A 69,060-nucleotide genomic window follows, 5' to 3' on the forward strand; every position below is an offset into this window, starting at 1 on the left:
AATGAGAATTCTAATTCCAGATGTCGCAAAGAATCCACGAACATCTAACATTCGTTTTACCTCAAAAACAAACTGCCCTTTATGAAAACATGCTATCTCCAGAAATATCTCCTTCTCATTTTCTCTCAATCTATCATAACTTATTCTCAACACTTTCTGAATATCTTCATTGGGAAATCGTTTCAATTTGTTGAATTCATCTTCCCATTCTTCTTTGCTCTTGCAATTGAAGAACAAGGACCCCAGAACTGTAAGAGCTAAAGGAACGCCTTTGGCATAAGCCACCGCCTTTTCTGCCAACTCCTTATAATCTGTTATACGCGTACTGTTATTCTTGAAAGCACGCGAACAGAAGAGCTGAAGAGCGTCATCCGGTTTTAGTACCTCAACCTCGTAGATATCATCCTCTTCAACAGTTTGCCCAAGTGTGCCCCTATCTCTAGTTGTGATAATGATTCTACTTCCAGTGCCATACCGAAGACGATCTCCAGCTAAACGTTCTATTTGCATTGAACTACTCACATCATCAAGAACAATGAGGACCTTTGTGCGGCTGAGCCTTTTTCGAACACTAGTTGATCCCATGGATAGATCTTCTTCCTTTAATATCTCCTTAAGAAGTGTTGTTTCCAAGTGATCTAGTCCACCTGCTTTTTCTGAGTTCTCCCTAACATTCTTAACAAAACAAGAAGCTTCGAATTTAGAAGAGAGTTTGTGAAATATAGTTTCAGCAAGGGTGGTCTTGCCGATACCACCCATGCCCCAAATACCGACAGTGATGCAAGCATCCGATGAATGAATGCCTAATAGCGATTCGACCTGCTCGATGCGGCTTTCAATTCCAACAAAGCCCTTTAAATCGCAGGATGATGCGCGACACAATTTGGTCCAAATATCTTCAACAACTTTCTTAACTAAATCAGCATCCGTCCTGGCATATATACGTAGGAAAGTAATAGTTAGTCTTAAATGTTCATACCTTACAAAATCTTAGCACAATAAAATCATCACAAGTTCAAAGAAAATTTATAATTTTATACTAGTTAAAAGAATTAGTTAGTTACCCATAATTTTTTGAATCAAAACCAGATATATCTGCTGCCTTCGTCAAAGCATCCCTCCACTTGTGCACCTTGTCGATACTGTTCTGGAAACGTTGCTCAAGTTGAGCAAATGCAACCTCATAACTCCCTCGTTGTTTTCGTACATCCGATGGAAGGGTGTCGTAAAAAATGGGTATAACCAACTGGCCATGTTTTTCCTTGCATGCTAGGATATGCACAAGCTCATCCAAACACCACGTGGAAGAAGCGTAGTCTTTCGAGAAAATGATCACTGAAAGCTCTGATTCCTTGATTGCTTGGAGAAGGGCAGGTGCGATTTCATCTCCTCTCTTAAGCTTGTCATCAATATAAGTTGTGATTTTTTTCTCAAGTAAGGCAACGTGGAGGTGGCTGGTGAAAGTACGGCGGGTGTCCTCACCTCTGAAACTAATAAACACATCGTACTTTTTGGTATCATCAGCATCAGCAGTGGATGAAGAAGAAGAAGCGATATCCACAACATCTAGTTTTCAGATCCAGCAAAAAGATGTAGTTGCAGAGAGATTATTGTTAATTAAAGAGAAATAATATTATTACGTTGCACCGAATTAAGGAGAATTTACTTAGAATTGGCTTTTGACTACATGCACAAAGTTTCAATGAGTGAGAGATGAACGAAATAGGCACATATTTTCTTTAAAAAAACTATAATTTAAAGAAAGATACTCGTATATTTGCAATCTTAATATGAACGACGTCATCTCAGCATGCAAAACTACCAGTAATTGAAAACCATAAAATGATATAAGTGTAAACCTTGTCTCCTTGCTTTGCTCCCCTCACAATCAGTATCATCATCGTCACCTGATCGATTCCTGCAAGTGAAGTTTTGGTTATGTTTCGTATAGTCAATAAACATAAATCAGATTATTATGCATACCAAAAAACACCACAGAAAAAGGATGCAAAAAATCAACTTGAGACCTTTTTCTTCTGTTCTCTTCCTTGTTTTCTATTTCCATTGGCGCTTTCTCTTTCAATCTTTTGTAATGAAGCTTTTCAGAACCTCTGTTAAGAGAACCGTTTAATCCAAACGTCAAAAGGAAGACAATTGATCAAAATGCAAACAAAACAAAGTGACATCCGGTGACAGGTCACTAGCAAAGAAATTAACAGCAGACATAACAAAAATTAATTAGCAATTTAAATGCCAGCATAACATAACAACTAAACTTATTAATTAAAAAGAAATGACAAAAAATATAGAAAGAGCCTTAAACAGTATCGGTAAACATTAAACAGTGACTAACCTCTGACAAGTTACCAATTTGACAATGGCTTGTTTGTTTTCTCCACCGTCAAAATAAGAAAACTTCACCTTCAAAATAATATATCCAAAACAATTACTTCTTAGTTTTCAGATCCAGCAGTTGAGAGAACGAGAGACTGGTTCAAAATTAAGGAGGATACAATAAAGCGAGAGAGAGAGAGAGAGAGAGTAGTTCAGAATTAAGGAGGATCTAATGAAACAAACGATAGAGGGGTAGAGAGAGACTAGGCCAGATTTTACCTGAATTGGCTTTTGACTAGATGCACAAAGCTCCAGAGGCCCTTCTGGAAAAACTTTAGAGTAGGAGACTACCAGTTACAAAAGCATAAAAGGGGCACATGTGATGGGGCCCTCCCTTTACGCGTTTTGCCCACACGGTTTTGAATTTTCCTTGATTAGTCTATCACCATTTTCTTTCAAGAAATTTTCAAACAATTTCCCAAAAAAATAATATGTGAATTCCACACTACATAATTATAGAGGGCTGAGAGTATAGTTGTTCACCAATGAAGATTGAACAAGATTTGAAATATGTATTTCCGAGCACAAGTAACAAATCAACTCATTAAATTATTAATGAAAAAATTTTAAAGTCATAGATTCATTTGTTTGATTTTACCATAAGATATTACACAATCGTTACAACTATCAATCTCTTTACTATATTATAGTTAAATCAAATTAAATGTATTTTAATAATTAAAGAAAACTAATAAAAAAAACTTGAAAATTTTTGAATTTTAATCAAATTATCTCACAGACAGCCGCTTTGTCTATAATTATTTTGCAGTTGTTTTATATATGCACGACCTCGTTTCTTGGAAGATTATGGATTTATTCATATTGGTTTAGTCACTGGATTTTAATTCGTCTGTTTCACCGCCGTGTAGCGTTTGGGTAAAGCCTCGTCAGCAAACACATGCCTTTGGAAAATAATATTTTCCTAAAAAAATAGTATTTAATGGAAAAGGTCTGTATAGAGGAGAGATAGTATTTTAATAAAAAATAGTATTTAATAAAAATTAACAGAAAGGCACACATAAAGTGTACGAGAAAAATTTTATTTGTTTTTAAAATAGAAAGAGAGAGGAATTTAGTGATAGACAACGTGGGAGTGAGAAGGTTTTTTTTTTTTTTTTTAATTTTTATAATTAGAAATATATTAAAATTACATGTAAATAAGATTTAAAAAAAAAACCAAATTTGATTGTGTAAAATTATATTTCTACCTTATATTTCTTATTCATGGTTTATTTTAATTAGATGATTAAATTAGTAATTTTATAAAATTTTAATTGAAAATTAATGTTTTATTAATTAGTAAAAATAATATTTAATTGGCTTTTGATGTTGTCGAGGAAAACGGGCGGTTGGTAATTGAGGGGGAAGATATCTTGAGGCCACAAAAGAAAATGACAAAAGCAGTTAGGGATGAGAGAGAGAGAGAAAGCAATTGTAATGTCAGTGGTGAGTGGTGTGACAAAGCCAGAGCAACAGATTCATGCCCCATGCGGGCTGTGTACGGTGTTGACGGTGCCTTTGATTTGTGAGCGAGAACTACGATCTCGTTTCCCGCCGGTAACTTGTCATACCATATTTAGTCTAAGAAATAATCAATGCACCCTAATTGTGTTTAGTTTAAAAAATAAGCGTGTGTTCAGTTTTAAAAATAATTTTAATGTTTATGTTCAGTTTCAAAAATTATGTATTACCCCCTATTCAATTTCAGAGATAACTAGAAAATTGCACGCGCCGCTACGGGTTCTGATTCCATAATGCATTAATCCCATTTTTTTCTACTTTTGAATGAATCAAGCATGTCCCTTTACGCGCTTTGCCCACACGGTTTTGAATTTTCCTTGATTAATCTATCACCATTTTCTTTTAAGAAATTTCCAAACAATTTCCAAGCAATTTCAATTGAGAACATTTCTATAATTTCTGAAAACAAATATGTGAATTCCCTTATGGTTTAGCTTGATTACAATTTCCAACCTTGATATAGAAAATGCACAGCTCCCAAATTGGCTTCGGTGAATTAGAGTTTAGCTTGATTACAAGAAAAACAAGTGGTGGATTGCCCTTATGGTTAAATAATTTCTTTTCAACTCACTATGTTTTGGGCTCATACTCTCCCGCATCTCCTTAGTATATATTAGGGTAAAATATCCTTGTAATTAAAAAAAATAGCACTCTTTCTCATACAATTGATGTGTTTACACCTTTTACCTACAAAGTTTTGAACTTTGCCAGTTAGCGACCACTCTATTTCAATAAATTTTCAAGCATTTTCGGTTGAATACCTTTTTATAAGGGAACTTTAACGAAAAACTATCAGTAGGTTCACTTTAACGAAAAACCACATTTTTACACTAAAAAGTTCATCCTTGTACTATTCACCTTATCCTTTATTTTGTTGTTATCGTTAAAACTCAAAGTTTTCAAGTCATTTTCATTAGTTTTCATTTTTTATGTTTCCTAGAAAAAAAAAAAACCAAGTGAATTTCAAACTACAAAATCTACTTTCACACTACAAAATCACGGAGGGTTGTCATTCGCTACTAGAAATTGCCTAAGATTTGAAATCTGTCTTTCTGAGGCTATCAGGAGGTCTTAAGAAGCACATAAAATGTAAGCCAAAAAAACAAGCGGTGGATTGCCTTTATGATTGGGCCATTTCTCTTCAACTCACTATGTCTCAGTTCAAACCCTCCTGTCTTCTCTTAATAGAGATTAATGTAGAATATTGCTTGTAATTAAAAAAAATTAAAAAAATAAAAAAAAAGAGAAAAAAAAAAGCAAGCTCTTTGTCATTCATTTCATGTATTTACACATTTTACATACAAATTTTTGAACATTCCTAGTTAGTGACCAATTTCTTTCAAGAAATTTTCAAACACTTTCGATCGAGTATGACACACCCCGACCCAGAAAGTCCACTTGGACCCTGAATCGAGTTGTGCTGGCCGACACCTGGAAGGCGGCGAAGCCATAAAATGTGATAGTGCATAAAAAGTGAATAAATTCGAATCTAAAAGTGTCTAAGTACCAGAGTGCGCTACGAGTGGGAGCGAACCCATTTCACACGCGATGTCAGAGTATAAGTAAGGTGCAGTAATGTGGGTAAGAATCATACCCTCAAAAATATCCATCAATACTAAGATTCGCCATAGATTCTTGTCGATACAAACTCAGCAGCTAAAACCTGGAGGGCACCAAACAGAAGGTGTGAGTAAGCAATAAAACCAAGCTTCCCAAAGTTACTACCTCTAAAAAAGTAATGCCCCTAAATGTAAAACCCATATCGTTTTCCATAAGACAGTACAACATATATACATATATCCAAACCATACTCGGAAATGACCAAAACCATGGTTTGCCATCACATCCACCATACATTAATAAGTAGGCCAAATGAACTAAATCAATACAAAGTGATATATCAGTCAGAGTCAGCTAAAATGACATGTACAACTTATCCGTATCTCATCAATCATGGCTAGCATATAAGTCAGAGTCACCTATAGTGACCTGTACGACTTATCCATATCTCGTCAATCCTGGCTAGCATATAAGTCGGAGTCACCTATAGTGACCTATACGACTTATCCATATCTCATCAATCCTGGCTAGCCAATAGCTCAATAAGTAAACCTGCACACGAGTCGGAACCACCTAAAGTGGTCTGTACGACAGGACTGTGCACCTACCTTGGATCCAAGGTGAGCGTAAGGTGCGGGAGGTGAACATCACGTGAAGGACTGTGCCCTGGCCACGGGCGGGAGCACTAACACCGAGGTGCAGGTTTATGAGCTCTCAATGCATCTCAATATAACATGTGCAACTCATGGCAACCAGTACGACCATATCGAAGTTGCCTAACTCATAACTGTAGTCATGCTATAACGCAATCGATTCAACTAGTACCATAAACTCACCTAAACTTACCTGAGTGTCCTGAGTTCACCTTTGCACTTGAAAGCATTCCCAATAATTATATGCAAGTAATATACATATGGATATATCATGATGCAATCTACTACTCAACCATGTCGTAGCATTTTCAATTATAAACAATATAGTGTGAAGTGTACAATCAATAACGCCCTACTCTCAAACTACTTATTTTCAAGGATAATTATTCATGACAACCCAATTAACACTAATTTAACTAACTAATTCATAAAACTAAAACTTGCCTTAACCAATTTCCTTCGCATTACTCAATTTCCCAAGCAAGGCTTTTGTCTCAAATATTTTATGGCTGCATCTAACGTCTCGTTAGACTGCCTACGTACCCTAAACAGGGATCAAGCCATTCGTAGTTCACATAGTACTTCAAGCATTCACAATAATTATATATGAAAATAATATGCCTAATCAATTTAAAGGTGTCAATAGAACTCTCAATAATATGTACGATAAAAAGGAAAAGATGCACTCACCTGGAGTCCACGCTATGATTCTCTAGCGCACGCATCGAGGAGTCCTGAATGATTGGTCCTTGTGACCAATTATCAAATCACATCTCAGAACTCTTATCCGTAGAATATGTAATTCACATAAAACACAACCTCAACGACATTCTAAAATAGTTTGAGACCCATTGACCACAAGTCAACCGTCGATCAAAGATCGACGGTAGGGTTTACAACCATGTATAACATGACTTGGAAGATCCGCATATCAGATTTCCAATCCGAAATTTCCAACGATCCACAATATGTTTCTAGAATAACATATTAAAATTTCATTACGATCCAACGGTCAGATCTCCGCCAATTGCCTAAAACAAGTGGCCTTGAACATTTATTTTACTAACTTACAAATCCAATTCGGGAATATCTGTACATCGGATTCCCGATCCATAAATTCCTATGATCTTTAAATATTACGTATTATAATGTACCCAAGTTTGATGACGATCCAACGGTCGGATCGTCGATTCATATTTTCATCAAGCAATGTAACGTAACGAATTTAGGTTCCAACGATCAACCTATGTCATTCAAATAACAAAACTGAATTCAAGACATTCGACATAGCCTAAAAATAGCATTGGCGGCCCACTGGCCACGCGCCGCCGCACGCGCCGCCCCGACTCGCGGGAAAATCCAACTATTTCCAAAAATTCTCAAACTTCACAGAAATGAAGATCTCAGTGAGTGGAGCAACTTTCATACCTGCCACGAAGTCCAAAAGTGGACGGAAGATGGTCAATTTTTCCCACGAAGCCGGCGGGTGCCTAAAACTTCCCGACGTCGATTCGTCGTCTATGATGGTCCAACGGGGTCAAGGTTGGTTGGGTTTTTCTCCTGGGATGATGGGCTACAAAGCCCAAGTGGTGGCATCGGCCATTGCTTTGGCGATTTGCCAGAAAATCGAAAAGGGTGGCCGGAGCACCATTGATTTTCGTCAACTTTCGTGGCCTCAAACCTCCACATCCCATGGTTAATCAAGGTGGTTCTTGGGTGGCATCTAAAAACTCCACCGGAGTTGGCCAGAATCGGCCTTGGAAAATGGGTGGTCGCGAGTGGGAAAACCCACGGGAAAAGCTGGGATTTTTTTTTCCCTTTTCTTTCCTTTTTCTGATTGGGCTTCACCTTAAATAACCAATTTCTGATTGGGGATTTAATTTAATTAACACTAAACCTTGAATAACCAATTTCAAACGTCCGTAACTATACCGTTATAATCCGGACTCGCAAACGGCTTTCGCCTATGCGTTCACATCCACGAGTATTACGAGAATATGTTAAAAGAATAAGTCATACGTCTCTCTAGACGATGGTCAACAGAAGTCAAAATCCTTACCTCTAGGGCAATTTCGTAAATTCACGCTTTTAAAATAAAATAAAAACGTCAAATTTGGAACGGGTTGTCACAGAGTACCTTTTTTTAATTCCTAAAAAATAAAAACTTTTGAGTAAGAGACTACCAGTTACAAAAGGATAAAAAGGGGCACATGGGATGGGGCCCTCCCGTTATGCGCTTTGACTACACGGTTTTGAATTTTCCTTGATTAGTTTATCACCATTTTCTTTCAAGAAATTTCCAAACAATTTCAATTGAGAACGTTTCTATAATTTCCAAAAAAAAAATATGTGAATTACACACTACATAATTATAGAGGGCTGAGAGTATAGTTGTTCACCAATGGAGATTGAACAAGATTTGGAATATGTATTTCCGAGCACAAGCAACAAATCAACTCATTAAATTATTAATAAAAAAAATTTAGAGTCATAGATTCATTTGTTAAGATATTACACAATCCTTACAATTATCAATATTTCTACTATATTATCGTTAAATCAAAATAGTATCTTAATAATTAAAGAAAACTAATAAAAAAATTTAAAATTTTGAAATTTAACCAAATTATCTCGCAGGCAGCAACTCTGTCTATAATTATTTTGCAATTGTTTTATATATGCACGACCTCGTTTCTTGGAAGATTATGGATTTATTCATATTGGTTTTAGTCACTGGAATTTTTTATTTTTTTTGTTGGATCCAATAAAGCGAGAGAGAGAGGTTCATAAATTTTTTTTTTTTTTGGGAAAGCGAGAAGTTCAGAATTAAGGAGGACCTGATGAAACAGGGTTACAGGAGAGAGAGAGGGAGGGAGGGAGGGAGACCAATTTCTTTCAAAAAAATCTTCAAACACTTTCGATCGAGTACATTTTTTTAATTCCTAAAAAATAAAAACAAGTCAATTTCACACTACAAAATCATGGACGTCTAAGATTATAGTCCTTCACTATTGGAGATTGCTTAATATTTGAAATTTGTCTTTTTTGAGACGTCGGGAGATCATAAGAGAGCCTAGAACTTAGCCTAAAAGTAAGAGTGAAAAACTTTTGTGGAGGTGGTTAATCATGTTATCCATACGAGAGTAACTTCCATACTAACGTGGCAGTGATAACCAATACTTTGAAAATGTATTTACCGTGATTATTAAAAAGATTTTTTGCGTTTATTGTTATATTGGTATATAGAGGAAAGTTGGCAGGAGATTTCCACATGAGGTGCTTGTAAATAGTTAGGGCTTGTTTGGTATTGGTGTGCTTTAAAAAAAAACTGTTTCTATTATATTGTGAGAATAAGCAGTTATGTCTTGTGAAATAAAGCACCAGAGTGTTTGGTAAACCTTTTTGTGAAAGTGCTTTTGAAAAAAAAAATAGTATTATAGTGTTTGGTAAACTTTTATGTAAAATAGATATGAAAAAAAGTCGGTTTTTCAAAGTTAGGATTTGCAGCTTCTTGTTTTTAGCTTTTTTTCATCTAAAACTGTGAAAAAAAACTGAAGCTGAATGTTTACCAAACACAAAAACAACTCCTAACTTTTTTTTATATTAATTTTTTTTAGAATCATCTCAATACCAAATCAGACCTTAAACATGCGGTTTGGATCTATCAGCTGAAGAAAGTTTACTTTAATAATGCTACTACGGGCTTTACGGTAGTGGCAAGCACACAGGCGCTTTATTGTAGTGGCAAGCACACAGTAGCCAATGGGTCCCCCTTCCCGACCTTAAGCGCTTTACGTGCAAATTTAACTTTGTTGTCCATCTACTGATTTCATCTTTGACAAGCAGAGCATCCAATGCAATTTGATCTTGACAAGGACTAACCAGCACCCTACACGTCACCGTAGTATGTAAGTGACACATTTGCCGTTGAATAATTAATTTAAGATGTCAGAGTAACAATAACGGATGTAATAAAATATAAAAGCATCTACATCATTTGAATTTTCAGATCAAGAAGCCCGAAACCTTGAAGTAGAGAAGGCCCACCTCCAAAATGGTTTTGGTCGAGGCTTATTTTGAAAAGCAAGGTCCTTCCCATTCAGTAGACTTGATTTCAAGAGTCATCGACCCAATAATGGTTTATATGGAATTTACACAAGCACTATTGGAGGAGAGGGGAATTAGACCTCAGACTATGTCCTCAGATGTAATTAATGTATATGAAACAAATACAGCGGATGGAATAACTAAACTCAGTATAACACTTAGGTGCTCTTTAGTGAATATTTTACGTATTTACCCAATTTACCTGTGTTCTTTGTTTTTTAATGCCCAAAAAAATTAATAAGTTGTACAGTATAAACATTTCAAAATTAAGAAGAAAAATTACAAATTGTGCTACAAGCTAAAGGACAAAAAAGAATGAAGAAAAAGCGAGATGCCTACACAAAGAAATGAAACACAAAAGATACATTACAAGTTCAATGGCTGAACTGCATTTTGACCTGGAAATAATCAATTTTCTCTCTAGCATCCAAAATTTCTTTCTCCAAGTCTTCGGATATTTGTTAATGTTGTGCTAGGATAGCACCAAATCAATTGGAAACTAACTCAAACTAACCTATAAGAAATGCAAGAATGAAATAGAAAAGACATCAAGATTTCACAAAGTTCCTCAATAGTCAATGTAACTAAATTACATCCTCAAAGCAGTAGGAGCTCAACAATAATCCACTATCAATAAAATGGAAATGTATATAAAGTGTTTGGCAATATCATAATCCAAAACCTCAATACACTCAATATCTCTCACTCACCAAAAAAACAAACAGAGTAGAATATATAATGAATAATTTCCTTTCATACAGAGCTCAAAGCTAATTTACAAAATACAATGGGGTGATTACTAACCAAATGACGGCAGCAGCTCTCTTCTTTTTCTCTAACAAGTGGGGCAGTCGGCGGCCTTTCTTTTCCTCTTTGCTGACTACTATGGGCTGCTGCGGCTGCCATGTAGAAACCCTAGCCACATCACTCGGCTTTCACATGTGGGCTAAATAGAAGGCCTATTTAATGGGCTTGTAAGATCAATTAAAGCCTGATGGAATTCCACAACAAATTCAACCGTTATGATAAAACACTTGTCAGGAACTAAACATTGTTAATCATCCATCACCCAGAAGAGGAAAAATAAACAACTTTAACTCTGGCTAACGGAAGAGAAACATAGTAAGTGGTCCTTTACCGCAGTTGTAAAAATAAGAATTATCTTTGCATCATATTATAGGTTCGAACATGTTGGCTCCCTATCTAACATTAAAAAAAGAGTAAATTGTAACTATGGATCCTTAACTTTAATTCAATTGGAGCAATGGTCCTTCAACTAAAAATTCATTACCACTGATCTCTCAACTCATCAAAACGTGCAACTATGGTCTCTCAACTTTAATTCAACTGGAGAAATGGTCCCTTAACTTTAACCCAATTGTAGTAATGATCCAATATAACTCGTTTTGACAAAATTTTTGACGTAGTTGACGAAAAAGACCATAATTACACACTTTGATGAGTTGAGAGACCCTAATTGTATAAATGGTTATTTCAACATAACTTATTTTGACGAAATTGATGAAAAAGACTATAGCTATGCATTTTGATAAGTTGAGGGACCAATGGTAATGAATTTTTAGTTGAGGGACCATTGCTCTAATTTAATTAAAATTGAGGAACCATTGCTACAGTTTACTCTTAAAAAAAATACATAGAAGAGAAACAAACAAAAAAAGGAGCTTCAATAACCACATGGCACATGTGCCTATAAAACACAAAGCCAAAATATGAATACAAAGACAATAGTACTACCTCTTGGTGGTCCCCTTTCAGAAATAGGTCGCGGGCTTGTTCACCAGTGATTTTCCTGCCTCTGTGTGTGTCAACTTTCACAAAAATATTAGTGTACTTCAGAACATCGGTTTGAGTCATCCTAGGCCATGAAACATATGATGTGTAAACTAATTCTCGTAAAAATCGTTGATTTCGTTTTGGTAAATTGGGTGCAAGGATATATAATTATTTTTTTGCCCTCAAACAATTCGCATGTGCCGTGCATGTGACCGAGTTGGATGGAAATTAGAAGGAAAATTGGCAAATCTAACGTCAGTGGGTAAATTAGCTAATTTTACAAGTTCAAGAGGGGTAACTGACTAAGATTAAAGTCCAGTCAGGAAGCTCCTTACAAGTTCTGGAGGGAAATCGACAAATACTCCAAATTTGAAATAGTGGAGAAGGCTCAGAAACATGCTCGATAGGTAAGTCATTATTATTGATTTATCTTTTAATATGGTCTACGACTCTACTATGGACATGATTATTTATATATACGTATAACTTAATGTTCATTGTTTATATGTGTGAGGAGCATAATGATTTGCCAAATAAACTTTTTGTTAATGATAACTTAGATGTGTAAAGAACACACGAACGTAAACATATTTTAATTAATTTTTCCCCATAAAAATACTAAAATCAAAGTTTGTAATTTTCTTTCCTTTTGTTGACATGTTTTCATTTTCTTGTAGGTTGGAGTGCATGGGTTGATTCAATCTTTTTGGTAACATTGACATCTCCTTTTAAACATAAGATTAAGGCCAAACATAGCGCAAGCAGGATGTAAAAGCTTATAATGATATATGAAATATTTTTTGGGGCATAAGGCTGCTATTATAGGGATTAAATTGTATTTGGGTTGTTGAGTAGTAGTTTGTACAATTCATTTAACTTATGCATGTATGCTATATCATTAGGTAATAAATTTACTTTTATTTATTGCTCAAGCTTTATTATTTTTTTATTTTTTATAATAGGTGTTTTATACTTGTTTAGGGATCTATTTGGCTGTAGAACTTAAGAGGGCGTCTGTTGCGCCGGACTATCTCGGACTGGACTACCTTTAAGGACTAAGCTGGACTGCCTTAGAATAGACTAAGTTAGAATAACTTAGTGAAGGGTTTGATGCAGTGTTAGATTAAGAAACAGGATAATTAATAAATTCTAATATTATATTAATTTATCTATATCTCTATTAATATTTTATTCTTACTTCTTTCATTTTTTCCTTCTTTTTTCTGAAAACTCTTCCTCTTCTTCGAAACCCAGTTCCATACTTTGAGATCAAATCAAAACCAACTTCCTACAATTGCATATCAGAGGAATCGGACGATGGCAAGAACGGGACCTTCCTCAGAGGTTTGCAACACAAAAGTCATTGTTGGAGCTCTATGCAGCTGCAATTTGGTCGGGTCACCGAGAATATCGCCGTAGTTCTCTTTGATTTGAGACGAGGGAATGGTCTCCGATAACCGCCGCCGTTACAACCTCAACACCAGGTGCCAGTACTTCGTCCAAGGCCTCCGCCTCGTCGACTTCGAGTACCTCCGCCGCACCGGCAACTTACTCCCCCCACCCAATGCCTCTGAGTCCTGCTGGGCGCCTCCCCCTACAACCAGTCTCTCTAAAATGGATCGTCATGCGCCCTCTGCACCACCAGAATGACCTTACAGAGCTCGCTCTTGACCGGCGAGTCCGTCGGAAACGTCTCCACCTGCACGGCGTACCCGTCTTGGTGTGGTGTTGTGATCTCGTTGGAGAAAGGACGCAACGCAGACGAAGCAAGGTCTTCGTAGAGGGAGGACTCCAAGCGACGTAAAGGAGACGAAGCAAGTCTTAGCAGTCCCGTGGTTTTCGGGGGGTTTCGCTAAGACGACCTAGCTAGGGAGATAGTCCACACGTCCAGGCTAGTCTCATTTAAGTTAGTCCCCAAGCTTACCAAACATGGGACAATAATCCTAGCCAATCCAATCCCACTTAAGAAGGTGAAACAAACGCCCCCTAAGAGTTACAGAAGGGCATATATGGTGGAGTGTTTTTAAATAAAAGTGTAAAACAAAATAATAACAGTATTCTAAAGTTTCAAAGGTCAAAAAGTAGGAAGGACATATCTGGAGGAAAATGATCTTTGCCGGATCCTTTTTTTGGGAATCCCAAAGATCCTATAATCATGTCCGTTTATCGTACATCGTACGATAAAAAATTATTTTAAATTTTAAATTTTAAATTAAATATAAATAGTACCTAACGAAAACTAACCGCACGATGTACGATAAACGGACATGATTACACGATCCCCAAGATCCCTAGGAAAAGGATTCGGCGAGGATCCCTTTCCATATATGAAAGATCAAAGGGTAAAAAAATCAATAAAGTATTAAAAAAAAATGTGAGACAAGTAATTAAAGGTATATGAATATTACAATCCAAAAACTTTTGCTCAATCACTGTAAACATGCTCGTTCCTACCATTTGCCATAGGCCCATAGTTATATTGGCTTCCCTTGGAAACTCTTTTCCATGAAATATCCATTCCATCCCACATACCACAAGATTCATGCTCAAGTTCAATATCTATGTATTAATAACTTACACTTTACGCGCAGACACGTGAACAACTGTCCTTAACATTTGCAAATAAGAAGGTGCAACTATTCATACCAAAAAATAGTTAAAGAACACGAAAATTACTTAATAAAACTTGAGAAATTCATCATAGTGATTGAGACATTTGCTAAAACTTAGAACTAAAGAAGCTTCGACAACGGAATTGCACGCTTCAATGCAAAGTAGCCAGCAACATACGCCAAACCAATGTATACAATTACAAAATAATGGAAACTAGAAAAGGTTATAGCTCCAATTAAGAATGCATTACTTATGTGTCGATCTTTACTTATTACATCAATTATTATGCCCGGTTCTTCGGTTTGATCCGAAAATTAGTACTACTTCAAAGATCACTAATGTTTTATTTAATAGACCTTTCCATGCATATCATGTAATGCAAGAAGTTTCAGGGACTAATTAAATATAAAAAATGATGGCGATCACAAAAAGGATCATTCAAACGAAAAACTGGAGATCTCGGGTTCGAAAACCCGTTGCTGGTGTGGAAGTTAGACTTGTGGCCAATGGGAGGCTGAAATGCCTCTGTGCGTCTTTTCGGCCCCCAGAATGGGTGGATAATCGTAGTTTGCCACTAGTTGTCTCACTCTTTTTATTATTATTATTATTATTTTAAATGCCTTCATTGTACAAACTAATGAAGTTACTTAAAGAGTTTTTTAACATATTTAAGAACACTAATCATTGATCATCTCGTTAAAGAAGAAGAGGAAGTGAAATTGACCAAACGCAAACACAACGCCGTGAGGGACATGATAAGAGTAAATAATCCATGGGTGTGTTTAGATTATGAATTAGGTTTCCTCCTTAGACGGATTTATGAAACAATGCTTAAATTTGTAGTTGTACCTTACAATCTAACAACATAACATGTCAAATATCCGGTAAACAAATCACTCTGATTTCTAAATTGTAGCTCTCACTCTAAATAGGTTCCTTCTCAATCTCTCATTCACCAGTACCTATCTCTATGTGCACGTTTTTGTTTTTCCACTGTATACAAGTTGACAAATCTAAAACATAAACTTGCTAATCACTCCACCATCGTTCCTTTTTCAATCCTTAAAAGAGGGGCAACATCTCTCTTTACGTGTTCCTGCATTGCAAATTCCAATTGGATTAAAAATTAATCAAAATTAATTATTTAGTTACTCTTTGCTAAAGCAGGATTAATAATTTAATCAAGTAACAAACTGCAAGTTGCAAACTTGTTTTTTATAGCCAACGTGGAAGTAATACAATACAAACCTTTGCTTTATCTTCTTCTTCCGTCTTTTCTTTGATCAAGCTAAGAGTTGGTGGAGAAGATAGTGAGCAATCTGACATATTATATTTACAATATTTGTATTTTGTACTGAGTTTCGCTTTTGTAAGAGATGTGATTAATAATGTGGTCGGATGTATGTCAATAATGTGGTTGGATGTATGTATAACCTTTGGCATAATAACTTTGCGACTTTGGAAATTTGTGTTTGAGATCTTTTACCAATTGGTTGTGGTCTACAAGGAGCGATATTCAAACTTATAAGCAAAGATACAAACACACTATCCTGACCAAATGAGATAACATGCATTTGCTGCTCTTTATTTGTTTATTACTTTAGTAGTTTTTCACACCAATAAATAATTCAGACAGCTGATTGTCAGTAAAAGTTCACGACTAACTCTACACTGACGAATAACGAACTCGTGCAAAAGATGAAGATTGGATCAAAGGAAAAAAAAAAAAAAGGAAACTACAAAATTGCTTATGTCTGTTTTTATCTTAATAATGGCTGAAATGTCTATATGGTTAGTGGCCAAGATTGAATCTAAAATCCCAGATCTTCAAAGAATCAACTAGTGGACTAACATACGGGATCTGTTTTGTACATGTCAAAATATGTCCCGTTTATGTAAGAGATGTGGTTAATAATATGACCGAAATTAATGTATGTCAATAATGCGGTCGGATGCACGTCAATGTGTGGTTGGATCTATGTAGAACTCATTTGGCGGATGGAAAGTAGGGGAAGAGGGAGGAAAATAGATTCTCAGAATTCAAATTTTAATGTTCATAACTATTAAAAAATACTACCATCCATCCACAAATAATTACTCAAAATATTGGCTAAAGGAAACAAACCATTAATTCGTTGTACTTCTTTCTGAATACTGAAATCCATATACAAAAATATTTTACAACCATCAACGGGTGGTTCAGCCTAAACGTCAATTATTAATCGATTTCTGACAAAAATAAATAAGAGGAAAAGAAAAAGATTGAACATATTTTGTGAATAAATAGAATTAGATGATGTAAAAGCGTGTGCTGGACGAGCAGATGAATGTCAAAACATGTGCTCATCCTGTACCTCAGAAAATGCCTTTGAGCAGTGAAAACCGCAAGATTATACTTTGGACTCGCCAATCACGACGTCTTTCAATGGACTCTCCGACATTCCCTCCTTCAGCGGTTTCAGATCCTCTTCTGATAAATGACTAGGGAGGACCTTGGATTGCTTCTCAGCCTCCACGGCCCAGCTGTATACGATCATGCCAAGAACAGCTAGAGCCATGCCAAGCAAGTTTTTGAATGTGAGCTGGGAATCGAAGAGTAGCCACCCCAATGTCAGGACACATACTGTTTTCATGTGGCCCAAAACCTGGAAAGAGACAGCTGAGAAGCGGCCGATGCAGAGGTACTGGCTGATGTTGCAAAACACTGCTAAGGAGCATGAGAGTAGAATGAAAAACTGCATACAATGGGATCACACAAAGCACAGCAGCTTCATTAGAAATTGTTCCTCGTAAACTCAGAAGCAGATTAAGATCAAATAGAAGAAGAAGCACTTACAAATGCACCAGTAGACAACTTGTAATCAGTAAGAAGTTTTCCGGTAAGAAAGTAATCAACGAATGGACCAAGAACAAGAAGAGATAGAGCTTGAATGGGAGCCGTCTTGCTGAGCAATTCAAAAGAGCCTATCGAGTATTTCTTTTGCAAGGAACCTATTGACTGTTGCTCAATCAACAAGAAAGTCAGATCAACAGTTGTTTCAAGGTTCTTATACCTAAACTCAGACTCATGATATAGTTTAAAAAAAAAAAAAAAGAGAGAGAGAAAATGAGAGAAATACTCACAATTTGTTGTAGGGATGTACACAAGATAGCCACACAGGCACACAGAAAGCCTTTAGCATTGACCTTCACATCGGTCACAGTACATATACCCACGCCTACAACCACTACAGCCACCGCAATCTTGACTTCCCGTGAAAAATGCTTTCCATGAATAATCCATTCCATCACACAAACCACTGGAATCATGCTCAACTTCGATATCTACACCAGTATCACAATGGAGAAGATCAGAAATCAGATCACAACTGTGCACTAAAGGAAAAATGGTTGGGCTAATAAAATGATGTTCACCTGATAAAATCCAACAGAGTTAAGCATGAGGCTCAAGTTCATCCCAGTGATTGAGGCATTGGCAACAAGTGAGAACCAAACAAGTTCCCATAGAGGAACATGCTTTGATGCAGAGTAACCGGTGGCATTCGACACCAAACCGACCAAAGCAGTAACAGAGAAATGGAATCCAGTCAAAGTTGTAGCTGCAAAGAAAAATATACAATCATCAATTGCCGGAAACCAATCCGCCAATGAATACAACTATTTCTGTGTGACATAAGCATGCTTTTGCATACACATTCAGTCAGATCTCCTTATGAATCTAGGTCATAAACAAAGCTGAATCATGCGTAGTAATTTCAAATGAAATGAAGCTAAATCTACAGGGAATGATGACAAGTCAAAAAAGGCCTGCCATAGCTGAAGCTGCCATGACTGGCAAATAACGGTCCAATCGAACATGGAATATTATATTGGAATCTAATTGACTTATTGGTCCCTTGCGAATCAAATTTGAGGCCAGAAAACAATCAATTAACATTTCGAAATTGGGAAAAATGCAGTTCATCCTCAGATTCATGGCATCTACAAAAATTTGAGGTTCTTCACACAATTCAGGAAAATAAAAGCAACCCATTATTCAACAAGGAAAACACTAAAAACCCATCAATCAAAAAGAAATTCCCACTTCAGATCTGTAATTAAATTGAAGATTAGGACAGAACCCAGAAGAAAAATAAGATAAGATTGGCAAATTAACACAGTTACAAGAAGGAGATGAACTGACCGAAGCCGAAAGCAAAGCCGTGGGGAGACATGAGCTGCTTGTTGGCCATGATAATGCCCACAGAGCTCACAATATTCATCCCCCAAGCTCCCACATCGGACACGGGAGACTTCTTTTCCTTCTCCATCTCTGCAATTCCGAGCGCGAATCAAAAACACCCAAAAACCCTTTTTCCAAATCCTCTCTTCCCCTAATTTGGATCTTGGTTTTTGAATTGTGATGGGAAGAGAGGTGGACAACAAATGCAGACAGAGTTGCAGGCTGCAGAAGTCGGTCACCACCTCCCTCGAGAGACCAAGCTAAAGAGCAATGGGGGTTATATAAACAGAAAAATAAAAACAATGTATAAGACAAAGGGGATGGCTTTGGGATATATTGGCTGGCTAATTTAAATTTTTTTCCTTTATTTCCTTTTTTTTCTTTTTTTCTTTTTTTCTTTTTTTCTTTTTTTCTTTTTTTCTTTTTTTCTTTTTTTCTTTTTTTTTTCTTTTTTTCTTTTTTCTTTTGATGTATCTCTGAGCAATCCAGCATGTTACCCTCATATGGCCTCACATTCACATCCATTACCATTTTTAATAAATATCAAAATAATTATTTGGGACTCATGGATCAATTTTAAGTATGTGCGTTTTGATGGGATTTACCCTAATTTCGTTTTCCTAATCTTGGTTCCAACTTTGGTACCTTTTTTTCCCTAGTTATTAGGAAAATTTCATGATTTGCTCTTTCATCTAGTATTAACTTTTAAATTTTGGATATGTGAAATCACTTGAACTTCCATGTGGATGGGAGCATAAATTACAATGTTTGATAAAGTTAAGAAAGTAAATGGGAAATATAAAGTAAAAATGGGTAGTGAAATTAAAAAATATATATTGAAAATGAAGAGCTAATTAAATTCAATATTTAATAAGGTTAATGTTATTTTACAATTTTGGGCATAACAGCCGAAGAGATTGAGATCTATAATATATTTTGCAATATGCATAAATAAAAGCCGTTATAATTTTGGTAAAAAGTAAAACAGAAGACAATAGACATCAATAGACCGCATACAAACTGCAGTTTCGTGCTCATTTATTGTTGTTTACCGATCAACTATTCATTAAGTTCTACCTTTGATTGAAAATTCTAACGGATCTGCTTGTGTTTATATTCCTATTTTTATATTTTCTTGAAAATCATTTATGGTATTTTGTCTCTCTCTTTTCATTTCCTTTGTAAAGGTGTAGAATTGTAGCTGTGAAACGATGTAGTCATCGTGACAGTGTTTGTCTTTTGGACCATGCACATAGCAAACACAAAGTTTTTGATTCAATTATCACCTTCGATATATGATTGAAACTAGAAGCCATGGAAGATGTCAGATTGCGTTAGGATCGAGTGTAGGTAGTACGACATTATAGGTTTAGCCAATGTGGTAATATGGCCCTCGAATGTTTGCAGAGAGCGGCGACATGAATTTATCCTTTATTTTGTTTTTGTTTAATAATTTACAGGAATTGTCTTGGAGTTTGATTTTGATGTCTTTAAAAGAGTTTACTGGTGTGATTGCTTTCTATAAGAGAGTTGCTTGATTTTAATTTTAATTTTGGTGTGCAACCTGTTTTGGATCTATGTGTAAAAGGTGGAGTTGTGTGATTTGCTGGATTTACTTCACTGGGTGTTCTAAGATCGTAGTAGTGATTAGATGATATGATTTGATCTATGGGCATCGTATTCCATGTGACATGAGGTTTAACAGTTTTATGTTTGGTGTAATCTTGCAGTTCTTGATGAGCTCGGACGAGTGCGGAAAATCTACTCATTGTTTTGCAATTAGTAATGTTTTACTCCAAAACTTTTGAATTTAGTTTGCAAGAATAATTTTAGGATAGAATTCTTCATAATATATATTTGTAATACTTCTTTTTTAATGAATGAAACATCGTACTCTTTTCAAAAAATATAAGCAAATGTGAAGTGTTAAAAGTGACTATAGCATTAAACAGCGGTGACACTCCAGATTTGCACTTTACGTGTACAAGCTTTGCAAGCTGATCACGCGTTTAATGAATTGGATGCAAATGCAAAATGCATGAAGCAACCCATGTGAGATGTGAGAAATCTGGAAGCAACCCATGAAACCTACCGATCCCCGAAAAGTGTTGAATTTTGATTCTTTCTTTTACTTTGACCCGGCGGATAAGGAAATAATTTTGACTCTTCAATGAATAAGGAGGGTTCCTCTCAATACCCATGTAGTTGTTTTACAGAACTTTATGTTTATGATCGAAATCAATTATATTATAAATTATTATGTAAAAATTATTTTTACAAAATAATTAATTAAACATGAGATTGTTTAGTTATCGAACTGTGTAAAAACAGATTGATGAATTCAATAAATAAATCATGAACCATGTATTTATTTATTACAATTTATTAATTAAGTGATATTTACAAAGTAATTTAAAATATGAATAACTTGAATCATAAGTATAAAATTCTATTGTCCCTCTCCGTCCCTGAAAAGTCTTCATTTTAGTGTTTTCAGATCCCAACTATGACTCGGCATTTTTTTTTCTATTTTGGTCTTCTTTACAATGGCAGACAAGTATTCTTAACGAAGATCAATGATGCATGGTCATTATCATTTTATTTTTCTTTGGGTAATGTTAAGAAGATTAAATTTATATATAAAATTTACAAATCAAATGATGTATCACCAATAAGAAATGAGTACGTTTATCAACGCTTAAGCAATAGTACAATCGTCAACTTACCATGTCATTTAATTTACAAAATTTTGTCTATAATTTTAGCTTCTCAACCATTACCCTTTCTCTTTTAGTAGAGTGGAGTGCTAGTGAATCATAGAGTTAGTTGTTAGTTGCTAGATATGACTGTTTTTCGTCACTGTTTTAAAAAGTCATATGTTATTGTTTTATTTCTTTTACAATAATATTATATTCTAAGAATATATTTACTTATAAGGAACAAATATCATTCTTATTCACGTGGCTACAAACAACTAAGGAAATGAATGATATAATTGACATAGGAGTGGTTTATCTTATACGCATCTCATACATATTCCTTGATATCCATGCCATGTAAGTAAATATGCCTTTAAGGGAGGGGGAAACTCTGCCCTAAAGTGAAGGGGGACTAGGTTAGGTTATGCAAAGAGTCAGCCACTAATATATATATATATTATCTACACTAAAGGGATATGGGAGTGGGCTAAGCCTCACAATGGGCTAGTAAAATTTGGTTCAAATCCACCTTTGACGATAATCGAATCTAAAACATTTCACTTACAAGGAAAAGGAATGTATTTAACTCAACACAAATATAATACACCATCGTCATTCATGTGAGTCTAATATGAGACTTCTTACTTACAAGTGAAGAGGAATATCATTCAACGTAGTTTTAGTTGGTTCATCATTGTATTTAAAATCAAGAGTTGAGATTAAAACATTAAAAACACATTCATTTAATCTACCTATAATATCAAATCTAACTACGATGGACCATATATTATTGGACACTAGGAGACCAAAATAACATTTATGTGATATTATATATGAATACTCATTTAATAAAATGAGTGAATTGACAAGATTATGTAACAGTACGACTGATCGCCACACCAAATAACACTTATTTTCCGCACTTTTAAAGATAATAGAATTAAAAAATGTCGAATTCTGATTTAGAAAATATTATTTAATTACTTTAGATCCACTAACATTTAAATTCTCAAGATGCAAAGAAAAAAAAAAGGAAAAAAGTATAATTTCCAGCCAAAGAATTAAGAAAAAAACAAAGAAACATATGTTGTTCCTCTGTATTTTCCTCAAACATAAACAAGTTGTTTAGACTGATGCCAAAACGGGAGCAAAAGAAAGTTTGAGCAGGCTAGCAACTTAGCAACAACACCAACCCACATGACAAATTCATATTAAATTAATAAATGGAATCAATTTAAGAGCATCATAATAATAACACGAATATACTTTCTAGGATGCGTCTTCTTTTTCTTGTTATTTTATTTTTATGTTCGATTTCTTTCTATAAATAATTAAAAAATGAATAAAATTTCCTGTCGGTGCAGCATGCTAAAACCCTCAAGAAAAATATTGTACAATTGATTTTCATCCAATTGGAGTTTTGGTTAAATTAAAAGTTTGTTAGTGATTGTAAACTTTTCAAAATGTCACGCAATAATGATCGTTTTAGTTAATCGCGATTAAAACCTTTTTAATTTTGGACAAAATTTTTAATGTTGCTACCCAAAAGCACGAATGATTCATAAATGATAAATTCACAAACCAATTCTTATGAATTTTTAATTCAAATCACAAACCTTCAATTGGACCAAACTACATGGACCAATAATCGAATTAAGAAAACTTACATGAATATATGAATTCTCACACCCGTGCTTGTGCCTTCGTTTTTGCGTGGCAGACTTGTGACTCTGTAGAAGAGGTTCAAGTCCGCCTTTCTAGTATGCATCGGTGTATAATATAACCTGAATCGTTGGCCGCACATTCACGCGACTGGGTTCGACTCCGAAGTTCTTTTAGTGTAGGCATGAAATGTTACGAAATGATGGTCAGCATCATCCTGACATTTCCGGGATGTGGAACACAAGGTGGGGTTGCCATCGGTACGGAATCAATTCGGAAACACCCAAATTCAAATCCCTGATCGGAGTCCTGTTCAAAATTCGCCGAATGTTGCGGCAGATTATGCTTCCTTTCATCAAAATTCCACGTTTCCTTGCACTTCACGTAGCTACCAAGAATACAAAGAGTTTGACTCACAACATGAATAACGGCAAAACAATTCTCCAACAGATTCTCCAGGAACTACATATACAATCAATAGTGGTACTCGCTGTGCGAATAATGATTTGAATGTTGGTAATCAACTTCAGGAACATAAGCATCTGATCCAAAGAGCCCAACAGGGTCCTTCCCTCGGGCTCACGATGGAATTTGTTGTCCTTTCTGTAGGCCTCAATTTCTGCAATGATCGAGTTCAGATTTGAATCTCGTCGTTCTTTTAGCGCCTTCAGAAAGTTGTCTGAGATGATATTCAGCATCTTCCTGCACTGGGATTTGTACTTTTTGAGAAGAGAGTACCCTACCGTCTGTTGAAAGCATTGAGCCATTTAGCTTAAAGATTTTTGTCCTACTTCTTTCTACAAAGAACATTTAACTTCTGTCACAACTTACATGTAGGAATGCTTTAAGAGCAACAGCAGTGTATCTGTTGGCAGGGAGAGCGTTTAAAAACCTCGCCAGCCATGCCCAACATTCTTTCAGGCCATGCGCATTTTGGACCCTAGAAATTTCCGTCTGCAAAAATATTCCGAGTTAGATGCTAAAGCAAATATAGCAGCAACACTTGATCATAGTGACCATAACTAAAGATGCCGAGAAAACATTAAAAATCCATTCAACCAGTTCTCTCCTCTTCGTGAGAGTTCCTTCACCCCTTGTGAGTGTTTGTTTTTAACTACTTTCTCCCTCTTCTGTCGTCGGCCCTAGCTGTGTCCGGGGTCGGTGGCTGTCTCCCGTTTCTCTTTTTCTTCTTTTATTTTCTGCTTGCTCATTGGCCTGCGTTTTGTCCCCGTTGTTTCGGCCCAATTTACCTACACTCCTAGCTCTGATCCCCTCTTCTTCCAATCTCCGTTTCCCATTCACATCCTTATTTCTCTTCCTTCACCATCCTATCCATCAAACCTTGCTCTGTCCTTCCTCTATCTCACTCAATTTGGGCTCTGCAATCCATTTTCCTCTCGGAAGGTGCGCACAGCTTCGGCTTTGGTGGAAAAACCACCACCTTCCATGTGTATGCCTTTATTGGCATTGTTACTGGTGGGATCTTCTTCCCTCTGGTTTCCTTTCATATGGCTCAGACCACAATATGTGGCTCAAATCTCTTTGGTGGTGCTCAATGGAGGAAGGTTGAAGCTCTCTTTTCCACCACTTACGGGAATCGGTTGGCTGGTTCTTTGGTATTTGCCGGGGATGGAGGTGCACGACGGTGGATTCCGGTCGATGGCGGTTGTGGTGCAGGCTACTTCGGCTTGTTGTCTTTTTTTGTTTTCCTGTTGGGGCCCAATTCTCTGTTTGGGCTTTGTTTTGCTTGGAGGCCTTCTTTTTATTTTGTTCTGGACTTGTAATTGAGCCTCCTATTTTGTATCGTTATCGTTGTTGGGTTGTTAATACAGTCACATTTATCCAAAAAAAAAAAAACAGTAAAAATCCAAGCAGTAAGATCGTAGAGTCAAACCTAAAGCAGTGCCCCCATACTGTTTCATATAGGATTCTAATCGTGTCAAATAATTCTCAACGTTTTCGATCTTTCCTTCGTCTTCTTTGAATCCAAAAGCTTTATAGTAGGCCTCTTGTGATTGAAATGCCGACTGTAGTAAAAGAAATGTCAAGAGACATTTCCAGAAAATTAAATTCCACCAAGATAAAGAAAATGTCAAACAGATATGGAATCCTATGGGTGGCACAGTCGGTTTGGTCCACCTGTTTTCGGTTCGGACAACCCTGTCCGCCCTAGTTTGGTTTCTGTTCCAACAATCGGTTTGACCCAGTCTGACTAAATTCGGTTCGGTTTAGAGGTTTAGCGGTTAGGGGGTTAGAGTTTAGGATAATTTTAAATTTCCTCATTCAAATAGAGCGTCATAGGCGATATACTTGGAAGTTTGAATTGAACTGCCAATTCGAGAAATCAGAATCGCCTAAGACTGGGGGAAGAGGTTTAGGGTTTAGGATTTGGACTCTTGAATTTGAGATTTACTGAGTTGGCGCTTCGTCTTCATCTTTTGCACACTTCAAGACAGTGCCGTTCAGGTGCGAACGTCTAACGTCCAACACCGATCTCCCTGACCAAGACCCTTCGATTCCCAGTTTTTCAGTTTCATAAAACAGCTCAGTGTTTCATACTAATATCATACAACCTTCTCTTTTTTTCTCAGTTCCTTATATCAATAAAAGGCTTCCTTTAATAGGGGATGACCATTCCCCGTTTCTATATGTAGAAATGATATACCAATGAGATCAAAATATGGATACACGCACAGAGGGAACCAGAACCGGGATTAGCTGCTTATTGGGCTTGGGACTTCCTCTTATCACGACTAAGCCGAAAAGAGATATCTGCTTGGAGAGTCAATGTGGGACCTTAAAGCAGGCAAGAAACCGATAGGCAATTTACTAATGATAGTTTGCTTACTTAGTACACTCAAAAGGACATTTTAGCTACATGTTACCTCGTTTACTCACTTTGGATAAATTGAAATCACCATTTACGAGGTGGGCACAAAGAATTCTAGCTACATAAACGATTGGAAAGCAAAGTCCTGCTCAACAGGTGAACTATTGAGCTGCATGATATTGACGCATTTAGGGTCAAAGTAAGAAATAAGATAAGTTCATTAATTGACGTGACATATATACACATCACTTGCCATATCACTTGACATAAACACGCAATCAATTATCAACTTCATTTTTCTTTCATTTAACAATGAGTCACATGAAATCCCAAAATAACAAGGGAAGCTACTTGTCATATGCCACACAACACGTTCCATGTCTCCCATCAGAATGCTTTAGGTTGTTACTAACAAATTCTAGCAATGTAGGAATCAGAAAAGGTAAACATAACATAGACAACGCATTAACTTATGGTGCTGATTACATTCTCACGCCGATCCAATCGTGCAAGCGGAATGAAACCAAACCAGCATACGCCTAACGTGAAACAACCGTAAGCATATGCCAACCATGACTTTATGAAGAATTACAGGAAGGCGTCCTTCTCGAGCAACTTTAGTACGTCGTTTTGGTTGTTCAGCTTGGCAACGTCGATCGGAGTCTTGCCATCCATGTTCTGGAGAGTGCTGCAGATTCCGGATTCCGGAAACAAAAAAGTATTGAGTAACCTAAGAGTGGGGAAAATTATAATTCATATGGAAAACTTAAAATTTTAACAAAGGGCTTACACAGCTGCGCCATTCTCAAGTAGAAGTGCCACGCATTCCTTCCTGCCATAACCGGCTGCATAATGAAGTGCGGTGTTTTTGTTCTTATCAAGAGCATCAACTCTTGCTCCAGCCTCGAGAAGAACTTGAGCACACTTCACCTGAAATGATAAAAGACACATATAAATACCTCCGTATATTAAGGTAGAAAACCATTAAAGGTACTCTATCCCCCAAACCCTTTTTCTTCATGCGCATTCAGTTTTAGCAGTAGCTCGTGCTCGTATCCGAACTGCATGATTGACCCATATGCGGAAATGCTCCACCACCCGACGATAACAAGTATCATCATGCAGAAACAAGTAAAAAGAGAGGGACTCTGAAAGATCTCATACCTCACCATATCCACATGCAAAATGTAATGCTGTCCTCCCTTCTGAATCTTCCTCATCCTTGTCAGCACCAGAGGCTAGGGCAGCTTTCAAACCCTACTTGACAGATTGAAAACTTAAGCACTTGCACATCTGCTAACTTGGACTAGACATGTCGAATACATACAAATCAAAGTTTAACACACAGGTATATTCCCTGACACCACATGCTACGAAATCAGAACTCAAGCAAGCTAACTAATAGGCCTAATTAGCATGAAGAGCCTGGGGTGAAAACCAATGAGTCTGAAAACAGAAATAAGTTTTTTTTTTTTTTTTTTTTTTTTTTTTTCTTTTTTTTTTTTAAATAGATAAACATATTTAAAAGGGTGGTGCTATCCGGGTAAGTTCTGACATTTTTCAAATACCATAATCATTCTTCAATTGCAAAATTTCTTATTAACAGCAAGATCCAACTAAATGGCACGTGAAGGGGTTAAGAGCAGACAATGGTGTATTCTACCTCCACATCACCAACACTAGCAGTTTGATGAACAATTGATTCATCTTCATTTCCAGCATCTTCAGCTTCTTCTGGTGGTTCAGCAGAAGTAGCTGCATCCCCAACTGCAAGACCCATTGCTTCTCCCAACTTCTGCAAAACATCTTTATCGTTCCAGTATCTGCAAAGCAGAATTTCCTTCTTTAGCTCACCCAAAGTTTGTACTCAATTAAACCCAATTCCAATACCATGTGTTAAAAAAGAAAAATTAAGGCTAAAGCATATAGTTCCCAACTTCCATAACAAATCTAGGATTACTAACCTCATCATAGCAGCTGGACCACCAGTTTCTATTTCTTCCAAAATAGGCTTCAAAGAAGGATCTTCTTTGATACGTGACATGCGTTCCTCAAGCTGATCTTTGTTTGATGGATTGGCGAAACTCTCAAGCATAGTATTCATAGATGGATCCTGCAGTAGAAAAATCAATAAGCTGGAAATTCAACAAATCAAACGAATTCCATTCACAGCACTAAGAATAAATCAAATATAATCACGAATGCAGAAAGACCGGATATACCTGCATCAATGCATTACCGAGGCGCTCAGCCATGGTCATGAACTGAGGATTCTGCATAACCTGTTGCATGGTGGAATAGTATTGTTGGCTATCAAACTGAGGGACACCTTCATCAACTGACACGCCTTCAAAAGTTTTCTGAAGTTGGTCTGCCATCTGATTGAATGAAGGATCTTTTGATATCTGTTCAGCTAGTTCCTTAATGCTAGGATCCTGTGCATATGACAGAGAAGACACTTGTGAGCAAGAACAACGGACTGATTGAACTTCAGAACTCAAGCTCTCAACATTAAAATTTTTAAAGTTATACTAGTATTTGAGTTTTGGATTGGTAGCACAGTTTCACCCATTTCACATCGAGGTATAATGCCCCCCATTACTAGAGAATTCAATACATTGTGAATGGATGGCATAGTGCACATTGCTCCCTGAAATTCAGCGTAAAAAAGCCTATGCGCAGCTATAGAGGTCCGAGAGAATTGGATAAATTGTACTTTTAATTTTTAATTATAATCGAAATTATTCTTCCCCCATGCTCAGTCATTCAACTGTTTTCAAACTCAAAACGTAATAGAAGCAATAACATACATTCAGCAAGCCAGTCATGGCTGAGAAATCAAAAGGATTGGGAGGAAATCCACCCTCTGGAAGTTGGAAAGGGGTAGCCCCTGGTTGTCCTGACAGTGAGTCTCCAGATGATGCCTCAGACTTGGAACTTTTGTTCTCAGTTGTTTCAGGTTTGGAGCTTTTGTTCTCTGTTGGAACTGGCTTTTCGCCTGAAAAATATAAGATGAACGTGAGAGTGGCACACTCAATAAATTCCAAAAGACATTTTCCGTCGTCTGCATTCAGTTCAAATGAAAAAAATAAAAACAAATAACAAAAGGATATGGGTAATGGTTATCCAACTAGCCAATTATCAAGCTTCACTATAAATCCGATTCCCCGCTCACCTATACGCTTAGTAATTTGGATTTTCAATTTATATATGAACGTGAGAGTGGCACACTCAACCCAAACAAACTGCTTCACCGCTCACCTATACCCTTGGTGCTATAAATCCGAATAAAAAACCAATATATAAAACTGGCTAGTGGCTACTAACCAAAGCATCCTTTGATCAATTTAAGAATCACATAAAATTAAACACCAAAATCTGCAAGAATTTTCAGCAAAACAAAGAATACTTCTGTCCCACCGTCGTACATCCTATTCCAATCCAGCTCCTAAATGTATATGTATACATATTATATATATTGTTTTAGATCAATCAAATTCAGCAGACTGATAGAAATCCAGATATGCTTGAATATCCAATCAAATCAACACACAAAAATATAATTCAACAGTTTGACGCAAAACAGCAAGCATACCAGCAGCAGCAGGCGCATCCTTCTGCGTGGAAGCCATGGGAGCACCTGAATCGACAGAGCAATCAATCACCAATCAGAAAACAAAGTTTCAAGAAAATCACACAACCGATTGGGGAAAGTGCGAAAAGGATCGAACCTAATAATCCGGATGCAGGAGGTCCTCCGCAGTACGCAAAGAAGCGAATGCTTCAGAGACTTGACGAAGGGGTAGAGAGAGAGAGAGAGAGAGAGAGAGAGAGAGAGAGAGAGAGTGGGGGAGAGAGATCCTCGCACGCTTCGCTCTGGCTGTTGTGATTTGTGAAAAATGATGAAAGTACTGTTTTTATTTATTTTATTATTTTATAGATGTATATGTCGATGAAAGTACTGTTTTTATTTATTTTATTATTTTATAGATGTATATGTCGACATATCTATATAATCTCGCTCGCTATCTATTAGTCTTATCTAGGGGTAGCTAGCAGCTCACCACAACGACTCGGTGGGCCATCTCAATCCTCATCCCCTTCCCAAAATTCCCAAATGAATGGCTCTTTCTTTGCTGTTGTTGACCAAATTACTCTTTAACCTTTTGGGCTTTACAAACATATGGCCCACTCAATTTGCTCTATTTTCTCTTTACAACTTTTGGACCTGTCAGTAGATTTAATTTTTTTACTATTTTGACTCGAATTCGATGTAACTAAGACGATATAAATCACGACCTTCAATTCAATTATCTGAATAAAATCTGAACTTGATAATCTGATTATAAATGGATCTAGATATAAATTAAAATTAGTCTAATAATAATTTGATCTCACTTAATATAACATATTATTCGATTTGTATATTTCAATTTATTTCCAGGTCTTAAATCAAATCTGATACAAACTCGTTTACAATTTACTTTAGGAGTGTCTACGTTGGTTACAATATCGTTAAATCATGTCCCAATTTCGTGGGAGTAGGTCTTAAATTCAAATTTCATACAAGATGCTTGTTGAATAAAAAAATGTTGTAGGAATGTGCCTTGCAACATGTGAGAGGCTAGACGAGCGATTGTATAATGTAGATCGTATCAATCAACATCTCACATTTCAATATACACAGTGTGATCTTGAATTCAAATCTCATTTACAAACTTTGTTGAATACAAGAAAATATTATTGTAAAAATTTGCAATGCGAGATGTGAGAGGATGAACGATTGACTGTGCATTGCATGTTGACCAACATCTCACATCTCACATTATGCAATTGCAAGAGTCATGCACCCGAGAAAACGATAAGAACATCATATAACCTAAGATGGAAGTTTTCTTGTTCACTAGAAAAGTATAAGCTTTTGTCAGCACGTTGGGAAAATGCTTTACTTTGAAGCCAAAAGGAAGAAATGTATCTTTAATAATGAGAATTCCTCCCAAATATTTCATGTAGAACTAAGAATTGTGGACTACGGACCTGAAATTCTTCTTCAATCACTAAGTCACCCTAACCCTATGGTGTTGATATTTTGTCCGTTTTCAAAATAACCAAAACAACAACAATTATAATAATAACAATAAATAAATAAATTATTTAATTAATTATACAATTAAGGCAGGCCAGGAGAACCCAAAGTCCGGCCCATATCATATTGTCATGAGTCCAAGAACTTTGTCATCTGACAGAGTCTCCCTGTTTCATGCGCCAAGACGGCAAAATCCCTTGACCAGGTAACAGCAGAATTACGAACATCCTACAGAAAAAAAAGACACAGGCTTTCCCCTCTGATAATATTGCCAACAATTTATTCAATGAATCGGAGGATATTGAGTCCGAATCCGATCCTGGGTGAGTGAAGGATGTCCCAAGCTCAAGTCTCCTACAGGTAAATTTCCCAAATTCCATTTCTGTTATCGATCTGAATCAGCTGCCATCTAGTTTCTTCATCCATTTCAATTCCTTTGACAATGTTTCATGTTAAATTGTTTATCGTCTCACTTAAATAATCCTTTTTTCATTAATTTTTTTAGTGCTTGAAATCATGTGTTTTGATTGTTGAAGATTGAATGTTTGACCTTCATCACTCTAATCTCATTGGGTCAATTGGGTTTTTCCCAACTAATATTCAGAAATTGCTTTTAAGTTTAAGTACACCTTGATCTTGTTAGTGCAATTTGATGATTGCCCAAATGTGCATGTTGTGCTAATCTTTAATTAGTTTTCTGGGTTCCTGAAACTGAAATGTACAATGCTTGATTGGTTTGCTGAAATTGGTTTGTTTTATTTTTTGAATCTGTTACAGTTGTGGTTCTTGTGCATACCCTTTGAACTTGTCGTCTGCGAATCGGTTGACCTCTGAATCTGGCATAGGCTCTAACTATCAAAAGTCCATCAAGAAAGGTTTTATTTCATTCCTTACAGTTGATCTTAGTCGGTTTACTCAGGTTGATGAGGTAAACTGTTTTCCAGTCTCTTGGGGTCGTTATCGTTCAAAGACTAAACTCTTATGCCGTAAATGTGGGGTTCATATAGGTTATGGATATGGAGAGTCTTCTGTTCTTTGTGGTTTTGACTCTCCCAACTCATCATCTACTTCATCTTGTAGAAAGTTCAATATAAAAATACGAGCTCTACAACCTTCGGAAGAGTGCTAACATGAAACCTACTTGTACTTCTAGTACTTATTCTCTTACCACCATCATGGACTTGCCTGATGATTGCCTCGTCTTTATTTTCCAATGCCTTGATTCTGGCTCTGACCGTGAGTCCTTTGGCTTGACTTGTCATCGATGTCTTCGCATTCAAAATCTTAGTCGTCGATCCTTACAATTTCAATGTTCATTCAAACAACTTGACATTTCTTCATTATCACATTCAAATACCAATGTTACCATTAGAACCTTCCATCTTCACCGGCTTCTTACCCGTTTTCAACATTTACACTCATTGTCCCTCTCTGGGTGCACAGAGCTACCTGATTCAGGCTTGTCCCACTTGGTAAATTATGGTTCACATTTGCACACCCTTAACCTGGAGTGTTGTTTAGGTATTACTGATCATGGTTTGTCTATGGTAGCTGCTGGTTGCCCCTCGTTGCAAGTTATCAGCCTTTACCGTTGCCAAATTACTGATTTGGGGTTAGAAAAGTTGGCTAGTTCTTGCTCAGTTCTAAAGGATGTGAATCTCTTGTACTGCTATTTTATTTCTGATCGTGGGCTAAGAGCTATTTCACAAGGCTGTCATCAACTTCAAGCGGTTAAGATATCACATTGTAAGGGCATAACTGGTGTTGGCTTTAATGGTTGCTCGTCAACTTTAGCTTATGTAGAAGCTGAATCGTGTAAGCTTGAGCCAGAAGGTATTTTGGGAATTTTAAGTGGGGGTGGGATTGAATATTTGAATATATCTGGTTTAATCTTGCAAAATGGTAGAAATGGTTTGGCAGCGATTGGGAGAGGATATGCCTCCCGTCTTAAAATTCTTAACCTTCGCCTTTGTAGAACTATTGGCGATGAGTCGATTGTAGCAGTTGCAGAATGTTGTCCACTACTTCAAGAATGGAACTTGGCATTGTGTCATGAGGTCAAAATAGTGGGATGGTCTTCTATCGGGATGAATTGTCACAAGTTGGAGAAGCTTCACGTCAACCGGTGTCGGAATTTATGTGATCGGGGTTTAGAGGCTTTGCGAAATGGATGCAAACAACTATCCGTTTTGTACATGAACGGTTGTCCTAAGATTACTCCAACAGCAATAGAGTTGTTCAAATGTTACAGGAGTGATGTTACCATTAAGAATGAAGAGAAAATGTGTATAGGTCCCATCTGGGAATTGAGATGATAGTGGATGAGAAAACAATTTGACTTATTTGATATGAAATTGTCTATTATTTTCTGAATATACAACTTGCTTCGTGCAAGAAATGTGAATTTTTAATTGATAATTTGTGAAATTAATTTTGTGATGAATTTCATATGGATTGGTTGTAAATTAATTATTGTGCTTGCGCTTGCCGAAAGTGACTCAATCACATATGAATCAATTAAACGTGTTGTCTCTTTGCACCTAATTTTGAATCCCCTTCCCATGGATTTAGATCAGAATTGTTTAGAATCCGACTTCCTCAAATAATTAAAAAAAAAAAAAAAAAGAGGATAATATTGATAGAAAAATAAAGATCAGGATCCTCTCCTGAGCCTACGGTGAGGATCCTCCTGAGCAAGCCTATTGGATCGTTGAAATTTTATCCAACGGCTACAAATAAGGGGCCCCACTAAAAGTTATAATAATTGTAATCGTTGAATAAAATTTCAACGATCCGATGGACTTACTCAAGAGGAACCTCACAGTAGGCTCAGGAGAGGATCCTGATCCAAAAAATAAGTCACATAAAATGTAAATATTCTTAATTCAAATAAATCTAAACTTATTATAAGCACAAAAAAAAAAAAAAAAAACACATAAAAACATAAAAAGTTTATTTTCTCAATAACATCTGTGTCAACTTCTGCGGATCATGATGCTGCTCAAAACCCTACTGAAGTTTTCATTGGGAATCTGTGTGTGGACTCGGAGGACTTCCATGGCATAGTAATACCGCTACTAGGGCATTCCGTGCAATGATACTACGCCATGTGGAGAAAAAAACATTTGTTTGCTTCGATTCTGATCACTCTTTTTCATATCAATTTTTTGAGATATTGTTTGAGAAAACAAGTCTTTTCAGATGTTCGACCTCATTTCTGATGTGATAATTCAAGGCTGTCATTAAACAACAAAATTAAGAATATATATTAGTTTGAGATCATAGTTCATGATAACTTAGTTGTCAACTAAATGCAAGGTTCCTCTTAAAAGAAACGTTTTTTAATAGTAAGCGGTGAAGAGCATTCACTCCTACAATCGAGGTTTTGCGTTTGATTCGCCCGTCGTTAGTAATACCACTTGTGTGTGTGTGTCTTTTATGTTGTCTGCATTTTAATGGTACAAAGTTCATAGACGAAAGGCTTTTTAGTTAAAATGGTTATTGAGATTTGCATAACTCTTCACTTTGATCACCGAGATTTGAAATCAATACAAGTGGTCCATGAGATTGTCCACCATCAATCATTTTGGTCCTTCCATGAATAGTTTTGTTAAATAGAGATTAAAATGACAAAACTACCCTCAGTTTAATAAACAATAGGCCAAAATGATTTGATAAAAATTAAGGGTATTTTTATCATTTTATCCTTATTTAATGGAGATTTTTCACGAAATGACCAAAATAATTGATGATGGACAATTTTAGGGACCAATTCTATCGATTTCAAATCTCAGTGATCAAAATGAGGAGTTATACAAATCTCATGGACCATTTTGGATAAAAAGCTTAGAAGAAAACTAGAGAGAAGTCCTTACTGTCTTGCAATTGAATATCTTCCAAAATATTGTGCAGACATCCTTTTAATCTATTGTTGTCTGCAGTTATGCAACGGGTGTCTTCCTGCTCAAGAAAGAAAAAGATAAACAGAAAATTTGTCACCGTACATAATTTCAATGGGGCTTATAGATCGGGCCGTTAGCGTTCACTCCTACACCCTTCTTGCATTTGATTCCCGATCTGCTAATATCATCGGTATAAAAATGCAAGAAATATTTAAGGGTGCTGAATCATGTTGATTTACCTTCCATAGTTCCAACTGAGCGATCAGAGCAGCTGCTTCAAACTGCAACTTTTGTATGTTGCATTCAAGCGTCTGAACGTACACCTTCTTCCTTTGCTTTGACTTCATAGCCGACCTCCGGTTAGTCATAATCCTACAGATTTTAAAAATTAACGTAAGCATGTCACCGGCGTTGGTTTAGAACAATTTCTAGCATTACGAGTAACAAAAATCCTCGAAAATATACCTTTTCGCAAGCTTTGGATCCCGTTGGGCGACTTCTTCAATAACTGCAGCCGTCCTTTTTTTGGTGCTGGAGATTGAGATGACATGGTCATCTTTGGAGAAAGTTGAACTTGAACCATACATTGTGTTAATGCTACCACTTCTCAAGCAATCAGAGAATTTGTAACTTGCACAAAATGCAATGGAATTCCTCAACTAGTGAAGTTGTAGTGACAGCCATTATATATATACTCTCATGGGATTTATTTCCATAAATAGGGTGGTAATAGGGTGGTAAAAATTCCAGACATTGAATAATGGCTAGGAATTGGATTTCTGTGATGTTAATGTTTTGTAATCCAGGAACTGGGGCTTATGGATTTGAGTGCTTAGTAAACAAGGAAATATGTTCATACTCGTTTCCAAGCTTCTAATCCACGATCTAAACGGACCCAAAATGGAAGAAATTAGGTCAGTGCACTATACCGAAATTCACATTTCTGAATAACTCTAGATGGGATATTGTGATGTACATGAGAATTGGTTAATGGAGCACCTGATGTCTTATGTTTGATTCATTCCCCCAATATCGCTTGTATAGAAACATAAAAACCGATTAATAGAATTTCCTCTTCCACCGGATGTCCTACGTTCGATTCATTCCTCTAATACCACTTGCATAGAAACATAAACACCGATTAATACCATTTCCTCATGCAGCCGATGTCCTATATTTGATTCATTCCCCAATATTACTTGTGTACAAATATAAAAATTGATTAATACCATTTCCTGATGCAGCCGATGTTCTACATTTGATTCATTCCCCCATTATCGCTTGCATAGAAATATAAAAACCAATTAAAGCATTTTCTCTTGCACTCATTGTCCTACATTTGATTCATTTCCCCCAATATTACTTGTATAGAAACATAAAAACCGTTTAATAGCATTTCCTCTTGCACTCGTTGTGCTACATTTGATTCATTTCCCATAATATCGTTTGTATAGAACATAAAAACTGATTAAAAGCATTTCCTCTTGCACCCGATGTCCTATATTTGATTCATTTCCCCAATATCGCTAGACTTCAGAAATATGGAAAACCGATTAATAGCCTTTCCTCTTCCACTTGTTGTCCTACATTTGATTCATTTCCCTAATATCGCTTGTAAAGAAACAATGTCCTATGTTTGATTCATTCCCCAATATCAAATATAAAAACCAATTAAGGTCATCTCCAACCGAAGGGTCCAGAGGACAAGAGGGCCGAAAATAGCCCGAAAACCGTCTTCAATCGAGGGCTAGGCCAGAAAATATAGCTTTTCTATTGATTATAACCGATAGGATTACTTAAAAAAAAATTTGAATACAACGGCTAGTCAACAAGCCGTTGTATTCAATATTTTTTTTTTTTTGGGTTTTTTGGGCCAATTTTTTTTTTTAAATTCTTAAATTTTTTTTTCTTCTTATAAATACCTAAACCATTCATTAAATTTAAATTCTAATGTTTTTGGTTTTTTGGGCTAGTTATCGTTGTAGTTTTTAAATTTAAGTTGTTGAATTTGAATTTAAGTTGTTGTAGTTTTTAAATTTAAATAATAAATTATGTTTGGCCCTATGGCCCTCGGTTGGAGACAGTTTTTCGTGACAGGGCTAAAACGAGCCTTATGGCCCTCTGACCCTCAGTTGGAGGCGGAGGCAAATATGACCCTGTACTGTTCATTAAAATATTAATATCTTGTAGAATCTTGAAGGGCAGAGGGCTAAAACGAGCCATCTGGCCAGCCATCGGTTGGAGATGGCCTAATAACATTTCCTGTTGCACCTGGCAATGGCTTTTAAAGCAATATCTAGCTTACTGAATCATTTACTTTTAAAATATATCCATCACCCTTATCACTTTGTATGATATCACAATATTGTACAAAATTTTAATCTCCCTGAATTGGTTGTTATTAATCATACCATAATGAAAAGAAAAAAATAACGAAACCGGCAAGTATAGAACGAGTTGGCGTGCCCATTGTCAAGAAAGATTTCATCGGAAAGAGATGAAATCTTGCCGTTGAAATTTCGAAGGAAGATATTTTCCATCAGAGTTTTCATGACGAATTTATCGACTAATAACTCTTTTTTAAAAGCCCTTTGCCGAAATAATGTAAGAATTTTTTTTATTTTTTATATTTTGTTTGCTGTGGTGTTCTAATTTTTTCATCAAATATGTAAAACCAGATTAAACTGACCTTCAAATTCATGGTCTGATAAATTAAAAGTTTCTAATTACAGTACCTAATTAGTAATTAATTAAAAAAAAAGTGCTCCCCACAAACACTCTTTATTTTCTAAGCCACAATCTCAACTCCAAAATAAAAGCAGTAACAAATAAGATAGCAATAACAACACCATAGCTAGCACTCCATCCCTTCCCTTTTTCTCCCAAATGGATTCCATAGAAAACATTTGCTACTGCAAATATGATCAGAATCCTTCCCACTCCTTGATGGTACCAATTCCAGTACTTTCGAACCTTTGATTCCTTCTCCGGTCGAACCAAAAGAGCCATAACCTAAAAACGAAACGAACCAAATCAAAAGAGAACAATGCTTACACAATAAACCACTTCTTTATATTTAATAATAAACCCTTCGCTTTTCGTATTTAATATTAACATTCTTGAAGTGACACAAATTATTTTACATCAGCATGATAACGTGGCACAGCCGGAGTATATGTAATTAGGTTAAGGAAGAAAAGGAACAAAAGAATGGGGACGAATTACCTGAAGGCAACCGAGGACAAGAACGAAGATACCAAGAGATTTGTGGGTGGAGACATCAGCATTGAGCTTATTGTTCAAGACAAATCCACATAGAACACCTATTATTCCGAATATAAATCCAAATGATTGAATGAAACTATGAAGATAAAACCAAAGTGGATCATATGGCTTTAGGTAACGAGCAATTATTACTCCAATTATCATCAAAATGCCCCATCCTAGCATGTTTAGTACTCCATGGCTCTTTCTTAGTCTCGAGTATGGACTCTCTGAGCTCGATTTACTTTGACCTGTTTCAAAATTTCACAAAACGAAAGAAACGCTTATATTGCTAGATTGTGAATTTGAACTACACATTCAAACAACAATCAACATGACCAATAACATGGATTCATAGTCTGACAACGTAAACATCTTACGTTGCCGGACAAACGGAGATTTAAGAAGAGAATGTTTTGCTTTTATATTACGATTAATTTGAAGTACAAGACAAAGCTAGGTAATAGATCAATTTATACGAAATTATTTATGTGGTACATGTTCACAAGGTTCCAAATAAAACAAGAAGCAGACAGGAAGTTGTTTTCAATGTTCCACATCAAAATTGAAGCTCATGTTAGGGTAATTAAGCATCGGAATTTGCTCAACTCCTCATGTCCCTCCACACCAACAAAAAATGAAAAGACCTCTAAAAGCAAGCTCAACAAAGAAAGTCTCTACAAGGGTCTCAAAAGAGATTTTCGCTCTCTACACTTAAGAGAAATTTTACATACGACCAACCATTTGCTGATTCTCTCACAAAAAGTGGGGACATATGTAAAATAGATGATAACTTAATAAAGGGGCCAAAGTGTTGTGTGTGTGGTCATATGAGTCAGGTGGTCTGGTAGTAGAACTCTAGAATTGTCCCTATTTTAGGGTCTCTAAATTTGTGTCTTCATAAGTTTTGTGTGCTAGTTTAATTATACAATCCCCATTGACTTTACTCTAACACTTTGATTAACATAGGTCAATGTAAAGCTAACTCAAACGGTTAGTTGCATTCACTTTTACATTTGAAGTTCTGCATTTGATTTCCCTTTCTCTTATATCGCTAAAAATTTAAAAGTCAACCTTGTTTTGGTTTCAGTTGTACTCACCTGTGATATAGTTTACGGATGTGGAGACCTTGTCACTGTGCTCGGTCAATCTGTAGTTTGGAGCCACAGGCAGCAACCCATCTGGCCCAACAGCGTATAAGAGCCTTGATAGTGGCTGGTTGGTCTCCAATTGGAACCCTAGGTAGGTTCTGTTGGACTGGGATGTAAATAAGGAAAAGTTGCTTCCAATTTGAAGGCTCCCCTTGTTGGGCTCCACAAGGTTAGGTGAGGTCCCACCCAAGTAATACGGCTTGATCTCTCCTCCTGTTGGGGACATCCACCCCACAATTGCACTGGACCCCACCATCTGGCCATTGCTTGAGAACCCAATTGCAATGTATGAATTTGCAGCTGGTGCTGAGAGGACAAAGGTCCATAGGTTTGATGAGGTCTGTGAGTACTGCAAAAATAAGAGAGATTTTCATACATGATTTTGATCATTGGATGTGATTGAGATTAATATCATAATGTATAGAGCTTTTGGATGGGACGTAACGGACAAGTTGAGAAAATCTCAATTGACTTAACAAGGCGATCAAAGTTTCAATAAAACTAAGTATATGTATAGAGTTTTTGGATGTGATGTTTGTTTTTTTTTTTTTTTTTTAAACAGACAGACATATTGAGAAAATTTCAGTTGATCGAAGTTCAATAAAATGGTGCATAAGTGAGATTTTCTCGACATGCACAAACCTTGAGTAAAGAGAATCCTTGCGTGTATCTATGTATGTATGAATGAATGATGGAAGAGATGCGGTTGACTTACTCTGAGGATGTAGTTGTGAGCATCCCAAACAGCAAGGCAATTGAGGGAAGCTGCATCAAATGGCAGATTGACATTCTGCAGGTTAAGAGTTGAGCTGCAGGAATCTGTTTGTGAATTCACAGTGGCTGATAAGCCAAAGATGAAGACGATGATGAAACCTATGAATGCCTTCATCTCTCTCCTCTTTTTTCTGTTTCTCTCTCTAGTTCTAGGTGGGTGAAGAAAACAGGTAAAGTAGTGGTGTGATCGTACGAATGTTTGAGTAGATGTATATACCTGGAAGAAGTTGACAAATGATTCAATATTGCAATGGGAGTTGATAAGAATAATATGCAGCTGTTGTAATCAACATGCCATATACTTTGGGCTCTCAGAACAATTATTTTTTAAGCAAAAAAAGTAACCTATATGAAATGTAAGCATTAGGTGAGCCGCATGACCTAGCTTTGTTCTCATTCACCAAAGACCAAACTACTGCTTTCCAAGCACGCACTTCAGATTTGTGACATATGGAAGAATATGGGTTGTTTCAAAGCTTATATTAAAAATCAGACAAATAATGATTTTCGCATTTCAGTTTTCTTCTTTTGCAGTCCTCCACTTGTCCTTGTTACTTGACCTTTTTTGATTTACCCTATCAAGGAAAACGATATGGAAGGTCTAAAAGCATAAAAAGCACTTTCAAATAATCGAAAACATTTGACACGAAAAGTTAGAAGTGCTTTCAGTAAACATTTTCTAGTGCTTTAGAGGTGTTTGTAGGAATCACTATAGCTTCTAAGAGAATCTCAAGCGTTTCAATCAAAAAACGCGTATCAACGGAAGTGTTTTTCCCAAATGAACCTACTAAGATCAAAGAAGGTAAAATGGATTTCGTGTAACTTTAAATCGTCCAAAGGTCTGGTCAACCAGAGCATTTGGTAAATGGGGCATACCTGGACCTACAGTTTAGGGTTTGGACCAAGACATACAGCCAATCTAAAAACCTTTTCTTGATCTGTTGTGGCTTATCTTTTTCTAATAGAAAGAGCTCACTTTGTGAAGACCAACTTTCTTGATTTGCTCTTTGCAATTATGTTACGGGGGCTACAGCCGGCAGCAGTAAAGTACAAAGCAAGAATATATGGGCGGCTGAACCACCTCCACCTCCGTCGGGGAGAGAGAGAGAGAGAGAGAGTTTAATAAGTTGCATCCTAAGAATTTAGCACTTTTTATTTTGGGTTCTGAATTTACATTGCATTCTGGCATAATTCTGAAAGAGCAATGCTATGCAAAGCATTCCCAACTTTTGGGGTCTGAATTTACACCATCACTGTAGCATACAGATGGACTGAGTTTCGTAGCTTTGCTCAAGAAATAAACTTAAATGAATTGATCAATGTACAACATGTCGACCTCTGCCAAGATCTTAGAACATCACCATCAGGCACTTGAAATCTCAGTTTCACCACCGCCGAGCCCTGAGCATAGAGAAAAAGTGAATTATCTACAGCCCTAAAACAATATTTAATAGCATATTATGCTAGAATGAATGTTGGATGACAAATTTATTCAAGAACTGTTGAGTGATGATTAAGGTTCAAAATTATGAATTCACGAATGTACGCCCCCAATGGCCTGGAGATGAACATGAGATCGACTATCATATGTTTAGGCTTTCGTTATATTGTATGTTAAGAATGTTTTTTTGAAAGCCCTAAAGGACAGGCAGCTGATAGAAGCATGACGATATGAAAGTTAAGAAAACCCAAAACCCCAGCAAGCACAAACATTTTAATCCCCAACGGCGATCCTTTTGAATCCAGATTACCAGATTTGTTGCAAGTAAGAAAGCCATCCACATCACGCTATCCGCAAATAATGAACATTTCAAACCAAATTTAAATCTGGAATTCGAAAGAAAAATGGCAGCCCTACGCTGTACAAATAAATCTACTTTCAGATAACTATGGGTTAAAGAAAGTTACCCAATGATGCATATGCTGGTATGCTGACAAAACTGGGACATGAGCTACTTGAAGCTAACTTGTCACTTAGACTGCCAGATCCAACCAGACAATCCCGAGGCTGCAGTAGCATAAAAAAAATCAGAATACATGAGAAAATCTCTGCACATAATAAAAGACCATAATGAAAGTAGACCATGGAATTCCTCATTAATGCCCATCTAAACATAATCTCCATTGTCCAATATGTTACTAGTTTTCAACATTTTTAGGAAACGACCTAATTCAATTGTTGAAACTCCAGTCACAAATGCCTGAAGTAAAATACGCCGGAAAGATGTATAACCCTCTCCCATCAAAACAACAGAAATTAACTCCCGACGTACAAGTGTATATTTTCTTTGATTCAGTTAAATATAGGATCTAAATGAACTCTAGATAGGAGGCAAACCTGGAAATCCTTGTAGAAGCATAGATGAAGTTCCTCCACGGCCCCTTTTTTGCAAACCAACCTCGGGGTTGCCCGGAAAGCATTCTGAATAGCAGAAACAATGCCTCCAAGAGGATATTTTTCAGTATTGGATGGTACATATCCTGCTTCATTCAGGATTTGCTGAGGACAGGGAAAGGAAACTACCATTACACACCAAATACATAAAATGGACATACTCCAAATTAAACCAATTTTCTATTAAGAACCAAAAAATAATGGGTATGAATGAATTAACAAATGATGGACAGCCAAGTATGAATACATGGCAGTGATAGTGTTAATATACAAAATAGCCATTTCTCTAGAACTTACAGTGACATTGTACTTAAAATAGACATTGAGGGTTGTCAAAAAGTAATTGTATTCATCTCCAACTACTGGAGAGGAGCAAGTCCCGTGCTTCTCTGCAAGAAACAATGATAATGAACGCAGGAATCAGAACTTGCAAAAGTGATGCATGCCAAGAAAAAAAGGTCATTGCTTGTAGGTCTGTACTCAACCTAATTATGGCTAATAAGACTCATTTGGCAATTTTTTTTAAAAGCAAAGGCTACAGACAAACAACTGACTTTCATTATTAAGCAGCAAAGGGCAAAAGCCAAAGATGCTTACCCCACTGCCATTGTAATACCATGCAATTCAGTCATCACGGAAACATAAGAATGAAGAATAGTTAGCTCAAAGTAAGGGTCATCTAGAATTGGAGAAGAAATTAAGTCCACAATCAATGATCACCTCATGTCCCCAAAATGATCCTTTTCCACCACGGCAGGATGATGGTTTACCACAGCTTAAAGACGGCCAGTATTTATCTAAAGCATCGTGCAATGTTGAGATCTACACAGTAGATAAAGAGATAGTGGTGAGATTTACGGACCGCCACTACAAGAGACATTTAAAATGAAAATTTAAACATTTCTGTTTAAGCACCATAGTTGAAGATAAGGCGACATTAGTGTGGGTACTATATTCGAGTTAATCAGTATTCATTACATATTTCTCATGCGCTAAAAGAAAATCTTTCTTTTGCGGAGTTCCCGATTCCTTTATGTGAGCAAATAGAGTCTCAAAAATATTCACAACCCACAAACCATGTAGACACGAAATAAGAAATACACACCTCTTTATCATCAAAGGTTTTCTGTGTGCAACAGGCAGGCCAGGTTCCATCATTGTAGTCAGGCCACAATCCATCTGCCAGTCACACATTAAACGCCGGTTAGCATATCTCCCACACGTATAAATAAAGCATCAAACAACAGTCAATGGATAAAATACGGGTTGGACGACTTTGATCGTACATATTTGTGCCTTCTGAATTCCCAATTAAAGAAATTAGCTTCCAACAATATGAACCAACATGCCCTAATCAAAATATTTGAACTTCAACTGAAAAGTCAACTTAACTCATGCTTTTCATCTGTGCATTACACAATATTATACAAAAGCTTAATACTTACGGATTGTAAACATCGTTGGAGCATTTGAGCTGAAACAAGAAAAACCCAAAAGTAGAAAATCAACTCAGAAAGCTCAACCTAATTTACCAAATTAAAATCAACCAAAACGAAAAAAAAAAATATCAATCTTTTTGAAATTAATAGTTAAAATAACGAAAAGATTATGAACCCGCGGCAGCAAGCATTGGAGGAGCAACAATGGCGGGTGCGCTGACAGAAAGTGCCAGGCCATTGCAGGGCCAAGTTGAAGTAATCGAACTCCCTCTGCCCTCCTCCTCCTCTGCTTCCGATTTCGATTCCGATTCCGGCTGGCTTGGCGTCGATCAGGCACAGAGAAGCGGCCACCGCAATCAGTGCTACTGCAGAGGCGAATTGAGCAGAGAGAATAGCCATTTTTGAAGAGATGGGAGAGCTTGTTTGATTTTCGGAGCGTCTGGTGTGATTTATAGGGGCGGTTAAGGGTAGATTCGTCAGGTTACTTGGGCAGTTGGGCGAACGGGAAAAAGCCCCGAATGGGCACGCTTTCTCCAATCATTGTGTAAGTTGTAACGGACGTTAATGGAATTTGCTTTGTTTTATATTTCTTTTTGCATTTGTTTTGGAGTTATTTTTGTAAAGGAATAAAAAGATATTCTTTGTTATATTCTCGTGTTTCAAGTTTCATATGACCATATTTATGAACATAAAATATAAAACTTGAAATCGTAGACTGATTTATAGTTTTATCTTGTTTTTATAGTATTCATGGTTTTGGAAATTTGGAATGTAAGGTTAGGATTCAAGTTTAGAAAATGGGAATGACTCTTTAGTTTGAACTTGAATCTTTAATTGACGATTTAAAGCTTGAAGTTTGTGTTTCGGTGGGGCTCTAAATTATGTGCGGGTCGATAAATTAGTCCCATGTTCTAATTTTACGTGACAATTATAATTACAAAATGTTATAATCATAGTTATCAACGCAAACAATACAATTACAAAATGTTATTAATTATGGAAACTATTATTACTTAGTATTACGGTCTAATGGTATTGCTCTTCATTAAGTGAGAGGTCTTCATTCGATTCTTGCCAAATGCGAATTTGAATCATATTATTGTTAGCTTATTGTGAGACTAAGTTTGTCTATCTCTGTTAGTGTAAATAATATTATTTATTAAAAAATTAAAAAAGAAGAAGAAGAGATTGATACTACACACAAGCCAAACAGATAATAAAGGAAACTAGTTAAAGGTACATCAACAAAGAATTTAAATGATGCAAAATCAGATGAATTGTAACGAAAGCAAATCCCATAGCCATAGGCCATTTGAGACACCAATGGCGCGCCCTAAATCCTCACCCCCCGCCCCATGCCCTTCTGAACTTTCGTCGGCCTACTAGTTTGTCGCCCGAGTATTTTTCTTCTTTTTTTTTTATCCTAATATTTTTTTTTTTTTTTTTTTTTGTTTTGTAGGTTCTAACTTTTTAGATTTTGTTTTTTGAGAGGTTTCCGTCTTATGTATCCTTTTTTTCTATTTTCTTGTAAAGTAAAGTTTATGTCCTCTTTAATTAAGATAAGCTTTTTTATTTCGTTTTAGACTTATTTTTTACTATACTTCATGAAACCGATTTCAATCCCACTTTGTCATTTGAAACTTAAAAGTCATCACTTTAATCTTTGAAACTCGATTTTGATATCACTTTACCCCCTGAACACACAAAAGTTATCACTTTACTCCCTGAAATTCGATCTATTCCTTCAAACTTAAAAAAAAAATCGCCACTTTACTTATTAAACCTCAAATGTCGCTTACATTGCCTTGTTTCTATTTTTTTTTTTTTTTTAGAATAAGTTCATCCATTCAACATTTATAATTAGCATTATGCCAAATTTCCTCCTGAAATAAATGATAAGTAAACAAAGAACAAAAAAAAATAAAAATAAAAAAAATAAACCATCGTTCCTCTTCACCAATCATCTCCATTAAGAACACAAGAAATAACAAAATCAATAGAACAAATGATAAGGTGGCTGATAATGGAGGAAAAGGGATGAATGCTTTACAATATATAAAAATTAAATTTTCTTATTTTTTTCGTTTTAATCTATGTGGCACTATTTGATTTGATATGTGAACTTTATAATTGTGTCACGTCAACAATAAGTGAGCCTTAATTATGCCATATACATATACTTAACAGTTATTTAATGAAATACATATAAACAAATCAAAGTGAAGTAAATATTAAGTTTCAGAGAATAAAGTGACAATCTTTGACTTTGAGGAGGCAAAGTAAGATCGAAATTTAGTTTCAGTGAGTAAAGTAACGACTTTTGAGTTTTAGCAGGGTAAAATGAGATCGAAATCGAGTTCTAAAAAGTAAAATGACAACTCTCGAGTTTCAGTGAGTAAAATATGATCAAAATCGAGTTCTAAGACTGATTACAAAGGTAAACAAATTTTAACCAATGAACTACAAGCGATTTGCCAAGCCATTTTTTGGTTGGGAAAATGGCAGAAAAGCACTAAAACTATTAAAGAAATAAAAAAAATCTCAGAAAGAAGTCTGGAAATAGAAATCGAAAACCCTCTAACTCCAAAAGTCCAAACCCTAGTTTTAGTTGGATTTGTATATTAATCATTAAATTTTAGACACACACAGACTCCTCTCTCTCACCACTCTGTTCCTCTGTCTTCCCCACCACCTTCGTATTCACCAATACTCGACTCTCTCTCTCCCCTCGCTCTTTCTCGAACCTTCTCGATCTGCAAAAGCCCTAACTTGACAATTTGAGCACCACTCTTCCGAACCCCCAAACCCCAGCAGATTGGGAATCCGTAATTTGCTTCAATTTTCAGGTCAATTACAATCCCCCAACATATAACCCTATTCGCGTTCTGCTGGGCGTTTTGATTCTTCGAGCTTTGTTCGTCAATCACTCAATTGGGGTTTGGAATTTTGGTACTTGGCAGCTTTTAAAGTGTTGGGCAGCCGGGGAGGAAGGAGGAACGAGCTCTAATTACGATTTTGCCCTCGTGATCTGGGTCGCTACTAGTTCGAGAGCAATTCGGGATCCATGTCAGAGGTCTGCTCTTTGTTTTACCCTTTTTCCCACGCTTTCTCTCTCGTACTTGTTTCAAGGCGTTGGATTTCTGTGTGTTTCTACGTGTTTTGAAGTCTGTGCAATTGGTACTTTGTCCAAGTTTTCATCTTTTGTAATATCAAGATTTTGAACACTAACCCATTTATTGTTTTTGCAAACATTTGCTTTTGGGTTATCCGAAAAGTTGCTGGATTTCGTTATGTATTGACCGGTAGTTTCAGTAACAATAGAGATTTATCCGAAAAGTTGTGGTGATATTCGTGTCGTTTGGTTAAGAAAATATGGCAATCAAATCTGTCACTGTTAGTGAAATTCAAACCTTTTTGCATGCTTAGCCGCTTGCCCTAGTTCGGTTAAAACAGCAGTGGGTGTAGAGTTATTAGTGATATTCTTAGATTGGTGCTGCGTGAATCTATAGTAGGAAGGAGCTAAGCAAAATCTTTGTTGGATTAGTAAGGTAGCATTCTGAGTTCTTCTGTGGACGCTGATGACCTTGTTGAGTAGTCAACGTAAGTTTTTTCAGCGGTTGTCTTTGAGTATTTGAAAGCATCCCCGAGGTTTATTTGCGGGACTGTTTTATTTGGGTTCTCTGGGAGAGAGATTAGCATAGGAAGCTCGATATTGTATACTTTGGCTTGCTTATGACGCATACAATTTAGTGTACGGTGCTCTTTCTCCTGCCGGAGTCATCCCCTGCTGTTTTTGGTATTAGATATGTGAGTGGCTTTGATAGAAGTTGAAGTGGTAGGTATGCTCTGAATGTGCATCTCTTTGTCTGAATATTTTATACTCAGACATTATTATACTTTGTTGGAGAAAAACTTTGAACGTGTTCCCTTTTTATTTTGGATTTTATTACTTATTCATATTTCTATGGTCTGTCAAACTCATGTTTTATTTTGTGACATCACAGTTGTTAGTGGGCCACCACTTCATGAAACATTGACCCATGGATCCTGAAGGAACAAAGTTTGGACGAGGTAGAACGTTTTTCCAATATGGTGTTCCATTACGGTTTTCTTTGTATTCCCTTCTTGGGTGAATTTATATTGGTAGTTAATTACATATTTAACAGAACTATTCATAGTTGAAGCACTCTTGAAAACCTCATTTATTCATGTATAGCACTTAATTTTGAACTAATCCAGAGAGCCATGTGGTTCTTGGATAAGCTATCACTACATATTTAAAATTTAATTTCAGATACTCAAATTTCATAACAAAAACTCTCTTAAAGTATACTTATTTCAATCTACTGAGAATTTGAGTGTTTTGCTTCTATTATGTCAGTGAATGCATGTTTTGAAATTTAAGAGAATTTTATTTTATCTGATGAAATTCTGTTGGATACAGGACCAAAAGAGTTGACTGGTGCTGTAGATCTCATTAGTCACTACAAGTTACTTCCCCACCATGAGTTTTTCTGCAAGCGATCACTTCCAGTATCAATATCAGACACACACTATCTTCACAATGTGGTGGGAGACACGGAAATCAGAAAAGGAGATGGGATGCAGTTGGATCAACTTATCCAGAGTGCATCATATCCCCGGGATACGAAACCACGCATACAGCCTTTTGACCTAGATACTCTCAGAGAGGCTTTCCATCTTAGAGAAACGGCTCCTATTGATCTGCCACTTGTGAGACTTTCTTACTTATAATGGATGACAGTCTGTTATATTTCTTCTTTTCCAATAGATATTTGGTCCCTCAAAACCGTTTTCCTTTCCACGTTCTCATTGTAATTGATATTTTGTTTTGTCTTCTATAGGCAGATAAGGGGACTCCGACTATTGCAGGGAAATCAAAGAGTGAGTCTAAAGACAAGGAGAAGAAACACAAAAAGCACAAGGACAAAGACAAGGACAAAGAGAAGGATAAAGAGCACAAGAAGCGTAAACACCGTCATAAAGATCGAAGTAAAGATAAAGACAAGGATAAGAAGAAGGATAAAGGTGGGCATCATGATCCGGCCGGTGATCACTCAAAGAAACATGAAAAGGTTAGAAACTGGTACACCTGTACTGTTAAATTCCTTCTCTTAAGCGCCTGGTAATATACAAGAGCGACAATAAAAGAATGGTTTTGAATTTTTTTTATCCAAGTAACTCTGATAATGTCTGAAGTTATGAACTGCCATTGTTTGTTGCACGATCGAATTACAGTTTTTCCATTCACCAACACCAGATTTAATTTTTTTCAAATGTAGTTGAATATTCAGAGGGATTCACATGCTTTAGTTTTGGTACTTGTATAATCACAGAAAAGGAAACATGATGGAGATGACGATCTTAATGATGTCCACAGACACAAAAAAAGTAAGGTAATATAAACATGGAACTTTTCATTTGGATTTACACTTTTGTATCTCCAATCCTTTCTTGAATGTGTTACTTGGGATCTGCATGATATGCCCACTATTGTTGTATAGTTCCTTTGCGTCTACATTTACCCAAGGTCTCTGTTTCTCACTATCTTTGCAGCATAAGAGCTCAAAACTTGATGAAGTTGGTGCAATCAAGGTAGCTGGCTGAAATGAGGGGATATTTTAGTAATTTTGTTTTCTTCAAATGGTTGTCGTGCATAGTCTGGAGGGGTCTTTCACCTGATTTTGTGTTTCTTGAGGTACACACCTTTACTTTTCCTGTATATTTAGGTTAAGATACTCAGTACTTTTAGTTTCTGCCTTGCACTGGCACCATTTTATTTCTTTCCTCTTCACAAACTGATGGGTCAACTATTCATTTTTATTCACACTTGATATGGCTTTATGGCCTCTGTAATATGTGATCAGATGAGGTTGGCATGGAAATAACGATATATAAATATGAAGGCAAATTAGAGAATGAGTTAAACGGCTTTGTCTAGTTTTAGGAAGTTAGATGTAGTACCAGCTGAGGTTGGTCAAACGCAATGCACGTGCACACTATTCATCTCATCTGTGTGGTAAAAACAATATTCCTTTGTAATATGTTGTTGAGAAATATGCATTTGGGGACTGTCAAGAGTTTGCATGTGATGTAGTTCTGTGGGCTTTTTAGTTTCTTATAAGTACTCTGTATGTGCAGATCTTGTTTAAAACAATTACGCCATGCCAAAACGTCCGCTCTCTTGTTTGACAAACATTCTGCTTTTAATAGGTGTATGCGTAATATTGTATTGTTGCCATGGAACTTGGATACATGATACTTTTTGGTTTATGTGCAGAATAACTTCTGAACTGACTAAAGATTGTGACGAAGGTGAATTCACCTGCTGAAAAAAATGTGGATTAAAGGTAAAAGGTAGTGAAAGTGAACTTCTTTGTATAATTACAATGATCTAATATGACTGCCAGTAGTTTGCAAACAACTATGCTATTCTGTTTTCATGGCACATTGGATATGGTACTATGTCCATGGTATTACTGTATTTTAGCATTTTTTAGAAGTCCAGAATTTATAATTTGAGGGAGAGTTTGTACTTTGTAGCTTCCAGTTGTAGGGAAAAATAGGTTTAGGAAGAGATTGTACATATGATTCCTTTTGTTCCTGTTTTGTTGTTTCAACGGCTAATGCCTAGGCTTCTGTTCTCACCTAAATTCTAATTGGTATCAGTGAAATATTCTTATGGAAAAGAAAAAAGACGTGATGATAGGTATTCGAGACGATCATTATTCCTGCTGTTGTATTGTATTTTGCAGTGCGTGACATCGTTCTTCTATGCTGCTTGGTCATGAAGGAAACTTTTCAGGCCTTTTTTCATATTAGGTTAGGTTTCTATATATTTTCGGGTTTGTTTGTTAGTAGCAGCTGAAACACAAATAGTATCCCCCAACCCTCCAAGATGGCGACTTTGGAAATGCGGTCTAGCCTTGTGTGTGACTAATTAGAGAAACCATTCTTGTCAGTGTCCAGTTTTACTAAACCCTCATGAGAGAAGCCTTCCTCGACATATGCAAGTGGCAAGGAAGAGAAAATGGTTCGTTGTTTCTGGCACCTTTTGGTGAGGAAAACAGGAGTAACCTGAAAAAAATTAGTCAGTTTAACTCTGATCATCATCATCTAGATCTTTTGGACGCTTAATCCTACGTTGAGATGTTATCAAGTTGGGATTGAATGAGAGGTGACAGAAGGATTGCAGCTCGTTCACTTGATGTCACATATTTAGTAGCTCAAATATATTGGAATTTGGAAGAGCGTTTTGCTTATGAGGCATGTAGGACATTGTTCGTTGTTGATTCGAAGGGAAAAACAAAATGATTAGGTTGTTCTTATGGATTTTATCTTGATTTTATTTGGAGGTATAAGTGATAAGTTTTCGTTCTCAAGAAAAGTGTTCTGATTTATGTTTTGCTTCTAATCTTTAGGCCTTTGCTCATTCTCAAGGTATGTGTATCCCAACTAACTGCCGAAAACTATAACTCGATTGCGTTCAGCATTCTGCTGACCTTTATAACGAAGGGGCGGCTTTCTGGGACTTTTGTGCCAACTGACTTATGATGAATTGTTGAATGCACCTCAGTTTATAGATGTTAAAGAAGATTGTTTATTCGCAGGCCTTTAGATAGAGCATAGTTTATAGCTGTTTAATAGATTCTGTATATTGTTTCGCCAGCGTAATAAGGTTCCGGCTGTCGAACCAAATTTTAGTCCATATGCTTGATCGTTCTTGCTACTTCCAAATATCACTGTGGACTCCTAAATTTTAGGCACTTGGAAAGAAGTCCAACTTTTTCCTCCAGGTCTGCACAAACACAGTTCCTTAATAATTCGAATAATCTCGTCGGCTACGCAAGCTTAATATTCAGTCTTTACTTGGACAAAGTTCTAGTGTGAGTTTTCTTAGTTGCTCGCTAATTACTGCAACTCATCATACTACAGAGTTACATGTTTCTATTGCTTTGTGCTCCGGGCTCCAACTGAGTTTCTGGGATAAGTATTTTGTGCCTCAATGAAACTAAGTGGGTTGGTCTTAAGGCGAAGGATCTTGAAAACTCAGGTTCCAATATTTGATATTCGGGCACAAATAGATCGAGAAACGGTGTTGGCATCATTGTGGATAAGACTCTAGCAAAAGAAGTTGTATATGTTAAGAGGGTCGGGGAGAGAATTATAGCAATCAAGATTGTGATAGGACAAATACACATCAATGTGGTTAGTGCATATGCATCTCAATTAGGGTTGGATAGGAGTCTTAAGGAGAAATTTGGGAAGGTCTTTGAGAATTGGTTCAAGGAATTTCTCAGATGGAGAAACTACTCAAAGAAGGAGATTTAAATGGGCATCTAGGTAATGAGACAGACAACTGTAGAGGCTTTCATGATGGTCGTGGTTTTAGAGAGAGAAACAAGGAGGGGGAAGCCGTTCTAGATTTTGCTATGGGATACGATCTTTTCCTAGCCAATACCTTTTTTTTTTTTTTTTTCTTAAGAAGAGAGCATGTGATCACTTACAAGAGTGGGTCATCAAAAACACAAATAGATTTCTTTCTAATGAGGAAGGTGGACCCTATAACTTGTAAGGACTACAAAGTTATACTAGGGGAGGGTCTAGTTAACCAACATCGATTGTTGGTGATGGATGTACATGCCAAAAGAGATAAAAGGAAGAAAAATACCTTGTTATATCCACGAACTAGATGGTGGAATTTAAAAGGGGAAAAACAAGTCACTTTCAAAGATAAGATACTTGCCTAATGTGTTTGAGGTTTAGAGGGAACCGCTAGCCAAATGTTGGATTCCATGGCTAGTTGTATCTGAAAAGTTGCAAAAAGGGTATTAGGAGAGTCTAAGGTTTTGCTCCACATCAATAGGAATCTTGATGGTGGAAGGAGGAGGTACAAGATAAGATTAAGGCTAAGAATGAATGTTGAAAAGCCTTATACAAGGATAGAACCGATGAAAACTGTATAAGATAACAAAGAAGGAAGCAAAGAAAACCTTGAGAGAAGCAAAGCTAGTGGCTTTGACGACATGTATAAGTAATTAGATACGAAAGAAGAGTTGAATATCCATAAACTAGCTGGAGCAACGGAAAGGAAGACAAAGAGACTTGAACCAAGTAAGGTGCATTAAGGATGAGAATTTGCATGAGGACATAAAACTTCTGGCCAAATACAAAAACAATTCGATCCCACATAGTTATTGTAAAGCTTAGCATCATCCATTTCGTTGTTATTTGTGGAGTTGTTGGATTCTCCAATGTCCATATTAAAGCACCTAAACCATTGAAACGGTTTCATTTCAAAAAACAAGGGTTATATTTGAAAAAGAAGAAGAAAGATGATATGATCTTACCGTACTTGGCAGTCACATTGGTGGACTAGAGGAAGGATGGAGCAGAGAGAAATGAGGAAGAGCAATCGGTAGAGAAGATAGAGGAGGAAGAAGAGTCCCACATAGTTAAACGTGCAAATGGATAATCTTAATTATCCTTATTTTTATTTTATTTTAATAAGCAATTAAAAGTTTTTAAAATCTGGCTTAGTGACATGGCTATGCCAACTCATCCTACCTCATTTGGTTTAGGGTTTTGAATTAGGAGATTTGGTCTACTTAGCATTAGCCTTAATATTTATAGTTAATATAATAAAAGGGATTTTTTGATATAGGCGCCTTAGTTTTGAATTTTCTAGATCAAATATCCATGCCTTTTAGTGATTTGATTAAACTTTTTTTTGTCATAATTTTGGTGCTATATGCACATTATATTGTATCAAATTTCCTATAATCTAACCTTTTGATTACACTCTCCTCCATTAGAGATAATTGTAAAAAAAAAAAAAAAAAGTTGGTTAGATTCAATTTATTTTCACAATAATGCAACAAATTAGCAATAATTATCTACGATTTAAGAATTTTCTTTCCAAAATAGTTTAGAATATTTTTAAATCCCCCAAAATCAAATGTATCGAAATAAGTTTTTCTTTTAGTATGTTAAGAGAAAATAGGATTGAGAATACTATAAACGTACCAATACATAATGTGCACAAAATAAAACGTACCAAAATAAAAATAATGTACCAATATTAACAATATGTATCAAATCAAACGTACCAAAATTGCAAATCAACGTACTAATTAATGATTTTTGTAAATTTAAACGTACTCGCAGATAATATATACGTAATGTATGGTACCTAATAATAATTTGTCAACAACTATACTTAAAAAAATAGCAAAAAAAATAATTTCACAAAAAAATTGAAAAAATTACATGGAGCTTTTATGTTGATAACCAACTATTTGAAAAAGAAAAAACCATTTGGAAAAAGAAATAATATTAAATGTTTGCATAACATAAAAAAAAAAAAAAAAAAACTATGATCGAAAAAACATATTTGAAAGAAGGGAAAATATAGTTTAATTACTAATATCTCCACTAAATAAGGAAAAGTGCATCATGCAGATAAAATGATAAATTCAAAAATTATTTTAATTTTAAAAAATAGAGGTGACTATTGGTCAAAGCACTTTAATTAAATTTTAAAAAGGCACAGATGTTTAATCTAAATGATCTAGAAAAATTGTAAGGGATTCTAATTTTCCCATAATAAAATTATTTGGACACACAAATTAACACACTGGCACCCCTACAAAATTACCAACTTATGTTCATATTTAAGAGTTGACCAATATATATTTTGATTTCTATGACACAAAAACTATGAAAAAAAATGGTATATTCAACGCATTTCTTCCCAGAGACCAGGTTCCAAGACGGTTCACCCATCATATGGATGGGCTCTCGGTTTCTTATACAGTGCCGTTACTTCCTAATCTCAAGATCCGAGGCTTGAACACCCGACTACCACCTAGCACTTTTTAGAATCCTGTACCTTTGACATAAAGACGAATGGGTTTAGTAGCAATCATATGTGTAGTATGAGATAAATCATAAATTGCGTAACGATATTGACGGCAAAGGAGATATATCAGTAAGAGTAAGATACTGCAAGAAACCATCTAACTCACGATATGAGGTGAGAGAGACAAAGAGATCCATCATACACGGTAAGAGAGATTTTGGCAGCAAGCGGTGTAGAAGCAGGTTTAAAGGAAACCATGTCAAACTATGTGATAGATCACGGGCATACTTAAGTTGATGAATATGGAGGCCGGTTGAATAACGAAGTGACCTGTAAGCCTAAGAAATAACTGAGTGGCCCCAAGTTCTTGATGTCAACTATTGTGATTCACGATATCATCAGTGTAGAGTAAGAAATAAATAGTGTAAGAAGAATGTTGATAAATAAAAAGAGAAGAATTTGCAAGACTCTAACAAAAACCGACATGTAACAGAAAATAACTGAATCGTTAGGACCTTACATGAGGCGTCTGCTTGAGCCATGTAAACATCTTCCTGAAAATAATCATGCAAGAGTGCATTTTTTTTCATCTAATTACCGATGTGGCCATGCACAAGATATATCAAGACTAGAAATTGTTCGAATAGTAGCCGATTTAGTGGTACATGACTAAATGTGTCCGCATATATAGTCAATGTCGAGGCGCTGTTGAAAACTCTGACCACAACACCGGCCTTAAAACGTTCAACAATACTATCCGAATTACACTTCATACGAAAAAACTCAGTTGTAACCTCCGGAGTAAAACATTTATTTCTTCATTCCTGGCTTGAGCCATTCAGAATGCTTGAAAGCTTGGGAGTAACAAGTGGGTTCTTGATAATTAATAGACGTTCACAGAGCATGAGAAGAAGAATATCGAATAGTGCTGTCAGTGCAAGTATTTTTTATTTTTGAAACACATCAGTGCAAGTATTTGGTTGAATATGCCGTCACAAAACCGAGTCGGCACCTTAGGATGTGTTCTGCACTGGACTCGTGCCAAGCGCAGGTAGAACAGTGGTGGCGGAAGTGGATGCGACAGTATTGGGGACGGTTCCGACTTCCACTTCTTATACACTCTTATTTACTTCTATTTTGTATAATCAAGGTTAAGTTACGTTAATATTTTATATTGATTTTTTTTATAAAGATAATAAGATAAAAAATAATAATAATATAAAATATTAACGTGATTTAAACATAACCGTACAAATAAAAATGAATGAGAATGTATGAGAAGTAGAAGGAGAGAGTGATGCGCTAGGGATCACTGCATCGGTGTGGGGTCTGGGTGCTGGGTGCTGAGCGCGAAAGGCTGTGCAAATGGCGGTTCACAACAGGTGTCAGGTGGAGCTGGCTTGAGCTGATGGAAATGAGGAATTTTTAAAAGTAAGCAGGAACCCCGGCTCAGATTAACAGTTGGTGTCCTCCTCTAATCCAAAATGATATCTGCCCCACTATAGCGAAATAGTTATTTTATAAAGGAGTGTTTTAGTAGCACCTTACATATTGTTGAGTATATCCATATAAATATTTATTATTAAATAGCTCATGTATCTTAACATGAAATGACTATTTAGCATCAAAAAATTTAAAAGAAATTGAATACACAAAAATTATTTACTAATATGAATCCTAACCCTAAATTGGTAGTCTAAACCCGAATTCTAAAATCCTAAAACAAAACCTCCCAAATTGATATAAGCCTAAACCCTTAAAAAAAAAAAATTGTTATGAACTCGTAACCATGCGTACTTCATCATGGATTTTGTAAGAATTACAACATTTTTTTGTTATCAAAATCTATAACTACTCCACAACCTTTGATTTCTCGAAAAAAAAAAAAAAAGAATAAAACCATTATAATATAAACAATTTTTTCTCTAAGTGGTAATCTTGGCAGTTGGCACTACTTTCTTTTTTCTTTTAAGTTTTGTACAGTAAAAAGAATTGAACCCATTATAATTTTGAAAAAAGAAAAAAAATTCATCCGTGTCCTATCATTATTTTTTGGGTCAAATTTTGTGAGATTGACTCTATAGATGAGTAACAGAGAGGGATGCAAATTTTGGATGTGTGCTCTACTAGTAACATAAACCAACAATTGAATATCATGTCATTGACCTCGTAATTAGCATTTACATGTTTAGCGAGAGTCTTGAAATTTGAAGATGTGGTGAGAATGAACATGGTTATGCAGATGGTTGAACTTCTTGTAGCCACTTCTCTTTAGGTTTACAGATGGTTGTATGCTAAAATGGATGGAAAGTAAACAGGTTTTACATGAGGGAATCGATATACAATACTAAGGAGAGGTAGTAGAGCTTTTACAGTAGACAAAAGATAGATTTTCTGAGGGAACTATAGCTAAAATGACTAAATCTGGACAAGTTTTAGCTTTTTTGGGTATGAACTGACTTGAGAGCAGAGTTTGCATGTCTTTTGATTGGTTGGTTGAGTGTCTTTGTCTTTGGTGTCTCTTTCTTATTTTATAGGCAATTTAGCCCGACTGTCTTGGCTTTTTTCTTGGCCAATGGCTTTCAGGGCCAGTGAGTCATCTCTTATTTACTTATTTATGCTATTAGAAAGTGATTTTTGGCTAGTCGTGAGTTGGTCTTTGTTAGCCATCACTTCAATCATTGGCACATGGCTTATGCTGCTGCTGAGACAACCTCACTTTGTTTCAGGCTCGTCGAATGGGCTTCGGGCAAGTTCCTATTTGCTTTAGCATCCTTGATCCTTATCATTATAAAGCCCAATGTTAAATATTAACCCAACCAATGCCCCCTTTAATCATTGTTAAGTCTGCTAATCGAGGCATTAATGATGAATAAACACTAACGTCATGCTTTACCTCGGGACTTGCACCACTTAAACAACCGTTTTCGATTAAACCTTTGCACTAACCCACGATCTCCAACGTTAATTAACTGCCTGTTCTATAACCTCCATTTAAATTTCTCAGCCAACACTTCTAGCAACCCTTATTATCTAAGTTTCCAGAATTTTCAGAATTCTCTTGCCTTCACAGTTCTTCCTTGCTTTCTACCTTCAACCTTCTTCACTTTCTTCCCAAAAATCAATCAACCAATGATACCCAAACTCTGTCCTGCATGCGAGTCCGACGAAGGGTTCGTCAATTTGTGTAATCGACTTAACGGCTTTCATCGCCCTCGGGCTAGCCTGAACTTATCGATTTTCTTTGAAGAAGAAGGGTGCATTCTCTCCGGCTTGCTTGGTTTGCTCGAGTCCCAATTGTGGTGGAAAATAACATGCCCCTTGCCAACTGGTTCACCCCTAGTCCTTACTCCGCCGAGGTTAGCATCTTGGCTTCTAAATGGTCCAATTTCAAAATAGGCTACCCACTAATGAAGGATAAAGCCTGGTAGTAGTGGGTGGACGAGCTCGAGCCCATCTGGAAGCAAAAGTGGATGGCTAATGGAATCTATGAGCTCATCATGCTTTCCAAGGTCACCATTATAGCCAAGTCCGAGTTTCTGACCACATCTCTCCTTTTTTGGAACAATGGGACCAATACATTTGACTTTAGAATGGATTGCATGTCTCCCATAGTCCTCGATATGGCTCAAGTCTTCGGGCTAAAGCCCTCGGGCAGGTGCGTGGATGTCACCCACGATTGGTCTCCACCTTTTTGCCTAAATGCTGAAAGCTCGGGCACCTATGAGCCCATTACTCGACTAGAATACAACCTCTCGACCTTCAAAAGCTATGAGATGTCCTTCGTGGGCTTCATCCCATTTACAAAGAAAACCTCCAGCCTACCCTCCTCCACTGCAGATAGGGCTCAGGAACACATGTACTTCCTTCTATACTGGTTGAACCAACATGTGTTCCCAAATAAATCTAAATGAGTGAAGCTAGATTGGATCCCACTGGTGGATGCCTTACACTCCTTTGATGATGTAGCCATGGGGCCCTTCTTTCTCGCACACTTCTACCATCTTCTCTACGAGATAACCAGAGATGAACATCTCTACTCTGTTGCTATCTTTAAAGCCATTGTGAACTCTATACGTTTGCGGTTATGTTCTTTGCAGATTCCGCTTTCTACTGCAAATGGACCTATTTTTCAAGAATGGAGAATTCCTATGTAGTTCTCCTTTTGGGTGCTGGTTGTTGGGTTGGGTTGTAAGCTGTTTTTTACATCCTCCTACCTTTTTTATTTGTTTTTAACTTGGCCCTTGTTGCCATTGTTGTGTAGTAGTTTGTTGCTTCTTTTGGTTCTCTTTTAATACAATCATTCATTTACCCAAAAAAAAAGTTCCCGCACCTTGAAAATTCCTTGATGAAATGGCTAAGGCACTGGACTGAGGTGTCTGTGGCCCAGTTGTAGATGAAGTGGGCTGATTGACGGCAAGAACCTTTGTGATTGATTGTTGTGTAATTTCATTTTGTTGTATGCGACAGTAAGAGAAGAAGAAAAATGGTAATGTTGAGACACAAAATTTGTAGATTATATTTTGTAAATTACATGATATGTAAGTAGAAAATTAGATTATTATTTAAGTGTTAATTAATGTGCTTATTTTTTATTAATGACGTATGATTTAATTTGTAAATTTAGTCTATAAATTTAGTAGCATTAATCGGAAAAAAAATTCTAGAACCAAAGAGAAAAACTTACACAAATAATACGGTGCGTAATACATACCCAGAAGAGTGATACCCATCAGACGCTTATATGCTTTTTACCTTACTCCAATTAGCCACCGATTGACTCGTTTTCTGAAAAGAATATGGATGACTATTGTTACTTTTTCTTGGAATGAAGTTTGAACAAAAAAAAAAAAAACTATACAATAAAAAAAACAAAAGAGAAACCGGAGGGAGTAGAAACCAAGAAGAAAATAAATAAATAAACATTTTTATTCAACTAATGACCATTGAAGTCTCCGAACACACTAAACGCGTAATTGACATTTGCATCTCTTGCAAGAATTGCTGGACGTTCACCTATTAGTTGCTTGTAATATAGTTTGATTCTTCTGTCCAAGAGGGTAGTGAATCTAGTGATTTTCTAATTGCTCGATGGGTCTTATTAGATCAGCTCAGAGTGAAGGAGCCTCCTCCTCCACTAGTACTTCTTCTCCATGCAGTTATCATGTGTTCTTGAGTTTTAGAGGCGAAGACACTCGCAAGACTTTTACTGATCATCTCTATACAGCATTTGTAAACGCAGGCTTTCTCACATTTCGCGATGATGATGAACTTGAGAGAGGAACAGATATCAAGCAAGAGTTGCAGAAAATTATCCAACAGTCACGAAGTTCGGTAATTGTGCTTTCAAAAGACTATGCGTCATCCAGATGGTGCCTTGATGAGCTTGTGATGATCCTAGAACGCAATAGGACATCGGACCATGTAGTTTTGCCAGTCTTCTATGACATCGACCCACCTCAGGTGAGAAAGCAGGAGGGAAGTTTTGCGAAATCATTTGCAAGACATGAAAAAGATCGATCGTTGAAGGACAAGGTGAAGAACTGGAGGGCTGCACTTACTGAAGTTGCAGATCTAGCAGGGATGGTCTTACAGCATCAAGCTGATGGGTAATTATATTAATTTCATTTATTACAATTGATGCATATTCATCTGACTGACATTTGATTAGATTTCTATCTGTATTATTATTACCTGGTAAATTCTGTTGATTTATCTGCCGTCTCTCTTTATGTATTGTCAACGTATTCTGATTGGAAATTTGATAATTTTGTGGGCTTTTACTGATCATGTCTAATTAATTTTGATTTCTCCCAATTTGTTCCATAAATACTAGTATAGTACCAACTAAAGTTTTGTTTCAAAACTTACCAGATTTCATGGACTATTTGTGTACTTGTAGTCTTGTATATTGTTTGTTATATCTTATATGCATCCCTAAGCATAATGGGAAGAGGGGAGAACAACAGAAAGTTGCCCATAAGATTGTAAACAGTTTTCACAAAGTTTGATTTTACATCTTAGTTATGTTTGAATTAATCATGATGTATTTGATTTATTTTCCATTTTCATTGCAACTTTATAGGCACGAGTCAAAATTTATCAAGAAAATTGTTAAAGTGATTGAAGGCAAACTAAGTCGTACGCCCATAAGTGTTGCTCCACACTTAATTGGAATCCATTCTCAAGTCCAAAACATTAACTTATGGCTACAGGATGGATCAACTGATCCTGACATACTTATCATATATGGGATGCGTGGAATGGGAAAGACAACCATTGCAAAATGTGTTTATAATTCAAACTATAAAAGATTTCAAGGAACCAGTTTCCTTGAGAATATAAGAGAAATTTCAGGGCAGCCGAATGGTTTAGTTCAGATACAAAAGCAGCTTCTTTATGATGTTTTGAATGGCAAAAAAGTAAAAATACACAGTATTAGTGAGGGAGTAATTAAGATTGAAGATGCTATCAGCTCTAGAAAAGTTCTTCTTGTTCTAGATGATGTGGATCATATGGACCAGTTAGATGCGGTTCTTCGGATGCAAGGTCAGCTTTATCCGGGAAGTAAAATCATCATTACAACTAGCAATGCAGTGTTGCTAAAAGCTCGGCACCATGCCATTAAGGTTCATAACGTTCAAAGTTTTGACAGAAGCGAATCACTGGAGCTCTTTAGTTGGCATGCGTTTGGGCAAGACTATCCCATAGAAGATTACTTGGAACTTTCAGAAAGAGTAGTACACCTCAGTGGAGGACTTCCATTAGCTCTGAAAATTTTGGGTTCTTCTTTATCCGGGCAAAGTACACTTGTATGGGAGAGTGCATTAAACAAGTTGAAAGCTATTCCAAATGGTGAAATCTTGAATAAACTCAGAATAAGCTATGACTCTTTACAAGATGACCATGATAAAAGTTTATTTCTTCACATTGCATGTTTCTTTATTGGAATGGAGAAAGATGTGATTGTTAGAATACTAGATAGCTGTGATTTCTACACGGTTGTTGGCATTCAAAATCTCATGGATAGATGTTTGGTGACAATTGATGAATATAACAAGGTTAAGATGCATCACATGGTTCGGGAAATGGGAAGAGGTATTGTTGGGTTAGAGTCAAAGGAGCCTTGCAAACGTAGTAGATTGTGGAACCATAAGGATTCGTTCAAAGTATTGACACAAAAGAATGTAAGAAATTTATGAATTACGTGTTTTTAATTTTATAAATTTCTTACGTGTTTTTAGTTGTGTACATCTGCAATGTTTGTTAACTTATCCAGATTAATGTCTTCTTTTTGTTTTTTCTTTTTAGGGAACACAAACAATTGAAGGTCTTGTGCTGAACATGGAAATGCATCCTGCACACACCCTTTCAAGAAATTCAAATGAGGTAGTTTTGGAAACCAGTGCATTCGTGAGAATGCATAAACTAAGACTACTCCAGCTTATTCATGTACAACTCAACGGATCGTTTCAAGAGTTTCCTACAGGGATAAGATGGTTGTGTTGGCATGGATTTCCTTTTAATTCTTTACCCAATGACTTTCCTTCAGAAAGCCTAGTTGTTCTTGAAGTGTGCTATAGTAGCTTGAAACAAGTCTGGGAAGGAGAAAAGGTATGTCACCCTAGAGAGTATATCTCTTTACTTTCTTTAGTTTTAATTTTAGAGCTTTCAATGATTATATATTTGTTATATATTTACAGAATTTGACTCCCTCTCGTTATTCCTGGTTTTTTTGGATTTCTTGACAGTTTCTTCCATCATTGAAGATCCTAAATATCAGCCATTCCCATTGCCTTACCCAAACCCCTGACTTTTCACACGTCCCCAATCTGGAGAGTTTGATTCTTAAAGATTGTGCAAGCTTGGTTGATGTCAAATCCATTGGAAACCTAGACAGACTTGTTCATTTGAATATGGAAGATTGCAAAAACATTAGGAAGCTTCCAAAGAACATTTCTACACTAAAATCCCTTGAAACGCTCATCATATCTGGTTGCTCAAACCTTATTGAGTTTCCAAAGGAAATGAGTAAAATGGAATCTCTGAAAGTGCTCAAAGGAGATGGAGTTTCAATACATACCATCTCAGAGGTCAACTTACAACCAAGAAAAAATCCAGAAATGTTTTGGGCTTCATATGTGCCATGCAATTTAGTAGATTTAAGTCTTAGTGGCTGCAATCTTTCCAATGATGATTTTCCTGGGGATTTCAGTAACCTTCAATCATTGCAAAAGCTAAATCTAAGCTGCAATCCAATTTCCACTCTACCAGATTGCATCAAAGGTCTTAAGAGACTCGACGAACTCTCTTTTTCTCAGTGTACGAGTCTCAAATTGCTTGCAGGGCTTCCAACTATCAGAGAACTGATAGTGAATGGTTGCCCGTCATTGGAAAAAGTAAAATTTCAATCAATGTCGTTCCAACCAAAAATCATCTTAGATGAATCCAACTGCAAGCTATTTGAGATTGACTCATACTTCAAGTTAGAATCAATAGAAAATGTTGATGTACGTATGATCAACCTTTTGAGCTTGAACAACTTGAAATCCACAGAAACAATTATGTTGGACAGTACCCTGCACGTGTTCAAACGTGTGATGAAGAGGAAGATGCATCCCATCCAGGTCCCTCTCTCTCTCTCTCTTTCACACACACACACACACACACACACACACAACATTCATTCATTTGAGAGAAGAGCATCATGTCACCGTGAAAAAACTTGACACAACATTCATTCATTTGAGAGAAGAGCATCATGTCACCGTGAAAAAAACTTGACAACAGTCACTAACATTAGTTGCACAAAACAAGGTGAGTAAAGCCGCAACATGTCTTTTACATGCCTAATTATTAGCGACTTATAGCCCTTTTACCTACCTCATTATGTACAACTAACATTAGTGATTCAATGATTATACAAAGTGCATATGGACCCATCCCATGCACGAAATCTTTCTCCACAAGATTAATTGAGTAGTTATTGTCTGTATACAAAATTAGTTCACTAATATAGATCATTTCCATGGCACAGGGATTGTATGAATATGGTGTATTCAGCGTATTTCTTGTTGGTAATGAGGTTCCAGGCCTGTTCAGTCATAGAAGTACAACAAAGTCGTCATTGTCTATAACTGTGCCTTTCCGTCTTGAAGAAAGGATTAAAGGCTTCAACTTCTTCTCTGTCTATGCAAAGCCTAACACTTGTTCTCCTAAGATCGATGTGAACACAGATTTACCCAACCCAATAGTCACTGTAGTGAAGATTGGCTGTGTAAATAGAAAGGACCTGACCTGGATCTATGGCCCATCATTCTTTGGTGTCCCAGGTGATGGAGAAGACGTGATATGGTTAAGTCATTGGAGGTTTAGGGGGCAATTAGACGAGGGTGATGAGGTGACTGTTTCAGTATATACGCGATCTGAGTTTCAGGTAAAAGAGTGCGGCATTGAGCTTGTGTACGAGATGAATAACCAAGGGACTGCCATTTATCCATGTATCAGTGCGGGAGACTGGGCAGTTTCTGATGAGGTGACCTCTGGCACATACTTCCTCAGCAATCGATATGAAGAAATCGATGTGTATGGGTCGGCATGGTTTAGCGACATCATTAAGACAGGTACATGTTCTTTTGGAGATGATTTATGCATACTTTTTTCTTCTTGCACACATCTATTTACACTTAACGTTTAGATTGAATAAATTAAAAAAAAAAAAAAAAAAAAAAAGAAGAAGTATGCATATAATGTGTGCAAATTATTTTCCTGTTTTTCATCCCCTTTGATTACTCTAGATCACAATTATTAGTGGATGAATATTTAGGCCGTTGATAAAGTTGTGAAATTGATCAACACATTAATTTCTAGAATTTTCCTCTGATGTGACGTAATCAGTTTTCTTGTGTTTGGTAAGGTGTAGGATTTTCTCATATCTTATTATCATCTTCTTTTCTCCTCTCTCGTTCTCTCACATCTTTCTTTTCGTCTTTTTTTTTTATATAAAATTTTAAAACAAGATATTGATGTGCCTTACTTGTAACTGTTTAAATAGGGAAGAATAAAAGGAGAGAGAGATTAGAAGATGAGGGATTCCTACTCCGATTGGTAGAGCAACCGAGGAACCGCAGTATTGTCGGTCGCATAAATCGGATGCCAAGAATCTTGATAGTGTTCTGTAGCCTTTCCTTCTCTCTTTTCTCTCTTGAAAGTTTCTTGCTGTCAGAGAAGGGACAGGCCCTAATTCCCGATGTTCAGTTACTTCCAAGAGTCTCCGCCGTGTTCAATAGTTTACGTCTCTTGATATATATCTATATTTGTATGTTGATGTGGCGATTTATTTTCTGAATTTGCCCTAATTAAAATTACGTTTTTAAACTTTTTTTTTTAATAAAATAAGTTCATGAATTCTTTAAAAACTCATAATTTTAACCTTATTATGATATTACTAGTTATTTATTTAATTTTTTGTAAACTTAAGTCATATAACACATTTTAGAAGGTAATAGTCATTTTTTGTATGTAAGGCCTTAAAGTTGCGTATAAGTTGTAAAATCTAATTTGCCATCCTAAATTAACTCCATACATTATTTTCTCAAAAAATAATAATTCCCTAAACAACTACTAGTCTACCATCTAAAGTGCATCACATAAAAGTCACGCAATTTAAATTAATGAAAAATTGAATAGAATAGCTTCGAATCTAATATTAAAGATGTAGTTGGCAGATTTTATTATTTTAAATACTGATTTTAAAAGCCACTTAGTACTATGGTGTATTCCTCATCACTTGTAAGTGAGAGGTCTTAGGTTTGATTCTCGCCAAAGGCGAATTTGAACCACATTATTGCTAGCACATTGTAAGGCTATGTCCACCCTCTCGCCGATAATATCGTTTGTTCAAAAAAAAAAACTTAATTTTCATTCAGGTGATAATTTAGCATCTAAGTCAACATGCTACTCATTTCTAAAGCTACATTAATAAAATCATCTTTGTTAATCAAAAGAGGGTGAAAAGATATATTTGTCTTCTATCATAACAAAAAGAGTTAATTACAAAAAACTACCTCAAGTATGGGTCAAATGACACTTTCATACCTCATCTTTTAAAATTGACAATGTCATACCTCATCTTACGAATTTGTGTCAATGTTATACCTTCCGTTAGCTTGGCCGTTTATTTCTCAGTTAAATGCTGACGTGGCTTGATCCGGGACCCATTTTTATTAAAAAATTAATAAAAAATTTATTAAAAACAAAAAAAATCATTTAATATTATTTAAATATTAAAATAATAAAGACCCTTTTTTTTTCCTTCTCTCTTCTTCTTCTTCCCTCTTCTTCTTCTTCTTCTTCTTCTTCTTCTTCTTCTTCTTCTGCAGGGGGACGAACTGGGTTGTTTTTTTTTTTTTTTTTTCTTTCTTCTCTCTTCTTCTTCTTCCCTCTTCTTCCCTCCTCTCTTCTTCTTCTTCTTCTTCTTCTGCAGGGGGACGAACTGGGTTGTTTTTTTTTTTTTTTTCTTCTCTCTTCTTCTTCTTCCCTCTTCTTCCCTCTTCTGCAAGGGGACGAACTGGGTTGTTTGTTTGTTTTTTTTTTTTTCTTCTCTCTTCTTCTTCTTCTTCCCTCTTCTTCCCTCTTCTTCTTCTTCTTCTTCTTCTTCTTCTTCTTCTTCTGCAGGGGGACGAACTGGGTTGTTGTTTTTTTTTTTTTTTCCTTCTCTCTTCTTCTTCTTCTTCTACTTCTTCTTCTGCAAGGGACGAACTGGGTTTCCCATTGCTTTTTTTTTTTTGTTTTTTTTGTTTTTGTGTTGCCTTCTTCTTCCTCCTCCTTTCGTTGCAGGGGGTTGAGTTTGTGGTAGGTAGAGGGGGGATGAACTGGGTTTGGTTTGGTTTGGGTTTTTTTTTTTTTTTTTTTTTCTCTTCTTCTTCTTCTTTCTCCTTCTTCTTTTCTGGGTTGCTGGATTGCAGGAAGATGATGAGGAAGAGAGAGGGGGGAGATGCACGAAAGGAGAGGGAAGATGATGGATAATTTTTTTTTTTTATGTACTTTTTTTATTATTATTTTAATATTTAAATAATATTAAATGATTTTTTTTTTGTTTTTAATAATTTTTTTATTAATTTTTTAATAAAAATGGGTCCCGGATCAAGCCACGTCAGCATTTAACTGAGAAATAAACGGCCAAACTAACGGAAGGTATAACATTGACACAAATTCGTAAGATGAGGTATGACATTGTCAATTTTAAAAGATGAGGTATGAAAGTGTCATTTGACCTATACTTGAGGTAGTTTTTTGTAATTAACCCTAACAAAAAAGTTAAAGACAATAATGTAATTTCGTAAGATAAAATTTTGTTGTTTTTTTAAGCCTCACCTACATGTAATGTTATCATCTCTAATTTAAATAATGAAAAGACAAAAAAAATGTGAAACTTTCAATATTCCTACAATGCTCTCATTGTTGTAGCCTATGTTATCTGACAGTATTAAAGGGGGGCGGCAAGGGAAAAGAGAGTGAGAGAGATGTGTTTGTAGAATTGTAGGAGAATATGTGTTGTTATCTCTCCTATATTGTGCCTTTATTTATAGTAATAAAAGGAGAGAAGATATTCCTTCATCCCTAAGGAATACAAGTCCATATAGGAAAGGATAACTAGAATCTAATCCAATCTAGGATTTACACAATCATACTTAAACTAGGAAAGTTTACAACACTCCCCCTTGAGTGTGTAAATACTCAAGGTAGATTCATCATCATGCAGAAGTTGAGGAAGTTGACTCGTCGACACTTTTAAGGAGCAACGCTTGTTCTCAATAAGGTAGGAACTTGCATAAGTAAGTAAGTCTCACTAAGAAACCCTAAGGCTATGGCAAAAACCCGAGTAGGGACAAAATCCATAGTCTAAGGAAAAATGCGTGAGAGATGAAAAAGTTAAAAGAAACGTCTATGGGACGTCATCAGGGATATGACCAACCCAAGGTGGGTGCCTCGTTAAAACCTAGTTAGGTAGCAAAAACCCAGTGGGAAAAATGCTCCTAATCGTATGGAAAAAAAAGTAAATTAAGGTCAAGCAAGTATCTTCAGAATACTCCCCCTGAGTTTGACACAATTCCAAAGAGAAATAGCAATGTTACAACTCAGAAAGTTTACGTATACCAATTCCATGAAAAAGTTTATAAAATGTTGTCTTCGGCAGTAATTTGGTGAAGAGGTCGGCCAAATTGTCTTGTGAACGGATTTGCGTGACTTCAATCTTCCGATGCTCTTGTTGTTGATGTAAAAAGAAGAACTTCAACGCAATGTGCTTCGTGTTGTTTCCTTTAATGTAACCCTTCTTGAGTTGTTCGATGCATTATGCGTTGTCTTCAAAGATCGTCGACGGGATAAAGATCGCAGGAGCTTTGAATATGGCCCATTACTGCTTTCAACCAAAAGCATTCCCGAGTTGCTTCATGTAAGGTGAGAATTTCAGCATGGTTAGACGAAGTGGCAACTAAGTTTTGTTTAGTTGACCCTCAAGAGATTGCGGTGCCTCAAATGGTAAAGACATAACACATTTGAGAACGCGCCTTGTGCGGATCAGATAAGTATCCTGCATCCAATAAGGTGAGAATTGACTCGAGAAGTAGAGGGTGCGCCATCACTCGAGGATCTGCAGGGACAGAACAAACCCAAATCCATAATACCTTTAAGGTAATGGAAGATGTCTTTCACGCCAGTCCAGTGTCTGCGTGTAGGTGCATTATTGTATCTTGCCAAAAGATTAACAGAGAAGAAGATGTCGGGTCTAGTACATTGAGCTAAATACAATAAAGCGCATATTGCACTTAGATAAGGAACTTCAGGCTCCAAAATCTCTTCATCATCCTTCTTTGGACGGAAGAGATCTCATTTTGTATCTAGTGATCGAACGACTATAGGAATACTCGAAGGTTTTGCTTTATTCGCATTAAAGTAGCGCAACACCTTCTGGGTGTAGTTCAATTGATGTACTAGGACTCCATCTGAACAATGCTCTATCTAGAGATCGAGACAGGATCGAGTCTCACCTAGATTTTTCATCTCAAATTCCGACTTCAGGTGCACGGTAATTCTCTCGAGCTTTTGAGG

At 36.3% G+C, this 69,060-nt stretch overlaps 9 protein-coding genes across 13 annotated transcripts in view; 3 read left to right on the forward strand and 6 right to left on the reverse strand.

The window, feature by feature from the left end:
- Positions 1–2,696, reverse strand: part of LOC103949614 (disease resistance protein RPV1) — a 20,904-nt gene extending 18,208 nt beyond the window's left edge. For 2 of the 3 annotated variants that reach the window (XM_048566131.1, XM_048566143.1), the window contains exons 1-6: positions 2,614–2,696; positions 2,354–2,421; positions 2,028–2,111; positions 1,860–1,918; positions 1,065–1,566; positions 1–931 (exon numbers count right to left, since the gene is read on the reverse strand). The exon at positions 1–931 is cut by the window's left edge and continues 174 nt beyond it. In XM_048566131.1, coding sequence (XP_048422088.1) covers positions 1–931; positions 1,065–1,566; positions 1,860–1,918; positions 2,028–2,065 — 1,530 coding nt within the window. In that variant the 5' untranslated portion in view covers positions 2,066–2,111; positions 2,354–2,421; positions 2,614–2,696. The other variant, XM_048566137.1, reaches the window with a different exon arrangement.
- A 14,057-nt stretch (positions 2,697–16,753) lies between these two features.
- On the reverse strand, positions 16,754–18,989 carry LOC103949532 (UDP-rhamnose/UDP-galactose transporter 1). Its single transcript, XM_009360650.3, has 5 exons — positions 18,826–18,989; positions 18,057–18,241; positions 17,766–17,966; positions 17,479–17,640; positions 16,754–17,377 (listed from the first exon to the last, which is right to left on the reverse strand). The coding sequence occupies exons 1-5, from the start codon at positions 18,950–18,952 to the stop codon at positions 17,033–17,035; spliced, it is 1,020 nt and encodes a 339-aa protein (XP_009358925.2). The 5' UTR covers positions 18,953–18,989; the 3' UTR covers positions 16,754–17,032.
- A 7,348-nt stretch (positions 18,990–26,337) lies between these two features.
- On the reverse strand, positions 26,338–29,948 carry LOC103949534 (ankyrin repeat domain-containing protein 2B). The gene is made up of 9 exons (XM_048566249.1): positions 29,787–29,948; positions 29,651–29,695; positions 28,866–29,053; positions 28,278–28,490; positions 28,020–28,168; positions 27,719–27,878; positions 27,220–27,312; positions 26,846–26,985; positions 26,338–26,743 (listed from the first exon to the last, which is right to left on the reverse strand). Exons 2-9 carry the CDS (start codon positions 29,685–29,687, stop codon positions 26,644–26,646), a joined length of 1,080 nt encoding a protein of 359 aa, XP_048422206.1. The 5' UTR covers positions 29,688–29,695; positions 29,787–29,948; the 3' UTR covers positions 26,338–26,643.
- A 1,394-nt stretch (positions 29,949–31,342) lies between these two features.
- On the forward strand, positions 31,343–33,584 carry LOC103949537 (F-box/LRR-repeat protein 12). Its single transcript, XM_009360654.3, has 2 exons — positions 31,343–31,501; positions 31,919–33,584. The coding sequence occupies exon 2, from the start codon at positions 32,272–32,274 to the stop codon at positions 33,454–33,456; it is 1,185 nt and encodes a 394-aa protein (XP_009358929.2). The 5' UTR covers positions 31,343–31,501; positions 31,919–32,271; the 3' UTR covers positions 33,457–33,584.
- Positions 33,585–34,987: 1,403 nt separating this feature from the next.
- LOC103949615 (probable transcription factor PosF21) lies at positions 34,988–35,630 on the reverse strand. The gene is made up of 3 exons (XM_009360722.2): positions 35,509–35,630; positions 35,283–35,415; positions 34,988–35,101 (listed from the first exon to the last, which is right to left on the reverse strand). The coding sequence occupies exons 1-3, from the start codon at positions 35,628–35,630 to the stop codon at positions 34,988–34,990; spliced, it is 369 nt and encodes a 122-aa protein (XP_009358997.1).
- A 2,080-nt stretch (positions 35,631–37,710) lies between these two features.
- On the reverse strand, positions 37,711–41,214 carry LOC103949616 (cytochrome b561 and DOMON domain-containing protein At3g07570). Its single transcript, XM_009360724.3, has 4 exons — positions 40,174–41,214; positions 39,408–39,807; positions 38,269–38,558; positions 37,711–38,055 (listed from the first exon to the last, which is right to left on the reverse strand). The coding sequence occupies exons 1-4, from the start codon at positions 40,345–40,347 to the stop codon at positions 37,825–37,827; spliced, it is 1,095 nt and encodes a 364-aa protein (XP_009358999.2). The 5' UTR covers positions 40,348–41,214; the 3' UTR covers positions 37,711–37,824.
- Positions 41,215–41,350: 136 nt separating this feature from the next.
- LOC125469197 (ribonuclease 2-like) lies at positions 41,351–44,597 on the reverse strand. The gene is made up of 9 exons (XM_048566263.1): positions 44,242–44,597; positions 44,073–44,101; positions 43,733–43,806; positions 43,348–43,449; positions 43,225–43,228; positions 42,925–43,016; positions 42,571–42,732; positions 42,141–42,240; positions 41,351–41,633 (listed from the first exon to the last, which is right to left on the reverse strand). The coding sequence occupies exons 1-9, from the start codon at positions 44,463–44,465 to the stop codon at positions 41,596–41,598; spliced, it is 825 nt and encodes a 274-aa protein (XP_048422220.1). The 5' UTR covers positions 44,466–44,597; the 3' UTR covers positions 41,351–41,595.
- A 2,024-nt stretch (positions 44,598–46,621) lies between these two features.
- On the forward strand, positions 46,622–50,776 carry LOC103949540 (mediator of RNA polymerase II transcription subunit 19a). 2 transcript variants are annotated; one of them, XM_009360656.3, is made up of 7 exons: positions 46,625–47,139; positions 48,071–48,137; positions 48,511–48,800; positions 48,932–49,162; positions 49,424–49,483; positions 49,644–49,785; positions 50,368–50,776. In XM_009360656.3, the coding sequence occupies exons 2-6, from the start codon at positions 48,107–48,109 to the stop codon at positions 49,692–49,694; spliced, it is 663 nt and encodes a 220-aa protein (XP_009358931.1). In that variant the 5' UTR covers positions 46,625–47,139; positions 48,071–48,106; the 3' UTR covers positions 49,695–49,785; positions 50,368–50,776. The 2 variants fall into 2 exon arrangements, with proteins under 2 accessions (XP_009358932.1, XP_009358931.1); XM_009360657.3 differs by lacking the exon at positions 50,368–50,776 and having other exon boundaries at positions 46,622–47,139; positions 49,424–49,478; positions 49,644–49,778.
- Positions 50,777–59,903: 9,127 nt separating this feature from the next.
- Positions 59,904–65,411, forward strand: LOC103949541 (disease resistance protein RUN1). Of its 2 annotated transcripts, none has more exons than XM_009360658.3 (6): positions 59,904–60,557; positions 61,034–62,135; positions 62,260–62,562; positions 62,700–63,575; positions 63,986–64,571; positions 65,003–65,411. In XM_009360658.3, the coding sequence occupies exons 1-6, from the start codon at positions 60,040–60,042 to the stop codon at positions 65,293–65,295; spliced, it is 3,678 nt and encodes a 1,225-aa protein (XP_009358933.2). In that variant the 5' UTR covers positions 59,904–60,039; the 3' UTR covers positions 65,296–65,411. The 2 variants fall into 2 exon arrangements, with proteins under 2 accessions (XP_009358933.2, XP_048422233.1); XM_048566276.1 differs by having other exon boundaries at positions 65,008–65,141.
- The last annotated feature ends 3,649 nt before the right edge of the window (positions 65,412–69,060 follow it).

The sequence above is a fragment of a genome, unplaced genomic scaffold, assembly GCF_019419815.1.
Source record: "Pyrus x bretschneideri cultivar Hongxiangsu unplaced genomic scaffold, Pyrus_bretschneideri_v1 Contig10, whole genome shotgun sequence".
Taxonomy (NCBI): domain Eukaryota; kingdom Viridiplantae; phylum Streptophyta; class Magnoliopsida; order Rosales; family Rosaceae; genus Pyrus; species Pyrus x bretschneideri.

Excerpts from the sequence above, each read along its gene's own strand:
- LOC103949532 (XM_009360650.3), bottom strand. The coding sequence starts at position 18,952 with ATGGAGAAGGAAAAGAAGTCTCCCGTGTCCGATGTGGGAGCTTGGGGG. Across the intron at positions 17,967-18,056 it reads ACTCTGTTGGATTTTATCAG|ATATCGAAGTTGAGCATGAT; the intron begins GTGAACATCATT and ends ATACTGGTGTAG. Across the intron at positions 17,378-17,478 it reads AGTTGTCTACTGGTGCATTT|TTTTTCATTCTACTCTCATG; the intron begins GTAAGTGCTTCT and ends CATTGTATGCAG.
- LOC103949534 (XM_048566249.1), bottom strand. The coding sequence starts at position 29,687 with ATGGCTTCCACGCAGAAGGATGCGCCTGCTGCTGCTG. Across the intron at positions 27,313-27,718 it reads CTAGTGTTGGTGATGTGGAG|GGTTTGAAAGCTGCCCTAGC; the intron begins GTAGAATACACC and ends TCTGTCAAGTAG. Across the intron at positions 26,744-26,845 it reads CTTGAGAATGGCGCAGCTGT|CACTCTCCAGAACATGGATG; the intron begins GTAAGCCCTTTG and ends CGGAATCTGCAG.
- LOC103949537 (XM_009360654.3), top strand. The coding sequence starts at position 32,272 with ATGAAACCTACTTGTACTTCTAGTACTTATTCTCTTACCACCATCATG.
- LOC103949615 (XM_009360722.2), bottom strand. The coding sequence starts at position 35,630 with ATGTATGGTTCAAGTTCAACTTTCTCCAAAGATGACCATGTCATCTCA. Across the intron at positions 35,416-35,508 it reads GATCCAAAGCTTGCGAAAAG|GATTATGACTAACCGGAGGT; the intron begins GTATATTTTCGA and ends TAAAATCTGTAG. Across the intron at positions 35,102-35,282 it reads CTCAGTTGGAACTATGGAAG|GAAGACACCCGTTGCATAAC; the intron begins GTAAATCAACAT and ends TTTCTTGAGCAG.
- LOC103949616 (XM_009360724.3), bottom strand. The coding sequence starts at position 40,347 with ATGAAGGCATTCATAGGTTTCATCATCGTCTTCATCTTTGGCTTATCA. Across the intron at positions 39,808-40,173 it reads CTCACAACTACATCCTCAGA|TACTCACAGACCTCATCAAA; the intron begins GTAAGTCAACCG and ends TTATTTTTGCAG. Across the intron at positions 38,056-38,268 it reads TTGTCCTCGGTTGCCTTCAG|GTTATGGCTCTTTTGGTTCG; the intron begins GTAATTCGTCCC and ends TTTCGTTTTTAG.
- LOC125469197 (XM_048566263.1), bottom strand. The coding sequence starts at position 44,465 with ATGGCTATTCTCTCTGCTCAATTCGCCTCTGCAGTAGCACTGATTGCG. Across the intron at positions 43,450-43,732 it reads AAACCTTTGATGATAAAGAG|ATCTCAACATTGCACGATGC; the intron begins GTGTGTATTTCT and ends TCTACTGTGTAG. Across the intron at positions 41,634-42,140 it reads ACCAGCATATGCATCATTGG|GGCTCGGCGGTGGTGAAACT; the intron begins GTAACTTTCTTT and ends CTCTATGCTCAG.
- LOC103949540 (XM_009360656.3), top strand. The coding sequence starts at position 48,107 with ATGGATCCTGAAGGAACAAAGTTTGGACGAG. Across the intron at positions 48,138-48,510 it reads AGGAACAAAGTTTGGACGAG|GACCAAAAGAGTTGACTGGT; the intron begins GTAGAACGTTTT and ends TGTTGGATACAG. Across the intron at positions 49,163-49,423 it reads ACTCAAAGAAACATGAAAAG|AAAAGGAAACATGATGGAGA; the intron begins GTTAGAAACTGG and ends GTATAATCACAG.
- LOC103949541 (XM_009360658.3), top strand. The coding sequence starts at position 60,040 with ATGGGTCTTATTAGATCAGCTCAGAGTGAAGGAGCCTCCTCCTCCACT. Across the intron at positions 60,558-61,033 it reads TTACAGCATCAAGCTGATGG|GCACGAGTCAAAATTTATCA; the intron begins GTAATTATATTA and ends GCAACTTTATAG. Across the intron at positions 62,563-62,699 it reads AAGTCTGGGAAGGAGAAAAG|TTTCTTCCATCATTGAAGAT; the intron begins GTATGTCACCCT and ends ATTTCTTGACAG.